Source organism: Conger conger, chromosome 13 (genome assembly GCF_963514075.1).
Source record: "Conger conger chromosome 13, fConCon1.1, whole genome shotgun sequence".
Classification (NCBI taxonomy): domain Eukaryota; kingdom Metazoa; phylum Chordata; class Actinopteri; order Anguilliformes; family Congridae; genus Conger; species Conger conger.
The window spans coordinates 17,978,270-18,046,571 of NC_083772.1; the positions used below are offsets into that span (position 1 = coordinate 17,978,270).

The window sequence follows — 68,302 nt, forward strand, 5'->3', positions numbered from 1 at the left end:
CTCCCTGCTTTAGAGTGCCCAATCAGTCCTGCCACAACCTTGATTCAGGAGAATGCAGACCCACTTACACTTTCGACACTTAATGTTATGTCATGAGTCGCGAGACAGGCTCGCAAAGACATGAGTTGGAGGAAGACACTTCATGTTCAGCTCAACAAGCAGACTCATGGGAGTCCGAAAGTAGGGGGTGCCGGTGCCCAATGAGATGCTATATTCCGAGGCGCTCAACCCTAATTGGGCAACACAAGTTAGTCGCTGCAAGCTACGGACAGCACCAGCATGGTGCGGATTTGATGATAAGTCAAACTGTGGCGTCCATCCATGCATTGGAACAGTGCCTTTACAGGGTGATTAACCCAGCAACCTTCAGTGTGCATTTTCATTAGCTTCAATAGTACTGCAGTAAACATTCAACGTGTCAAAAGAGCTACATAAAAAAACAAGTTCTAAATAACACAGGTCTAACCTAAAATATTTCTAAACATGATCAAATTTAGCGACACAAATATTGTCAAAATAATTTTTTTGTTTTTGTTTAGAATGTGTAGTGTAGGCTCACCGATATGTATGTGGCCATGACTACATCAAGTGGTGTGAGGCAGCCGCAAAAAGTAATGAATAAACATGGACATCAATCTCCAGAAGCCCCACTTCACACACCCAGCGTGTGTGTCTGCTAGCCTAATGAAGCCTGTGACAACTGGGGAGAATGGTGTTAATTAGTGCCGTTCGACACTGGGGACTGAACTTCAGCTTGTCGGGTGAAGGTTATTCTTCCGAGCGAGGACAATGTACTTTCATGAATTCAACCTATGGTGCTCAGTTGAATCTCCAAATCATATACGTACATACAAATATACAAAGTAATGTACAAAATAGGCATATTAAACATGAAAAATAAATGATGGTGCAGTCTATGAGGTGGTTGACTCTCAGCCCATAAACATGAGCAACCAGGGAGTTTGATTCTCTGCCGTGGTACCCTCTGTAGTGATCCCATCTCTGTCTACAACCCTCCCTGCTTTCCTCTTGTCTGGATAAAGTGGCAGGTAGACATGGAGGGCAGACCATGTTCTGTAATCTATACCGCTGAGAATGAATGTGTAAAGTGATACGTCTGAGTCATCATACCTTCAACTTCCCTCGAAAAATGAATCGGGCAGCCTGCAGCATAATGGCTAAGGTACATGACTGGAACCTGCAAGCTTAGCGGATCAAACATCGGTGGAGTCACGATAAGACACGCACAGCTCTTGGACCCTTGAGCAAGGCCCTTAATTACTCCCCGCATTACAGTTCAATAAAGTATATCTTCTTCTTCCAATTTCTTCAGTGAACTCAGAGCTGGAGAGGTGTAACGGTTGCTTCGCAATTCTCCACTGGGGGCCATCAGATCTGCTCTGTCTATTTCAGGTCTTTCATACCTGGGTGTGCTCAGTGGACAGGTGCAATCCAAGGGTGCGTCCCAATACTCAGAAAAATATTGAATCCTTCTGGAAGGCATTTAATGGACATCTCCTATCTCCTATATGGGTGGAGGAGATGAGTGGAGGATCATGCATTTCTACGAGTATTAGGACACACCCAAGGGCAAAGCCAAACTTCACTATGTGATGATAAGTCGTGGTGAGGCTTGCTTGCAGGACACGCCTTAGTCCCTCAGGAATTTTTGAGTGCAGAACCACTGCCAGATTGAGGATCACTTCATGAAATTACCACAAACACCCCCCACCCCACCCACAATTCCTGGTGGATGAAGATCTGTCATACAAGCCTCACCCAGACTCATCATCACACAGGGAAATTCACCTTTGGGCTATTAACACTTCTACCATCACACACCCAAGAAAGGCGTTAATTAGACAGCTGCATGCACGCTCCAACCCCACCCCACCCACACACACACACACACACACACACAAACACAATCACTTCCTGTTTGACTGAAGGTGCTGATTTCAGTACTGTGCAGAGGAGGGCCTGAGGATTAGTTTTAATGATGATTAGAACTCACGCTGACTCACTTCACTGATGTACTGATGGTATCACCGAGTTCAGCTCAAAAAACAAGTTCTCTAATCCACATCTTACAAAAGCTTGAGGCTACTTAGAGCTTTGTGGATCAATACCTCACTCCTTTTTTCTCTCCACAAAAGCAGGCGGATAATACCGAGATCAGAGTTACAGGAAATTCAATGAATTAGGATAATGCGTATACGTTTCATTGGAAAATCTGATGACTGAAATGCCCTACTAAAGCTGTTTTTACTCTTTGAGAGTCCTTAAAAATAGGCATAATTAAGAAAGGAAGAGAGACTAGATGGCTTTTAAAAAATTGAACCGGATTACATTTCGTTACTCACTGAATTTTTATTTTTAAATTCAGTTGAGTACAGCTGGACATTATCAGTCAGTGCCATTCCCACTGTCAGCCTCAAAGAGATTTCCCTAAGGGCTAAAACTTCAATGGTCTTCAAGAGGAGAACATTCTACCATTACAGCCTTCGTCACATGTAAATGTGTATTTGTTTTGGCATAAGATGGGTTTTTGTGAACTTTATAAGAATTTCTTTATAAGAATTCAAAGAAGTGCAGTGGGATTTTTATTGCATTTTCTTAGATTTGTGGTTTCCCTCCATCTCCTACTGTAGACTGTACTGAAGTTCAAATTTCGTCAAGGACTTTCATATAACTCACTATACGGAGGAGGAAAGTTCAGATCTGTTTGGCTGTAGTAAATACCAGTGAAGCAGATATGTTCGATAATACGATGTTTTTTTTTCCTCACAACGTATCAATGATCAACATAAATCTATGAAATGATTTTCATATTTCTGAATGGTATGTGAAAAAAACGATTTGCATCAGATTTTCTTCCTATGTCACCGCTAGAGGCACCCCAACTAAGAGACGGGGCGCGAATTTTCATTGGCTAGATCGGATGGCTGGAAATGGCGGACAACATCGTTCGACCAGAAACGAAAAGATATGTTCCAAATGTTAAGAATTAAATCCATAGAAGGTGAAAAGGCAGGAAAGCGCACTGATTAGGTGCAACGGTTACATTTGTTTGCGCCCTTGCCTTTCCGTTTCAATAAACCTATATTATATATTTATTTTTCAAACATAGACACTCTACCAATCGTAACCCAGATTATCTTCTGTTACTAGGAAGATTATGTTAATATATGCAATGCAGCCATCTCTGCAGCTACCATTCTGAGGTAAGAACAACTTGTCGGTTTTCATTAAAAGCATAAAACATTGATAGTATTTCTGCGTCAAACGCGAAGTTTCATCTCCAGGTCATTATAGAGTAAGTATCTGACTGAGGTTCGAGGCTAGTTGTAGCATTTTGAGCTGAAGAATATAAAAAGATTTTCTTGGGTCTTTCAAAGCTGGTTGTTGTTTTTTAGTCCCACCCAAAATGGAGATTTTCCTTCCTTGTTCTGCAGCAGAATCGGGGCTGGGCTCAACCAGAAGCGGGGACGGGTGGGTGTATTCCAAATATTTGGGGCTTGTACAAAATTCGGACACCCCTGTTTGAAAAATAAGCGTCTTGTAGACCTTACCATCCCCGTTCGCACCGTACAAGCCGGGATCTGGGTTCTACTGCTTTTAAACGGGATAATGTGGCTACTGCGGTGCGCTTATTTCCCGGGTTTCTGCCGCTTTGATTTTTGTGGTATGGTCCAGTTGGGACTCCGAACCTGAGGGGTCAAAGTAGGGGGGAATGGGGTATTAAAATCGATGTGAACTCGGGTTTATATGTGTACCCCGAAACAGCGCGGTGTTTTCCACAATGCATTACCAAAGTACGTTTGTGGACATTTGACTCCATTTTCCTCCCTGTATGCCCGTACATATGCACACTCGTTTCTCCAGTACCCCCACAATAATATTAGACTGACCGTTCTGGGCGAGGACAAAACTGCTTGCTGGTTTATATTGGTTTACCGTGTGCTAAGTAACGTAGCATAACTCAGCTAACTGTGCAAATGTTCGCAGAAGAGAGGATGTTGTCAGGCAAATTCAGGGAAACTGAAATATGACTACCAACCTGTGATAAATGTGCCACTTCTATGGTTACAGCTGATTTGCAAGCCACAACGCTAACGGCAGAAAGCAAGACCTTCCTTTTCAAATTGCTACATTTAAAATTTTATAGCCGGAACAATTCTAGGTAGCCTATTATAATCCTCATGTTGCGCCCTTGTGATACCAGCTTGGTCTTTACAGCCACTCCAAAGCGAATCCATATCATAATCAGCCAACAAGTGAGCTGTCTGCCGAGTTAACGTTAGTAATAATACACGGATAATCTCCTCATAAATGTAATGTGAAATGGCATTGTAATTGCGGTAACTAGCCCACACAGTATCACCAATTCTCTTCGGAAATGCGTGGAAGCTCTGTTACAAATTAGCGATCCAGAAACCAAGGCTCACAGGGTAAAACAAATCATTTGCACTGATCTTAATTGTTGATAACAACAGTTAGTTCGCGAATCCTACAGTATTAAACATGCCACCAGCAAGTTGCCACCAGCAAGTTACCACCAGCATACCCATCGCCCCAGGTGATCATGGAATGACACACACATTACATCTGCATGCATAGGAAGGGGTGTATGTGGCAGGAACCAGTTCACCCTGTACCCATCCATCCCCTAATCATTTGGCTGGATTGTTGCCACGGATACGTGTGGTTTATACGAGTTAGGAAATGGAAGTTTTGGAATGTAATTATACTGAATTCGATGGATTTTACGGAATATCAAATGTGCAGTTTCAGGATGAGGTGTGTAATATGTACAGTATATGAACTGACATACTGTACTGATACTATTTTAGTATTTGTGTTTGTACGAAAGTATGAGAATGTGTATACTCCAGAATATGCTTAGGTGTTCTTGGCTATTGTATAGGAGTTTGGAATGGAATATGGATTTATATGTAGGTGATGTATTGTATCTATTTTACTGTCCTTTTATTCAGTGGTTGTAACTTGTTTTGGACATTGGAGACAAAAACAAATTTCCGTGTCAGCGGATAATTAAGTACAATCTAATCTAAAGGGCAAATAAAATGTAACGGTTAGCCCAAGACTAAAACGGCGGTAGTTTTACTTTTTCAGATCTTTTAAAATGACAGGTGCGGTAGCTATATCATTTATTTCAATTCACATAGCCAGCTGAGTTTCCTGGGGTGCTGTCAGTGTGCCCACAGGAGAGGACGCGCTTCCTCGGCAGGTGTGCCATCAGGTGAAGGAGGCGACGGCAGGTCTGCATAAAGAGTCTGGCTGGGGGTTGTCATGGAGACCAAGCAAGAAGCATCTTCCGTGTGGAGCCAGACCGCAAACAGCGAGCCAGGCAATGGCACTCAGGTCTGTGCCCAGCCTCACCAAACGACTACATAATCATGGGCAACCTGTGGACCTGGGCTCTCTATGCAGCAATATGCTATTGTAATTGGAGTAAAATTGACAATCCCGCTCATCAATAATCACGTGATTTGTAACTGATTTGATTTGATTTCTGACAGTTTCGTTATCCATTAAATGCCTAAATGCCAATAACACCAAACAAAATTATGACAATGCATTGAATTACTCCACTGATTTAAAAAAATCTGTAAACCCACTTCTGTTTTTATGTCATTTTTGCATGCATGCATGCTGCAGTATTATTACATGGAACATCCCACATACTGGTAGACACATTGAGGCCTTTGAAGTCACTCACTGACATTTTGAGAACAATGAGTGAGTGTCAGAGGGCAATTTAACAGGATTTTGATATCGTACATTCAGGGTACATTTCTTTCATTTTGATCTACGATGAACAGTTTTGCTGTGTAAGGATGTCAGAGCATTGAGCACAGCTGAATATCTCAAAACTACTCAGAACGCAGATAGACCCTTCTAATTCCAAGGTCACACCATCAGATACAGCATCTTGACTGAGAAAATGTGGTGGTTTCTTTCGGGGTGTGTCGCAGGTGCACTTTGAGGGAGGCGCGGTGGCCCAGATCTTGTACAGCGGAGAGCAGCAGGATCGGGGGCAGCAGCAGGTGGTGTACACGGCCGACGGAAGCTCCTACACCTCCGTGGAGTCGGCCGAGCACACGCTGGTCTACATCCACCCTGCCGATGGGTCGCAGGTGAGCCTCACCTGGTAACCGCAGGAAACGGGGCTCAGGGCCTGCGTTTGTGAGGTGTCTCTCAGTAAGAGTGCTGATCTAAGATCAGTTTTGTCCCTTTAGCTTATGATAGATGAATGTAGGATCAGCCTAGATCAGACATTGTTGCCCCAAGATGCTTTATTGATATCGGCCCGGATCACTCAGTGTCTGATCCAGGATCAGTTGTGCTTATAATGGACATGGTTAGGATATGGACATGAAGAATCTGATCCTAGATCACCACCGCTTCTCTGAGATTCTTTATGAATATTGGGCAATACTTCAGCACTGCTGCTCTGAGATCATTTATCAGTGTGGGTGCAGGTCACTTGATGTTGGCCAAGAATAGCCCTAATCCCAGGTGTTGTCACTCTTCTCTGTCGCAGGCTGTGTTTGCTGACCAGCCCCAGGTGGCGTACATACAGCAGGATGGCACCACGCAACAGGTGAGCTTTCAGTGTCATGAATGGCTGATGGCCATCCCATCGGCCATGGGTTCGAAATGGGAACCAGGGGCCTGTATCACAAAGCAGGATTACTGAGTTAGCTGGATAAATGTACTGATTAAAAACCTGGAGAAGCTTTTTTTTTGTGGTCTCAGTCCATGTTCCAGATTTATGAGGCTTCCGGGTTTTACACACTCCAGCTGTCCATCTAACTCCGTCATCTTGCTTCATGACTCTAGCTCCTGGTGGCTAGTAGCGGTGTAAAGTGAAAGGCTGCTTTATTTCCCTGTCGCCGCAGGTTACCGTGTTGTTGCCGAGTGGCCAGAACATGAACACCGCCAACCTGCACGTGCTGAGCAACGTGGCGGACGAGCCGCAGGCCTTCCTGGAGCCCGTCTCCCAGGTGAGGGGAGCTGAGCTGAGCTGGGCACCTCAAACCAGAACTGCGCCCTGTTCCACAAAGCAGGATTAGCCAGATAACTGCACAAATTAAAACCTGAAACCAGCTCTTTTTCCTTCAGTCCGTGTTCCAGATTTGGTTGGGGTCCGGGTTTTACTCAGTGCAGTTATCCCACTAACCCAGTAATCCTGCTTTGTGGGACAAGCCCCTGGGTTCAAATAGTATTTCTTATGGATTCAAATACGTTTCTGCATTTGACTAAGCTTGCTTGGTGTATTGGAACAAATTAAATGATCCAAGAAATGTAAACCCTGCCCATCTGCTCCTTCTCGCAGGCTCAGATGCACCAGGCAATATCAATAGAGCACAGAAAAGTATTTTAATCCAAATCAAATGCTATCGTCTTTAAAGAAGACGGGTGGCTTATTTTCATGAATGAATAGGAATGATAAATGCAGTGTTCCAGCGTTTTTGGATGAAAGCCACTATATAACCGCAGGCCATTAAGTTGAACAAATATATACTTTTTCCTAAAAAGGTAGCGTGAGCTGTGCCTCAATAAATATAATACAATTCAGCTCGGAGTGCCGATGCCAAAAGGAGCGTGAAACTGAAAATAGCTCTGAAATGAGAATGGTCACACATCCGATATTAATAAATCAGAAGGGATACTAATTAGACCTTTGCTTTATTTAGGGCGACACTTGGTTTACCACTGGTTTATTTAAGCCCTGATGAAGGCTCGATTTAGCCAAAAAGCGTCAGAGTTTTTGTTTGGTTTTTGCCTTAATGAACCAAAGGTATAATTAGTATCTCATCAGTTTTTTTCTTTATATTGGATGTGCCACCACTCTCTTTCCAGACACATATTTTCCTGTGGTAAGCTCTTGCCAGTTGGGCAACAGAAATCAATCTATGAGCACATAATTATGCATGTTTGTACATCTCAGATCTACCCTGTTCTGTTGTCCATCATGTTTGTGAGAAAATGAACGGCATGTCTCTGGTTGTCCACAGGGGGCGCTGTCCTTGTCCAGTTCCGCTCTGCCCGCCTTGGCTGGCATCAGCGATTCGGCTCCCAGCCCTTTGGCGGCGACAGACTCCACCGTGGATTCGGAGGACTCTGAGGATGACGATGACGGGGACGAGACTGAACTCGACGACTGGGAACCTCAAGCCCCGCAACCGTTCAACCCTCAGAACCTCTGTGAGTGAAGATTCACAAACCTTTCAGGAGAAAAAAATGAAATACACTCTTCAAGTGGGGAAAACACTGCCGTTTGAGTCTATTCTAAAATGCTGTATTTGTGTTGTGATGTTTTGTTATGTTGTTGTGGTGCTGTTTTGAATGACTTGCTCCAGGATATGAAAGCCTAGTGAACCAAACAGCTGCGATCCCTTATTTCTCTAAATAAAGCAGACGATTTGGAGCTGAGCTGCTGCATTAGAAAAATGGAACTCTCCGCCCCCCTTCCCCCGTAGCTACAGATGTAGAACAGGAATGAATTTAATTGCTTTTGGAATTTATTTAAATAACTAAAAAAGGACGTGTTAAATATGTGAATGTAATGTTGAGCTGCGTGAATGGTGAGTAAACGGTGAGTGAACAGCGAGTAAAGGGTGAGTGAACGGTGAGTGCGGTGAATAAAATGCCGGCTCTGGCTCGTGTCTCAGGGTGTGAGGAGTGTAACAGCGCCAACCCGGCCGTGTGCCTGAAGCACGGGCCCCTGCACCCCATCCTGAACAGGCCGGTGCTGTCCAAGGCCCGGGCCAGCCTACCCCTGGTGCTCTACGTCGACCGCTACCTGGGCGGGGTCTTCTCCAAGCGCCGCATCCCCAAACGCACGCAGTTTGGCCCTGTCGAGGGGCCCCTGGTGCGGCAGGGCGAGCTGCAGGACGGCTACATCCACCTGAAGGCAAGGAATATGCACGCCCAAAAAGGCCAGAATGCACACTTCCTCCATTAAAGACAAGCTGAAACTTCAGTCAATTATGCATAACCATACAAACATGTCTTAATATATATATATATATATATATATATATATATATATATATACACACTTCCTGGAATATGAGAGAGAGAGAACATCATCGTTTGCCAGTTGGAGGGCTTTATTGTATGAAATACAGTTCACATAGGACTTTGTTTTACCATGTTGACAATTGCTTTTATTAAGTGTCTTGAGTTAAGGCTCTTGCTCAAGGGCCCAACAGCTGTGCAGATCTTATTCTGGCTACACCGGGGTTTGAACTACAAACCTCCCGGGTCCCAGTCACATAGGCTACAGGCTGCCCCCATCTGACGTAATAAGGTGTTGATGTTTAGACCAACCTCGTGGGGAAACTCATGTTGACCGTAAATCCGACACCACTTGACAGCAGGTTCATCTCTGAACTGTTTCCTGCTCACAGGTGTGCATGCAGGATTCGGTCAAAGAGGGGGAAAAGGCGGAGGACCTGTGGGTGGAGCTTTCTGACGAGGAGCGTTGTAATTGGATGATGTTCGTCCGCCCCGCCCAAAACCACCTGGAGCAGAACCTGGTGGCCTATCAGTACGGAGCGGACATCTTCTACACCACCATCAAGAACATTCAGCCCAAGCAGGAGCTCAAGGCAAGTGCACACTTTCTCATTCTCTGACCCAGAAGTTGACCGAGGTCTGCCATCTTTAAGGTACACTGTAAACTGTGGTATATGCACGTTGAAGGAGCTAGGAGCGAGGAAACAGAAGGGTCTCAAAGGTTGCTTGAGCAAGGAAACAAGAGCACATCCTTTGCAGATGTAGTTTTGTAATGTATAAGTGACCTGTGGATCCACCTCTCCCCATCTACCACGTCTGTAACTGACGCCATTTCAAGACTATGCTTGAAAGCACATTTTCCTAATTCCTGTTTCCTTGATTCCTCGGTCATTGTGTCCTTTCCTTGCGTTCTCTGTAGGGTGGAGCTAAGCAATTAGGAAAGTAAAAATAAGCAATTGGAATGAGCCCATAGATTGTAGATGTCACCCCTGAGAGGAGTATTGTGGATTGTATTTAGTTTTAGGTAGTTTTTTATTTTTGTACATTTTGGTTTGAAGTCTGTTGTCTCTATTATTCTTGTTGTTTTATTTTTGTTTATTGGGTTTATTGTATTTATTGATTGCTTTATTCTTTCTTTCTGTTTGGTGATGGTTTTATTCAGTTCATTTACTCAAAATTACGAGCCAAGTTGGGCTGAATGGCCTGTTGTCTGTCTTTCACATTTATGTTCATAGTGGATTTTGCTCCTGATTCTGTTGGTTGATGAAGACTGCTCCCCTGATGCTCTGCTCCTCTGCAGGTGTGGTACGCTGCGTCATATGCAGAGTTCCTCAGTCAGAAGATTCACAATGTTACTGATGAGGAGAGGAAAGGTGAGTCACCTCCAGCTTCCACCTTTCGCATGTCATATACAAACTTATATATAACTTTCATTTCCAGAAATCCAGTTTTCTGTTTGATGTTTGACTTGATAACGTCTTGTCAACACAGAGTTTGTATTCAAGAGTGCTAAAATGTTATGGAAATGCAAAAACAGGGCCAAACGGAACAAGCAGTTAATAAATAATAATTTGTTATCTAGCTGATGCTTTTATTCAAAGCGACTTACAGTTAGTTAGACTAAGCAGGGGACATTTATCCTCATTGGGCCTTGCTACACCGGGGCTTGAACCACCAACCTTCCGGGTCCCAGTCAAGCACCTTAGTCATGATGCCACAGGCTGCCCAGTTGCAGAATGTTGGCAGAATGGCGGCTGTTACAATCTGTCATTCGTACAGTTATACCCCACCCCCAGCCAGCGTTCCCACCCCACGACTCGCCCACGAGACGAGAGCAGCGAAATGCAGCAAAGCGTCGAAAGCGAGCTTCCTGTCCGATAGATGGACTGTTCCGCCGAGGCGATGGAAAGCTCTGCCTGTTTACTGAGCCCCTGCGTCTCTCTTGTTGTGCGACGCAGTTCTGCGGGAGCAGGAGAAGAACTGGCCCTGCTACGAGTGCAACCGGCGCTTCATGAGCTCTGAGCAGCTGCAGCAGCACCTCAACATGCACGACGACAAGCTGGACTCCATCAGCAGGTAATGCCGAAGCCTGCTCCCTGATGGACTACAACTCCCAGCATTCAGTGCAGTCAGAGCACCAGATACAGATGCTTTTAGCAATCTTTTCTAGTTCACTTTGTTAATATGTTTCTGAATTGAAAAACCTCAGTGAAATCTTTCCCCTCTTCCGTCCATTTGCTCTGTCTCGATACAATATGGACCAGTTTCATAGACACAGATTAAGCATAGTCCTAGACAAGACTAGAAATTCTCCATGAAAAAAAACTCAGTTTAGTCCAGTACTAAGCGTAATCTGTGTCTGTGAAATTGGCTCTGTGTTTCAGAACTGACATTTCTGACATTTCATACCAGGAGCCAATTTGGTTGCCCTTATATGTACTTTCTGAATAGAGACTATTGTACTCAAGAACAGTGTCCAGAACTGCACACAGTAATGTAAAATAAAGTATCAGAGACTGACAATGCTTAGCGGTCTTAGTTTGGCTATCAGGGTGTAATTGCGGGTTTGACAGTTTTTTTTTAAACGGTCCTGTTATTTGTGTTTCCGCTCATCCAGAGCTAGAGGGCGCAGTCGAGGCCGGGGCAGGAAGCGCTTCGGGACAGGGCGGCGCCCGGGTCGTCCGCCCAAATTTGTGAGGCTAGACGTGTCCACAGAGAGCAGCGAGGACAAGATACAGGTGCATGACTTTATAAACCCAAAAATAACATGTGTCTGTCTTCCCTGTTCCATTAAAGCTTGTCGTCTATTGTGTGTGTATGAAATTTCAGTTGGTGTTATAGAACTCACAGCTGAACAAATTTTCTTCTGAAAACATTCTCAAACTGTCTCAGCCCACGAGTATGTTTTGATCTGAAAGTAAGGTAAATTAATTTCATTTTCAGAATTCATATCAGGAGCTGTGTTTCCGTCCAGTTTCGTGGGCTGGGCTGATGTCCCCCCCCTTTGAGATGAAGTGACCGCTCAAAAAAGTGCATTACACAGGGCTGCTCGCCCAGGGATGGCCACAGATATGCTAAAATGGGTATTGTTAGAAAAAGCAAACTGTACAACACCTCCAACATAAATGTTTCTATATTTACTTGTTCCACAGTTTCCTCTGGGGTGTAATCTTATTAAAATAGAGGCTAGTGGTCTGTGTGCAGGGTGGCATGGCAGTGAAAGGTGTGTTTGAAACAGTGCCTCCTGTTTCAGGACCTGCTGGCGTTCCCGGGGAAGAGGCCGTTTGGGGAGGGGTCTGAGAGGGCCCTTAACGGGCTGAAGGGGGCTGACGTGGAGGTCCAGGGGGCGGAGGTGCCCGATACGGACGGCCCGCTCGAGCTTCAGGGGGCTCAGGACCTGCCCGTCAGCAGAGACCCCGCCCTCGACCCGGAAGCCCCACCCCCCGGCGCCGCGGACAACGCCAACGAGCCAATGAAGGAGGACCCGAACCCGGCGAACCAGTCCGACCCCCACCTGACCCCACAGGACATGCGCCGTGCCAAGAGGATACGGGTACGAGCACCAACCCCCCTGTGCCCCCCCCACCACACACCCCCCCAAATATACTGCCGTCTGCGAGTCTCTTCTCCTTGACCACAGTTTGTCTCTCGCTTTCTCTCTTTCTCTTTTTCTCCCTCTCTCTCTCTCTCACTGTGTGCTTCCATTAAAGATGGATTTGCAGGTGGGTGACAGGCTGCACAGTAAAGAATTCATTTGAAACATTTTTTTTTCCTCCTTGATGTTTCATAAGTCTGAGATTCTCTCATTCCACCCCAGTCACCATCACCCTGTTTGCTCTCTCACTTGTTGTTATCCGTGGTGTTTATTCTCTGCACTGCTCCCAGCTGTGTGTTTACATGCTCAGGATCAAAGCGGGGGTGGGTGGGGGTGGTGGTTCTCCTGATGTAACTGACAGACGGCGGTTTCGGAATAAACCAACGTTCCCACAGTGGAAGAGCAAGGAGAGGGTACACAAAATGGCGGTGAGCTCTCCTAAAGACCGTTCTCCCTGTACCTTCCCAGAATGCAGCGCTGCAGCACCTGTTCATCAGGAAGTCGTTCCGGCCCTTTAAGTGCTCGCAGTGCGGCAAGGCGTTCCGCGAGAAGGACAAGCTGGACCAGCACCTGCGTTACCACGGCCGCGGGCGCGGGGGGGGCGGCTGCCCGCTCTCCTGCCAGGTGTGCAGTAAGGGCTTCCTCTCCAGCGCCGCCCTGGAGGAGCACCTGCAGCTGCACGCGGACCAGCGCACCTACGGCTGCCTGTTCTGCCCCGAGTCCTTCGACCGCCTCGACCTGCTCAAGGAGCACGTGGGAGTGCACCTGGTGGACGGCTGCTTCAGCTGCCCGTCCTGCAACAAGAGCTTCAGCGACTTCATCCAGGTGAGACACACACCCGCCCGGCTGGCAATGCACACGGCCAAAACGTTGCAGAACATCAGCAGAACATTCCGACAACATTGTGAGAACATTTTGTGTTACCTAAGTGGGTGGGGAGGGATGGGTGGTGACCAATCCTCATCTCACTGTTAGGTGAGCAGCCTCACACTGCAAAAAAGTTTTAGCCTTGTATTGAGTTTCTTATCTTTTTCTTTGTCTCAAGTAGACGATATTAGCTTGTTTACATTACATTGTAGTACCTTTGTCTTACCCCATTGGCAAATCTTGAATTGAGTCTCACGTCCTTGGCAGTATTTTTGTCTTATTTATCCAAAAAGTAATAGAAATAAGTGATTTTAACTCACTTGATTTTAAAATGCTTGCTGAAATTGACTTAATTTTTGGGTCAGTGCAGTACTGTGCTGACGTTGATTTTTAAACCAAGCGCATTTCCTGCAGTGGACCACATGTCAGACCCCTCCGAGTGAACACAAAATGTTCTCACAATGTTACTGGACTGTTTTGTCAATGTTATAACATTGGTAGCAGCAACATGGTGAGAACATTTTACCTTTGCTGGGCTGCTGTTCTTGAAGAAGCCACGGTGATTTAATGTGACGGTTGGAGAGTAACCTCTCAAAGCGCTCAGGCTCAGCTCGGTGACCACTGACTCTATGCTCCCTGAACCTTTGACCCTGGTCTCCATGGCCCCCCCCTGCAGGTGAAGAAGCATGTGCGCAGCTTCCACTCGGAGAAGATTTTCCAGTGCAGGGAGTGTGACAAGGCCTTCTGCAGACCCGACAAACTGCGGCTGCACATGCTCCGCCACTCCGACCGCAAGGACTTCCTCTGCTCCACCTGCGGCAAGCAGTTTAAGGTGCGGGGAGAGAGAGAGTAACAACCCAGCATACTGCTATCTGTTCAACTGTGCAAATATTATAATTACAGTTAATAACTAAATGGTTGCTCAGCCTTGAGCATGGCCCTTAACCCTGCATTGCTCCTGGGGAGGATTGTCTCCTGCTTAGTCTAATCTACTGTACGTCGCTCTGGATAAGAGCGTGTGCCAAATGCCATTAATGTAATGTAATGTAATAATGAATATTCCATTGAACTGAAAACTAAATTATATGAGAGCGTGAGAGAGGGAGGGAGGGAGACTGAGAGAGGGAAAAGGAGGGAAAGACAGGGAAAGGGAGAGAGAGCGCTACAGAGTAGCCAGAGAATTGCTATTACGCACTATTGTACACTTCAGTCAGTCAAGGGCTGTCGAGCTGGGTCCCTCTGTGCACACTTCTGTACCTTCCACCCTCAACTGCAAGTTCTGAATTAATGTAGACTAAGTAACATGCTGTTACTTATTCTACATTAGACACAGTATATAAAATAAGGATGTAATATGTCTGTTTAATGCTGACTAAGCCTGTATTATACAGTTCGTAAATTCTTCCAGCACACTAAGGTACCCTCGCTCCTCTCCGCGATAAGATCACGGGATCCTTAACGAGCCGCAGGTTTAGCGGCGTGTTTTGAAAGACCGAGTGAACGTCGTCTGTACGGAAGGCTCAGTAACGGTGCTCACCCTCGTCCTCCTCAGAGGAAGGACAAGCTCCGCGAGCACATGCAGCGCATGCACAACCCCGAGCGCGAGGCCAAGAAGGCCGACCGCATCCACCGCTCCAAGACCCTGAAGCAGAAGGTGCCCACCACCGACTTCGAGAGCTTCATGTTCAAGTGCCGGCTCTGCATGATGGGGTTCCGCCGCCGCGGCATGCTGGTGAGACTACACCCCCCACGATGCACCAGGCTGCAGTGTCGTTCACTCAGGATTCAGGATGCGTTTCTTTGTGAGACATTATCTGCAGAAATTTTACACATTGCATTGCTTTAGTTATTTGCCCAAAGCGACTAGGATTTCAGCTGTGATAGTTGTGTCTGTACGTAGTTGTGTCTGTATTTCAGGTGTGACCGTGTAACAGGTGTGTCAGTATTTGAGGTGTGATAGTGTAACAGGTGTGATGGCCATGTTGATGTCTGTGCAGGGGTGTGTAACGGGTTGTCGTGGTGTTGATGTCTGTACAGGTGTGTCAGTATTTCAGGTGTGAGAGTGTAACGGGTTGTAGTGGTGTTGATGTCTGTACAGGTGTGTCAGTATTTCAGGTGTGATAGCGTAACAGTTGTGAAGGCCATGTTAATGTCTGTACAGGTGTGATAGTGTAACAGGTGTGAAGGCCATGTTGATGTCTGTACAGGTGTGATAGTGTAACAGGTCTGACGGCCATGTTGATGTCTGTACAGGTGTGATAGTGTAACAGGGGTTGTAGTGGTGTTGATGTCTGTACAGGTGTGTCAGTATTTCAGGTGTGATAGTGTAGCAGGTCTGACGGCCATGTAGATGTCTGTACAGGTGTGATAGTGTAACAGGTCTGACGGCCATTTTGTTGTCTGTACAGGTGTGATAGTGTAACAGGGGTTGTAGTGGTGTTGATGTCTGTACAGGTGTGTCAGTATTTCAGGTGTGATAGTGTAGCAGGTCTGACGGCCATGTTGATGTCTGTACAGGTGTGATAGTGTAACAGGGGTGACGGCCATGTTGATGTCTGTACAGGTGTGATAGTGTAACAGGTGTGACGGCCATGTTGATGTCTGTACAGGTGTGATAGTGTAACAGGTCTGACGGCCATGTTGATGTCTGTACAGGTGTGAGAGTGTAACAGGTCTGAAGGCCATGTTGATGTCTGTACAGGTGTGTCAGTATTTCAGGTGTGATAGTGTAACAGGTGTGACGGCCATGTTGATGTCTGTGCAGGTGAACCACCTATCCAAGCGGCACCCAGAGATGCGCATCGATGAGGTTCCTGAGCTCACTCTGCCCATCATCAAACCCAACAGAGACTACTTCTGCCAGTACTGCGACAAGGTATCCACCAATCACTCAATCAATCGATAACTCAGTCAATCAATCATTCAGTAAATCAATCAATCAATCAATCATTCAATCAATCATCTCCACTTACATTTATCTCCTCCGGAGTCCTGCTTGTGTGGTAATGCATGAAAAATGCGAACAGCTGCTTCATTTGAGTCGCAGGTTGTGCTCTGTCGTAGTTCAGAGTGCTTTATGTAGAAAGATTAAAGCAGAAAAATATGATGGTTTAGTTGATAGGAGAGTAGGTCTTTTCACAGTGCACTGTAGTTAACCCAGGGCTATCCTTTGCCCCAGGCTAAGTTTAACCCAGTGGTAGCCTATTGCAGCTATGTTTACACAAGTTTTTGGTAAGGCTGGGCTATGCGTTCACACTGGCCATTCTGGCCCTGAAAATTTGGCAAGCCCAGGGCTGAGTTTGGTGCTAGCCCTCTTTAGAATGTGTGAATGTGAATATGTGGACAGTGTGAATACACCTAACATGACATGGGAACACACCCGTCCTCTCAGGTGTATAAGAGCGCCAGTAAGCGGAAGGCCCACATCCTGAAGAACCACCCAGGGGCGGAGCTCCCGCCCAGCATCCGTAAGCTCCGCCCAGCGGGCCCCGGGGAGCCCGACCCCATGCTGAGCACCCACACCCAGCTGACCGGCACCATCGCCACGGCGCCCGTCTGCTGCCCCCACTGCGCCAAGCAGTACAGCAGCAAGGTGAGGCACTACCCCACCCCAACACTACAACTGTTATACTACACCTGCCCCCACTGCGCCAAGCAGTACTGCAGCAAGGTGAGGCACTACCCCACCCCAACACTACACCTGTTATACTACACCTGCCCCCACTGCGCCAAGCAGTACTGCAGCAAGGTGAGGCACTACCCCACCCCAACACTACACCTGTTATACTACACCTGACCCCACTGCGCCAAGCAGTACAGCAGCAGCAATTTAACCCTGATTCAGCCCTGACTTCTCTAAACTGAACCACGACTCCACCCTAATTCAAAACCCATTCCCCTGCTCTCCCTTGCCCCCCTGCTCTCTCTCTCTCTGCCCTCTCTCCCCATCCACCCCTCCCTCCCCCCCTCCCTCTCTCTCAGACTAAGATGGTGCAGCACATACGGAAGAAGCACCCAGAGTATGCTCAGATGGTGAGCTCCATCCAGGCCCCTCTGGGCGGAGCCGTCATCAGCAGCGCCCCGACCGCCATTACCACCGACGGGGCCTCCACCGAGACCGTGGTGGTGAGAGACCAACACACACAGACACACACACGCACACACTCACACGCACACGCTCACACACACACACACACTCACACAATCACACACACACACACACACACACACACACACACGCTCACACACGCTCACAATCAGGACATGTTCATACACACACACACACACACACACACCCACACTCACAATCAGAACATGTACATACACATGTATACACACACTCACACACACGCTCACACACACACGCACGCACGCACATACACACACACGCTCACACACACACACACTCACACACACACACACTCACACACACTCACACACACGCACGCTCACAATCAGGACATGTACATACACAAGCATACACACACTCACACACGCATACACATATACGCATACACTTACACACCTACATACACACACACACACTCTCTCTCTCTCTCTCTCTCTCTCTCTCTCAGATTCTGCTCAGTGTTGCCCACAGTGTGACTGATGGGGCTGTTGTGTGTGTGTGTGTTATTCCTCCAGACCACAGACCTGCTGACCCAGGCCATGACGGAGCTATCCCAGACCCTGAGCACAGACTACCGCACCCCCCAGGGGGAGTACCAGCGCATTCAGTACATCCCTGTCTCACAGGCAGGAGGCGCCCTGGGCCAGCCACAGCACATACAGCTGCAGGTCGTACAGGTGGCCCCGGTGAGCACAGTGCGTCTGTCTGTCTCTGTCTGTCTGTCTGTCTGTCTGCCAGTCTGTCTGTCTGCCAGTCTGCCTGTCTGTCTGCCTGTCTGTCTGCCAGTCTGTCTGTCTGTCTGTCTGTCTGTCTGCCAGTCTGTCTGCCTGTCTGTCTGTCTGCCTGCCTGTCTGTCTGTCTGTCTATCTGCCTGTCTGTCTGTCTGTCTGCCTGTCTGTCTGCCAGTCTGTCTGTCTGTCTGTCTGTCTGTCTGCCAGTCTGTCTGCCTGTCTGTCTGTCTGCCTGCCTGTCTGTCTGTCTGTCTGTCTGTCTATCTGCCTGTCTGTCTGTCAGTCTGTCTCGGTCTGCCTTTCTGTCTCTCTGTCTGTCTGTATGCCTGTCTGTCTCTGTCTGTCTGCCTGCCTTTCTGTGTGTCTGCAGGTCTGTCTGCCTGTCTCTCCATCTGTCTGTCTATCTGTGTGTCTGTATGCCTGTCTGTCTCTGTCAGTTACTAAAATGTGCAATCATATGGAAGAGGATTTTACTGGGGAAAATAGATCTGAGATTGGGCGCATAAAAAATGTTCATCTCTTCTTCATGAAGTTGTTCCCTGTAAATGCAATGTACTTCTCCATGTCACAAAAAATTGCTATTCTTTGACAATAAAGTACTTGGCCACACCCCCAGAAATGATCATATTCAAGACATGATTTGTCTCCAGCTGTCAGGAAATGGAACTGTGAGTGATGAGTTGAGTATCTTGGTGACCGTTGAGTGTCTGTGTCTCAGGCCTCCTCGCCCCAATCCCAGCATTCCACGGTAGACGTGAGCCAGCTGCACGAGCCCCACGGGTATAGCCAGCACGCCATCCAGGTGCAGCACGTCCAGGTGACCGAGCCCAGCCCCAACACCCAGGGCTCCGCCCAGGTGAGACCGCTTAAACCACCACCGTAGAGACCACCACACCTGGGTCAAATACTTTTCCGTGCTCCATTGATCTCGCCTGCTTCAATTGATCCAACCGGAAGGACCAGAAAGCAGGATTTGCAGTTTTTGCAGAGGTTCCAATACTCCACAGACAAGCTCAGCAAAACGTAGGAAAATACTTGAATTCAAAACAGTGATGTATTTGACCCAGGTCTAGAGACTCCCAACGCAGGTGTAGCTTATTATGTGCATATTTTGGAGAATTGGAAGTGGAGTTAACATGGATTCATATTTTCGGATTATTATTAGTTTTTGACATTTATAATGCACTTTCTGTCTTATTACAGTACAATGTACAGATTGAACAGTAGCAATTACTTTTGCTAGAATGAACACTGAGGTAATAAAACACTGCTCCATTATGCGCCTCGTGAGTTCTATGGCTTGAGATTTCAAAAATACTCTATTCTTCAGAAGGGAACTGACTGGTTTTTGCTGTAAAACTTTGATATTCCCTGCAGTGGGAAAACATTGAGGCTAACAGCCTGAAATATAATCTTCAACAGTGTGTCTATACAAGTTATTAATGGTCAATTAATGGTGATCATGTGTCTGCAATATGAAACAATAATATTGAACAATTGAAATTACTTTTGCTAAAATGAACACAGTGGTGTTCATTATTGGGCTTCTAAGGTTTGAAATCTGCAGAGAATAACTGACTTTATGGTCATCGTCCTCAGAAGATCCTTAGTATGCTTTTATAGTTATGGTCCATTAATGATGATCACATAACTGTGGGTGTGGTCACACAGGTGACAGGCCAGCCCCTAAGCCCCTCCTCCCAGCAAGCCGGTCAGGACCTTAGCCCCGCCCAGCTGACCCCTGTGACCCTGGCACAGAGCCACGCCTTGCAAACACCCTCCTCCCAACAGCAGGGGGCAGTGCAGCACACCTACCTACCCGGGAGCTGGAACTACAGGAGCTACCGTGAGTCGCTAACGTTCAGGTTACAGGTCAAAACAGGTTCAGGATACAGGTTAAATCTCACCGCGGTTGAACACTGTGGCCTCCAGCGCTGATTCCTCTCTCTCCCCCCCCCCCCCCCCCACAGCGTCGGAGATCCAGATGATGACTCTGCCGCAAGCCCAGTACGTCATCGCTGAGGCCGGCGCCCCGGTGCCGGGGAAGGCGGTGAGTGGCAGGGCCTCGCGTGTGTGTGTGATGTGCGTATGTGTGTTCAGATGTTCCGCAGTGCATGTGCTGTGTGTGTGTTTGACACGTCTGTGATCTTATCGTCAGTGTAGTAGTCTTATTACAAACGGATTGACAGCTGAGAGGGGATAATATCATGTATTTGGACCATTGGTACAATCTCTGCTTTTGGCTCTGTAGTCCGGCACATTTTCAAATAACAACAATAAATATGAGATTAAAGTACTGACTGTCTCCTTTAATTTGAGGGTATCCATACATCCATATCAGGTAATGCATATGGGAATCATGTTCTTTTTTATACATACATACACAAAAGTAATTGGAAGGTTGGTGTCTCTGCTGCTTCTGAATGATCAGGTGTATTTAATAGCTTCCTTTGTATAGGGATATGAAAGCTTTCTCTCGTCTTGATTCTACGCTTTTGTTTGCCTTTGGAGTCATTGGCATTTGAGGACCATGTGAGAAATGAGACTAAACTAAACATCCAGACAGTGGCTAAACAATAGCCTTTCCAAAATAAACAAAAATACATATGGACTGCACTGTAAATATAACCGGCACTGTTCTAGAGAAAAGGCGTGGAGGGAGAGAGAATGTTTATTTTAGATGTGAAGCACCTCATGGACCTAACTGCTCACTCTCTCTCACACATGCACACACACACACACACACACACACTCTCAATCACTCACCCACTCACTCATGCACACACACTCATTCACTCACTCTCTCACTCACTCACACACACACACACACACACACACACACTCACTCACTCACACCCTCGATCACTCACCAACTCACTCACGCACAAATTGCTCACTCACTCACTCATGTTCAGCAGTCTGAAGATCCTCCACCAGGGGGAGCTATTAGCATTCGTATGATTCGTATGTTTTGTTTGTGTCTCTCCTCTCCTCAGACGCACTATGTAATCTCGGATGGTCAGGCAGAGCTGGACCCCAAACAGGCCACCATAGCCCAGAACACCACTCAGGTGCACCGAGACCAGCTGGAGCAGCCCTCCACCAATCAGCAGGCCACTACGCAGTACATCATCACCACCTCCACCAATGGCAACGGAGCCAGTGAAGTCCACATCAGCAAACCCTGACCTTAGCCCCCTGGTTCCTGCCCTTTGGGACTGGTGTTTCGGCAGGTCCCCCTGTGACCCCTGTGCACAAACAGGCCTGGTCCTCTTCTACGTGCTCTCTCTCCCTTTCACTCTATCTCTCTTTCTCTGTCTCTCTCTCACTCACTCAATCAATCTCTCTCTCACACACACACTTTCCCTCTCTCCTGGGTATTATTCTCTCTGTACTCTCTGTGTTTATCTATAGCTCTCCCTCTCTCTGTGTCTCTCTCTTACTCTCGCTCCCCCTCCTCTCTCTCTATCGGACCTGAACAACTGTGCCAGTGGCTGAGCTACAAGCTGCCAAGAATGCTAAAAAACACACAAAGGAAGAAACCGCCCATTTTTGGATAACTGTTATATTGCTCAGAAACACTGGATGGATTTCCTTCAGGTGCTGAGATCCCTTCACTCAAATAGTTTCTACAAGAAGCACCCTCCTCTCCCCCTCCCCTGCACCCTCGCTTTCAAACTCAAATTCAAATGCAAATGTGCTATATCACCATGACAACCCACAGGCATAGCATTGCCAAAGAATCACTGACATCGAATGTGAATCAACAAATCGCTCAGTGAAATATCACTCCGGTCCCCTTTCCTCTCTGACAGACCCCACCCTCTATGGCTCTCATTGTGAGGAAGTCGAGGAGCTGAACCCGTTTGGTCTTTATTCTGACACTATGGCCGTCTAATCTGAGAAGGATCAGGTTGAACCCATGCAGTGCTCTTTATTGGCGTAATGAATGAGGCCTGTTGTTTTTCTCGAAAAGAGAGCGAAAGTTGGCGAGGAGCGAATGTTTGGCCCCCTCAACACAAAAGGCCTGTGCTTTTGGACAGCGATTGCACAAGGTGCTCTTTGTAACGAGAGAAACCTTGGTGAATAAAGGGAAAATGTCCAGATTTTCGCACTGTTCACATACCTCTCCCAGGTGAAAGGGGCATCTGAGAAATCCCAGTCTCAGATTGTAGATTTTGGTGGTTTTTGGCAAGTTTCGTGTTCCTTTATTGATATAAATATATATTTATTTTTATTCTGATCTTGGTTTTTTTTTTTCGCTCCAGGTGTCCTGATCTGAAAAGCCACCTGGAACGCCCCCTTAGTTCAGACTGACCAAAGCTGGTTAATTATGTGATTATGAAGAAAGACTCCATTTTCACTTCAGTATCCACTCCTGCTTCTGAAGAAGAGGAGGTCCTACCACAGTATGCCAAGCATTACCTCATCCAAAGTTAAGTGTGGGGTGATATCTGGAGGAGTTCAGTGTGGGGTAATATCTGGAGGAGTTTAGTGTGGGGTAATATTGGGAGGAGTTTAGTGTGGGGTAATAGTGGGAGGAGTTTAGTGTGGGGTAATATCTGGAGGTGTTTAGTGTGGGGTAATAGTTAGAGGAGTTTAGTGTGGGGTAATATCTTTTAATCTTTTCCCGCCCTGCTGCTCACCTGGGCCTCCTCAGATCCCGGTGAAATGTGACTACACTCCTGATAGTTTTATCATCACCATGAATGTTCTGTGAAACATGGAAGTTTTGGCAGTTGGTTTGGACTGAGGAAGAGACTGGATCCCTGGGAAAAGCCGAACTCAGTCAGTGCTTCTGTCCGGAGGATTTGGGGGAAAAAGAGGAGATAATCAGCAGGGACTAACCACCCCTTCCTGCACTGTGTCCGGATCAATCACCGGAGAATGAATGACTGAGAACATGAACATGTAAAACTGTGAGGACCCATAGGAGCTTGTGGCCCTGGACGATGAGGAGGCCATTTTGTAAGCAAGCAAATGAATCCCTAAAGGGAACACTTCAGTATTTATTCTGCGCAAGGCGTGTGCCGGTGGAACTTGTACAGTGTAAAATATGTGTAAAGTGACAGACGGATTAGTTTCCTTTCATGTACAGTGATTCCCATTGTCAAATCGTCCTGTTGTCTTAAGTGTTCGGGAAATTAAAAGAAAGAAATCCTTTTTATATGCTTTCTTTTTTTGTGCTGTTCTTCAATTCATCATGCTGGTTTTTTTCATGCCAATCTCTTGATCGAGTTTCCAATGGGTCTGTGGCTTAGGTTTTGCACTTTAATTACAGCTTTATGCAAATTAATCACTGGGTTTCTCAATAGGTCACGGTATTTGTTATGAAGGATTGTTGTTATTCTTGTGTAGCACCTCGTCAATAAGGAAATGGAGTTGTTGTTATTCCTGTATTCCGGGCAGCTTATTATAGACACATCCTGGTCATGCTGCTCTTATTATTTTCGGCATTTGTCAGACACATTTGACTTTTGACATTCACACTTTTGTCCCAATGATCATTTAGCCTTCTTCTCTGAGGTAATGTTACAAGGGCTGTGGATGGCTCTGCTGCTCACATGGTGGTGAGCCAGTTAACTAGCTTTTTTGTGCTTTAGTGATGTTTCATACACACTCCCAGCTCTGGGAAAGTGAGCCAGGTTTGGCACATTAGGTGAATATATTATACTTCTGCTAGATTGTGAGTAATAATAATAAGCATGATTATAATATTTTTATTGTTATCACTTTGTCTTGAGTCACTCATTGGAATGGCTCCCTCCCTGGGACTGCTGAGTTAATGTGGTAGGTATGTGTGTTGCCGTGAATGCAGCCACAAGAGGGGGGTAGATTGGTGTTGGAGTCGGCAGTGGAATCAGATTAACTGCGATCATGTTTGTTTCACCCCTCCACTGTCAAGGGCTTTAAAATAACAACCAGCTTCAGTGTAAGCGTTTCCTTTGGATGATATGACATGTTACAAAAATTAGGGTAGAAAACAAAACCAGATCCACCATCTGTGTATGTGTAGAGACATGAATATGATAATTATCTCACAGTATCTTTCTTCAGGTATTTATGATTGTTGTTATAATGATTATTGCTGTTACATGAGTGTAACCACCTGCATTTTTCCATTCTGACTATAGCCCAATTGCGCTCCTGAATCAAGCCATTATAGTACTATTAGTCACTATCTGCTCATGAGTGAAATCATTTCATGACAAACCCTTCAGTCTGACTGTTTTTTGCAAGTCGCTTTCTTTGTATGATACAGATCATTCTTTGGTCAAATCTCCTTATAGGACTGAATCATACCTTCAACCAAATAATTTGTTTAAATGTATGATATACCGAGTAAATGCACCTAGGAAACATTGCCCATATTTGTTCATTTTTAGTCTAAGGTCATTATTATTGTGGGCCAACTTTAGATTTGCTCATCAGCAGCCCAAAACTCTAACAAGATCCCGACAGCAAAATTAGCCCAACAGAAAGATGACCCTGAAAACAGGTGTCTCACAAATAGAAAACATTCGGCTATGCTATTCTAATATACCAGTTTCTTTCCAATGGTGGTGGCATGTTTGATCAAATTAGCATTCTTGAAATGTGTCCCAGTATTGAAGAGTTGAATTTGACTCTACCTTAGTATGGTCACCATGCGCTTTGAGTGCAAACAGGGCAGTGAGTCGAGTGGGAGCTTTAGGACAGAAACACGGGCAGTTAGCTGGAGTGTCTGTTTTGGAAGTGAGTTGGCATCAGTGGATCGGCAATGTTCACTGCAGCACACCCAGTACCACCAACCATATACCAGAATTGGCCTGGTATCTGATACTAACTGTTGCCCAGCAACCATGGACCAATCTGGTTCCATCTACGGAGAGTTCCACAGAAATGTGAGGCGAGAGACTGGTTTGACTGCACTGGAAAAACAAAAGTAAATAAGTATTTATTGATAAGTTAAGTCAATAAGTATTTTGGTACTTGTATTGTGACTTAAAATCATTAATTTTTTTATTCTGCTAAATAAGGCAAAAATATTATTGAGACAGACAAAGCAGAGTACTTTCTGTGACTGATGGAGGAAAGGGCAGCGCCCCCTCGGAGGGGGGAGATAGAACTTTCCCACGGGGGGCGTGGCTCAGGTGACGGCACATTCCACAGCGTCCTGGCAGCGGAGAGCGCTGAGCTATTAGAGAGAGAGCAGCGGAGGGGCAGAGTGGACCTGTCTAACCAGCCCGGTGAGCTGGCTGCCTCAGTGAAAGCTGGCCCTGGAGCTCAGTGGACTAGAGCTGACTCTGCTATCGCATCGCAGAGCTGAGTCTGGATGTGTATCTGCCAGGCCCGTACCGATGCCTCCCAGCGTTGTGATCGGCCCCTGCCCCCGCTGGCTCCCCGGGACCCCCGGCACGGCCGCGGAAAGCCCCCACCGACGGACAGACGGACACGGCGAGGCCGGACAGGCGAGGCGATGTGGGGCTTCCAGGAGAGCCCGGCTGCAGTGTGGAAGGCAAGTGGAAGGGAGATCTGGCATCTCTCCGCCGGCTTAGCTCCCAGGGTTTGAGGGGACCTCCATTTTAGGTCGGCCACTTCAGGAAATACGCTTGAAGTCCGTTTGTGAACTGAGAAATCGACCTACTGGACGTTTTCTACCACGGGGTTCATTACCGTGAATGAACTGAATTGAAAGAGTTTAAACCTAGCCTTCAGTGGAGCACCAGGCTGCTGTTCTCGGGGATGAGAAGTGTCTCTGAGGGGGTGACCTGAACTGACCCGGATCAGCGATGGTGCTTCATCAGCAAGACATCTGTCTGTGTACCTCAGTAATACGTCTGTACACTGGTCCTTTATTCTCTCTGTCACAGGAGACGGGGAACTTATCCAGCTTTAACGTCCTCGCTTAGTGCAACGCAGTGTTCGTATCATATGAGCCCTTTAAACATGAGTCAAACTTCCACATTCTCTCTCGGTTGCTGTCACTGCTTTTAAATGTGTTGTGTTTCTGTTCACATTGTGATGATGACATCCGTTTGAGTTTCTTAGTTCCTGTTGTCAGTGTTGTTCCCTGTTCCCTGAGCTCATGGGGGCTGGTTTTAGATGCTCGCTGTCGACTTCTTTAACATCTTTATTTCATTTTCCTCAGTGACTTCGTATTTCACAGTACGTGTCTCAAAGCTCGCTCTCTGAGTGACTGATTTCATCCCCTCTGTGGACCATTGTCATCCTCTCTATATCAGTGTCTATCTCTTGCTCTCTTTCTCTGTCTCCACATCACAATGTCTCTATATATCAGTGTCATCTTCTCTATATCAGAATGTCTCTCTATATATCAGTGTTTCTGTCCCTCGATCTCAGTACTTTTGTGCGTTTCTCTCCCTCCATCTCTTTCTTTCTCTTTCTTTAGCTCGGTGCATTTCTCTCAATTCAATTCAATTCAAATTTAAAATAAAACTGTATGTCTTGAGGATAACACATTAAAAATGGCAATGAATAATGATTTTGTTTTCTGGTGTGTCAATGTTACTCGCTGTCCCTTAGTTTGTGGCAAGTGGCAATGCCTTGTGCTGCCAAATCCACACTGTTCTCTCTCAGTGCGTCTCTGTCTTCCTCTGGGTGCTCTCTCTCTCTCTCTCTCTCTCTCTCTCTCTCTCTATTTCTATTCAATTCAATGGTGCTTTATTGGCATGACAGAATTGGCATTTGTATTGCCAAAGCATATTCAATAATAAAATAAAACAATAATATGTACAAATTATACACAATAGTACATAAGTCATGAACCATATATGAACAACATGTAACAGATAACAAATATAACTAAACAATGATAACTGTTAAAATAGGAAAAATAGACAAATTAACAATTATTTACAATTGTAAGAATAGAACTGTGTTTATATGTGTGTGTGTGTGTGTGTGTGTGTGTGTGTGTGTGTGTGTGTGTGTGTGTGCGTCAGGGTGTGTGTGCATGATTGTTTCACTGTCTCTCAGGCTATGGCAATCTGTCACATATTTTGCAGCAATTTCTGCTGTTTGTCCCTCTCCCAATATCATTTGGTTTTTTTCTATGGGGGGAAATTGGGAGAAGTTTGGTTTAATTTGAGTTTGGTTAGCAGTGCTGGTCTGAAATTGGTGTGCTGATTGGTTGTAGTTAGGTTTGTTTTCAGGACCAGCTCACAGAGGGGACTGATTTTAGGGCTGAGCTCTTGGGTTTTAAGTGCCTCAAAATGAAGGGAATTATGTGGACTTGAATTAAGATGTAACCAAAATTTTAGGGATTTTTTTTGAACTGGTACAATTAGTGGAAATCAGCTTAATTCTGCCCTGCTTGCATTTGTTGGAGTTTTCCTTTGAATTTTTAATATATGTCTTCAGAATTCAGCATGTAGGGTCTCTGTTGGTTGCTTATCCCATTTAGTGTAGTCGAGTTCACTGAGTGGACCCCATATCTCACACCCGTATAGCGCAATAGGCATGATAACACTATCAAAAATCTTACACCTAATTGTAATTGGAATTTCAATTCCTTGGAATTGCCGTTTAATTGCAAAAAAAGCTTGTTGTGCTTTTTCTTTGAATGCATTCACTGCTGAATCAAAGCTTCCGGAGGCACTAATTCCTAGAGTCCTAGATAGTCATACTATAAAGAATGCTCTAGGGCGGTGTTTCCTAGAGTGGAATGGTGTCTGGTTTCCTGACGTCGAGCTTTCTTTTGGAAAATTACGATTTTATTTTTTGTAAAATTTACTGTCAGGGCCCAGTTCTGGCAGTATTGCTCCAGAAGATCCAGATGTTGCTTCTGTGGGGGACAGCAGTACCAGGTCATCTGCATAGAGCAGACATTTCACTTCCTTGTTGTTTAGGGTGAGGCCAGGAGCTGCAGATTGTTCCAGTAACATGGCTAATTCATTTATATAAATATTCAACAACAGCAGCCCTGTCTCACCCCACGTCCTTGAATGAAGTATTCTGTTTGTTTTTACTGCACATTTGTTGTTCGAATACATTGATTTGATGATATCATACATTTTAACCCCTACACCAGATTGTAAAAGTTTGTAATATAGGTCAAATGCCTATTTTGCCTTTTTTCTTTTGGTGAATATGGTGATCAATTAGGGTGTGTAGGGTGTAAATGTGATCTGTAGTCCGATAATTAGGTAAAAAAACAATTTGACTTTTACTCAAGACATTGTGTTCGATTAGGGCGGCCTGTATTCGGGCGTTAGAAATACAGCAGAAAACCTTCCCCAGGTTACTACTCACACAGATGCCCCTTTGTCCAGACATCAGGAAAGCAGCCAGCTTGCAAGATTGAACAGTTTTAGTAGAGCTTTGTGTAAGTGATGGGGGCTGTTTATTAGCATTTCTGTCTGAATCATATCAGGGCCGCTTGCTTTTCCGGGTTTTAGTCTATGGAGAGAATCTATGAATTATTTTGATGAAATTTCAAAATCTAAAGGGTTTTGGTCATTCTTAATGGCCAATTCTAATTGTTTTAGTTTATGTTGGGTATTTTTCTGTTCATCTGACATACTTAAAGTAGGTGTTTCTTGATAAAGTTTTTCAAAATGGTTTGTCCAGATATTTTTTATGGAAATGTCAGGAGTTTCTTTTGCGTGTAAATTTTTCCACTTCTCCCAGAACTGGCTCTTGTCAATGGAGGCCTCAATTTCTTCCATCCATCCATCCATCCATTATCTTAACCCTCTTATCCTGATCAGGGTCGCAGGGGGGCTGGAGCCTATCCCAGCATACATTGGGCGAAAGGCAGGAATACACCCTGGACAGGTCGCCAGTCCATCGCAGGGCACACACACCATTCACTCACACACTCATACCTATGGGCAATTTAGACTCTCCAATCAGCCTAACCTGCATGTCTTTGGACTGTGGGAGGAAACCGGAGTACCCGGAGGAAACCCACGCAGACACGGGGAGAACATGCAAACTCCGCACAGAGAGGCCCCGGCCGACGGGGATTCGAACCCAGGACCTCCTTGCTGTGAGGCGGCAGTGCTACCCACTGCACCATCCATGCCGCCCCCTCAATTTCTTGGAGAGATTTATTATAGTGTTGCTTCTTTTTCCAATTAAGTGTTTGCTTATTATGTTTCTGATTGGATAGTTGTCTAAGTTCTTTTCTAATAATTTTACACTTTATGTCAAATGTTTTGGCTTCCCTTTAGGTTTCTTAATTTGTATAACATTTGTCTTGATGGCGGCCTTGTGGTATATTTAATTAATTTCCTTTATTGCCTGATTAGATTTGGCTGAAATTGTTTAGAAATAAATGCTTTGATTAAGTTATTTCTGCAGAACTGATTGCAGAAATGAAGTCAGATGCACTATTTTCATCCCATTTATAGGCCATACTTAATTTTGTCTTGAACTGTTGATGTTAGTGATCTTTTGAGGAATACATTGATTTGGCCGTGGTCTGACAATGGTAACTGTGGTCGAGTGGTGAATGTCTGTACGGGCCTAAGCCTCGACAGATGCTGAAACTCCTTCCCATGCTTATTGACAATATTGTCAGGGTTATTCCTTGTTGTTGTTGGGGACAGGTGTGGGAAGGCTTGTGAGATATGGATGTTACCATGTGTTTCAATGGTATCTCTCTATGCCTGTCCTGGCATTAAAGTCTCCACATAACAGCACATTACCCTGGGCCTGGAAATGGGCTGTTTCTGCATGGAGACTGTTAAAGAGTTCCTCGTTGTAGTAGGGAGACTCGGCAGGTGGAGTATAGACTGCACAGAAAATAGGTCTTTGTCACTATTAATTGTACCTTTTTTAGTCGCAGCCAAATGTGGGTGGCCTCTTTCTTTTCCATTGATAAGTGGCATGTCAGGTCTTCTTTGAACCATATGATGACTCCGCTCGAGTCTCTCCCACGTTTTATATAATCATATTTAAAAGATGGAAGTATGATCTCTCTACAGCCTGAGGGACAGTGAGTCTCTACATTCTCTTCTAAGAACACAATGATGTCGTGATCAGTAATATTTGTAAAAAAATCTACATTTCTACTTTTAGCTCCGAATGTGGAAGAATACAGTAAATTAAATTGTATTTAATTAAAAAAAAATATATAATAATACAGTTAAGAATGATAATAATTGTATTTGCAAATCTTTAGAAAAACAAACTAAAGAATAATAATGAATAAAACAGTTTTATTTTCTTTTATTTATTTTCCTTTTTGAATTAAAAAAATAATAAATTAATAAAATTAAAAAGAATAAAAATTGTAATTTCAAATCTTTAGAAAAAGGAACTGATTAAAAAACTATTATATGATCAGTTACCTTTTACAGTACCTGCCATTTTGTTTAGACAATTATCCTGAGGATTAGTTGTAGTAACTGACGCACCTCCCCATAGTCTTGAATGTTTGTGTGATTTGTGCCCTGAACCACTTCTGTGTAGGTGCAGGGCTGTGGGAACAGGGTGGGCGGGGCTTCTTCTGGCTCCATGTGTTGCTGAGTGTGGGCTGGACTATGCTGCTGGGGAACCCAGTGCTGGGCTGGGCTGGGCTGTGTTGGGTCCTGCTCTCTCTCTCTCTCTCCCTCTCTGTGTCTCTCAGTACGTCTCTCTCTCAGTGTCTCTCTCTCTCTCTCTCCCTCTCTCTCAGTGTCTCTCCCTCTCTCTCAGTGTCTCTCTCTCTCTCTCTCTCTCTCTCTACCTCTCTCTCAGTGTCTCTCTCTCTCTCTCTCTCTCTCTCTCATGCTCCAGGGCCTGTTCGTGGGGGTGGCAGGCATTAGTGGTGGCAGGAGAGCTGTGGGCGCTGAGCCAGGAGGAGGCTCCGCTGCACCCCTCTCTGTCCCTGGGCCAGGTGCGGAGCCGGGCCCTGCTGGCGGCCGGGGTGGGGGTCAGCATGGCGCTGTGTGTCCTGGTCCTGAGGGCGCTGTGTCCCGGCAGGCCCCGCCAGGTGAGCTCCGAACCCCCGACACTCTCACCTGAGTCTCACAGCCCCGCCGTCTCCCTAACCCACTGCGCTGTCCTTTTCTCCTGCAGAGGGTGCCCTTCCTCCACACCGCAGAGGAGAAGAGAAATAGGGCACCTGGGCCGCAGGCCAGGTGAGTCTTTACCTGTCAGCTTCACTGAGCTAAGGCCTCTGCTCCCTCCCACAGTGGGAGTTTATTAGAGAAGAAAGGAGCGATTTGAGAGAAGAAAAAGGAGAGGGGTGAAGTGGCAGAGAGACAGAGAGAGAGAGAGAGAGAGAGAGAGAGGGAAATGGGGAGGGACAGAGAGAGTGTGAGTGTGAGAGAGAGAGAGAACCTCAAAACCACAGTGGCTTCATGTTAATGTAACTTCAGTTCCCCATCACTATGACATGGCTGTTGAACCCTGACATGGAGTGTGTCTCTGTTCCCCTGCTGATGCCCTGTATCTGCAGTTTGCCCAGTGGGAGGAGCGTGAACGGGCCCGTCTCATTGGCCAAAGCTTTGATGGACAGCTTGCTGCTCTGCCTGCTCTCTGAGGCTGTGGAGGACCCTGGCCCCGCCCACATACAGGCTCTCGCTCACAGGCTCGAGGTCAGTCAGGGGCGACGGCTGGTCAGGGTGGGGAAGGGCCAGATTATAGTGGCAACTGATCTGGGATCAGATGCTGTCCTACTGTAATGTACTGTACTGTAATGCACTGATATTGAATTGTATTGTGTGCAGACCTGGGTCAGATATGTAATTGTTTTGGATTCAATTACTTTTCTGTGCTCGATTGGTCTTGCCTGGTGCAAGTGAAGCAACCAAGAGGACCAGAAGGTGGGGTTTGCACTTTCTGTGAGTGATGTGTATCACATATGTTCCAATACACCAGACAACCTCAGTAATGCATAGAAAAGTATTTGAATCCAAAACAATTACCTATTTGACCCAGGTCTGATTGTGTATACTGTCTGTGTTAACTATAGTCTTATATGTACTGTATGCTGTTTGCAGTGAAGCCAAGGACGATTTTTCACTTCATGGACAATAAAGCTTCCAGTGTAATGTAATCTAATCAAGTCTAATCACAAGCGGTGCTAACCATGCCAAGCAGCAAAAATTTAATTTAAGAAATCCTAATACAGACCTAAAATACCTGAAAAACACAATGTGTGCTTCAAAGCCTCTGCATTTCTGTGTTATTGGAGCTGAAACACCTCTTTATGGGCAGATGGTGGAGCAGACCCTGGGGAGGGCTGATGTCCTGGCAGAGAACCCGAGAAAGAGGTGTGTCTCCGGGCAGAGAGGGAACGAGGAGTCCCTGCTACTGACCGACAGCCTGCAGGACGTCTGCGCCTTCCTGCAAGAGCGGTGAGCCCATTAGTGTGAGGGTAACCTGCTAATGTTCCAACAACAGTAGTGCTAAAATCAGAATAACTTGCTAACCTGCACATGACATTAATGCTAAATTTAGGCTAACCTGCTAACAGATAATATTTAACGCTAAAGTGAGGATAACCTGCTAATGTACAGATAACAGTAGTGCTAAACTGAGAATAACCTGCTAACGTGCAGATAACAGTTGTGCTAAACTGAGAATAACCTGCTAATGTACAGATAACAGTAGCACTAAACTGAGAATAACCTAATGTACAGATAACATGAATGCTAAAGTGAGGATAACCTGCTAATGTACAGATAACAGTAGCGCTAAATTGAGAATAACCTGCTAACGTACAAATAGCAGTAGTGCTAAACTGAGAATAACCTGCTAACGTACAGATAACAGTAGTGCTAAACTGAGAATAACCTAATGTACAGATAACATAAATGCTAAAGTGAGGATTACCTGCTAATGTACAGATAACAGTTGTGCTAAACTGAGAATAACCTGCTAATGTACAGATAACAATAGTGCTAAACTGAGAATAACCTAATGTACAGATAACATAAATGCTAAAGTGAGGATAACCTGCTAATGTACAGATAACAGTAGTGCTAAATAGAGAATAACCTAATGTACAGATAACATAAATGCTAAAGTGAGGATAACATGGTAACATGCAGATAACATGAGCAAATATTGAAGATAACCTGCTAATGTAAAGATAACATTTGACGCTAAAGTGGGAATGCTGAGATGCTGAGGGTGTGTTCTTCCTCAGGGCTCAGTGCCTGCGTGCTCTGGCCCAGGCCCAGGAGGATTATGGGAAGAGTATTGAGGGCGTTAAGGAGGTGCTGGAGGAGCACTGGGTCCTCCTGGTTCAGCTGCACATCCAGGTCATCCGGGGGAGGAAGAGGAGGGAGCAGCGCGTCCGTGCCGCCATGAGGAAGAAGGGAGAGAGGAAGGAGGGAGAGAGGGAGGAGGGAGAGAGGGAGGGGAGAGAGGAAGAGAAGAAGGACATCAAGATGGCGTTGCAGAACGTAGAGGTGAGATGCTTGCTCTGCCTGAGAGTGTGCCATTTCAGTGCATGAGAAAAAGATTGTGTGTGTGTGTGTTTGAACATATTTTCACACATATATTTGTATTTTCTGGGGTCAGGAATCATTTTCCCAGATTCTCCTCAGTTGTCAGAGAGGTTTTTTCTTCTGGGTTAACTTGCCCAGCACCTTGTAATGATGTAACTGACTGTAAGTGATTGATTGACTCATCTCTTCAGGCTACACCTTTCCCTCCCTAACTCACCACCATGATTAGCCTTAGACTGTAATGGCACTTATGTATAGATTGTATAGATATTGTTACTTGTACAGATATTGTTGTTTTTTATTGGCTGTTGTATTGTTGTACTCAGGGTATTCTAGCTGCCAACTGTGGTATACTAGTTTGGAAGTTGATTGTACTCTTCAAGGGTTCTGATTACCTGTATGTTTATACTAGGACTCGGAACTGTACTGTTCGCTCTTATACTTGTGTTTGATCTGCACTTCGTTGTACGTCCCTCTGGATAAGAGCGTCTGCTAAATGCCATGTAATGTAATGTAATGTAATGATTGATTGATTGATAGACTGACTAATTAAGTGACTTACTGATTGATTGATTGACTGATGGACCGATCGTGTAAATTGATAAATTGACTGGTAAATTGACTGATTGATAGCGTGATTGATAACACACATCTTTGACAGTGTTTCTCAGTGGAGCTGTCTCAGCGCAAAGACAGCCTGCAGCAGAGCCGTGCTCTCCTGTGTGACATCACACACCTACTGCAGGTGAGGCCCACACACACACACACGCACACACACACCTACTGCAGGTGGGACCGACACACAAACACACACAAACACACACACACACACACAGGTCCCCACGCACACACACACCTACTGCAGGTGAGGCCCACACTCACACACACATACACACATCTACTGCAGGTGAGGCCCATACACACACACACACACACACACACACACACCTACACCTACTGCAGGTGAGGCCCACACACACACACACACACACACACAGGTCCCCACACACACACACACCTACTGCAGGTGAGGCCCATACACACACACACACACACACACACCTACTGCAGGTGAGGCCCACACACACACACACACACACATACACACACACACCTACTGCAGGTGAGGCCCACACACACACACACACACACATACACACACACACCTACTGCAGGTGAGGCCCACACACACACACACACACGCACCTACTTCAGGTGAGGCCCATACACACACACACACACACACACACACACACACACCTACTGCAGGTGAGACCCTCTGTCCTCTCCCTGTACTGTGAGAACCGGAGTGTGCCACACCTCCCCCCCTGTTTAACAGCGGTGTGTTTCTCCCTCAGGAGCTGGGCGGGGGTCTGCAGGCTCTGGGGGAGAGGGGAGGAGGAGGGTCGGAGCCTCTGTGGACAGAAGGCCTGCTGCAGTCCAACACCCAGCAGGTACGTCAATAGCAGAGCCGGATCCCCACAACTCTTCTGAATTAACCGATTAATTACCAATGACACGGTGGTGCAGTGGATAGCACTGTCGCCCCCCAGCAAAGACCCGGGATTGACGCTCCACGCTCTGTGTAGAGTTGGGGTTCCTCCAGGTACTGTTTGGAACAAAAATCAGCAATCCCTCCACAGTCCCTCCAAGATCCACATGTTTATCAGAATGACTTTAGGCAACACACTTAAAGGGTGTAATTTATTCTTAATTCATGACTTGTTTATACAGTGAAAAGTTTTGTAATTAGGGTCTCAGAGATTAACCTTAAAAGTAAACTTACTGTCCAATACATTTACATTGTTATTCTTACTAAGGCACAGGCAGGTAAACTACTGCTGCATGTATTTTGACCGTTAAAAAAAAAGAAAACGGTTATGGTGAAGTACACACTTGTGATGCCGAGCCGCGTTCTGTGTCTGCAGTTTGACGAGGTGCTTCAGGACTTCCTGTCTCTGGAGAAGCTCACTTCCTGTTTCCTCACCCACCTGGAGGGTCTGCGGGCGAACAGTGAACACCGCTCACACCCCAAACTCACCTCCGCCTCGGCCCAAACCCCGGCCCAAACCCCGGCCCCGCACGTCCAGCCCCCTGACGCCCAGCCTCGACCCCCCGTCCCTCCCCCCGACCTTCCCAAACTGCCCCTCTCTCTGTGCGAGCAGTCTGCCCAGTGCCTCTCTTCCTCCTTCAGCCGTCTGCACAGTGCCCTCAGCAAGGTGTGAACGCTCACCTGTACCCCCCAAACCACACCTGTACCCCCCCAAACTGCTCCCCTACACCCCGATACACAGTCCTGGGGTCCCCCGTCCTGCAGAATGGCTGGTTTTGCGGCTTTAAAAGTGGTTACAGGAAGTAAATCAGGAGCAGGAAGTACACCACCACGGTATTGCTCTTGGCCACACTACCTTCATCAGTATACTCAAAACACACTGAACTGGAATTTTTGGGGCGACAGAACTCTTGAGTTGAGGATCTGGTGATTCTCACAATACTGCCCCCTGTAGGATGAGTGGCAGAAACTTGTCTGTGTGACTTACGTATTTCAAGGAAGGATTTAAACTGAATGTGAAGTTTATTTTATGTGTACAGTATATGTGCATGTATATACTTTTGTTGCGATGATTGTATTTTTTTTTTTCTATTTTGCATTTGTATTGTATTTGTATATATGTATATATACATTTTTTTTATGGCAAATCTTGAATTGATGAGAAGTGAACCAACTGAAAATAGTTTTTAAATGAAGTGGGTTTGAGGAAAAATTCAATTTCTTTTAATTCAGTTGAGGAAATGAACTTAATTTAAGTCAGCCAGGACAAGAGTATTTGCTAAATGCCAGCAATATAAATTCAGCTCATGAATGGGACATCCTCATTCTTCCACTGCAATCTTCCAGTCCATTTCCTGAACTGAGTCAATTGAAAGGGCATTGATCAACCCAACACTGAAATGAAGACTAACTTGTTTGTTTACATGAACCTGAATCAGAGATTCAAGCAGAATGAAGGTGCAGTGTGAATGCGTACCACCAGAGGGCGCACTGTGATAAGTTATGAGCTAGGCCTGGTCTGAGGTTCATCATCATTCAGAGGGTGAAGTCTAACGCCTCAGGGCACACATACCTCCTGCACAGCTACTTTCCACTCAATTTATATGCACATGGATTCATCATCCATTTTATGCTTCACATATGTAGATTAGGGGCGACATTAGCTCAGGTAAGAGCGGTCGTCTGGCAGTTGGAGGGTTGCCGGTTCGATACCCCACCCTGGGTGTGTCGAAGTGTCCCTGAGCCAGACATCTAACCCCCAATAGCTTCCAACAAGCTAGTGAGTATGAGAGGCATTAGTAGCGCTATGTAAATGCCATTTACCATTTTACGTGACCACTAATGCACACTTTACCAGTTCAAGGTCCTAGGCAGTGACACACTGTGAGGTCACTGGAACATACAGGGCTTGCTTCTTCCCAAGAGCAGGGATTCCTAATTCATTCCCATCCCTGCTCTTCCCAACTGATTCACTTTTTAGAAATCAGAACTTCTTCAGTTCTCTTTTTTCTGTGTCCTGGCTGAAATCAGTTTACATTGGGGGACTCATTCATATCCTAATTGTGACCTATGACCTGGAAGCAGTCATATTCACGATATCGTCTGTATAAATGGGAACATGGATAAGCTGTTACTGAAACTGTATCCCTCTTGCAAAAATGTGCATTCCTTTGAACAAAATTAAATTACAGAGAAACAACCAGTTCTAAAAATATAATGTGCTTTTCATTATTCATGCTGCAATGTTGGCTTGGCAGGGTATTGTCTTCTTGAGGTAATATGTTTCTTTTGTGTGTGTGTGTGTGTGTGTGTGTGTGTGTGTGTGTATGTATGTATTTGCGCATATGTGTGAGTGGTTGTGCGTGAGTCTATGTCCGTGTGTGTGTGTGTGTGTGTGTGAGAGAGAGAGGTTGTGTGTGTGAATGTGCGTATGCATGATTGTGTGTGTATGAGAGAGAGATGTGTGTGTTTGTGTATGTGTGTGAGCAGTTCTTTGAGGTTGTGTGTGTGAGTGTGAGAGAAAGAGGTTGTGTCTGTGTGTGTGTGTGTGTGTGTGTGTGAAAGAGAGGTGTTGTGTGCGTGTGAGAGAGGTTGTGTATTGTTGTGTGTGAGCAGTTGTGTGTGCATGTGCGTGTGTGTGTGAAAGAGAGGTGGTGTGTTTGAGCGGTTGTGTATGGTTGTGTGTGTGTGTGAAAGAGAGGTGGTGTGTGTGTGAGCGGTTGTGTATGGTTGTGTGTGTGTGAAAGAGAGGTGGTGTGTGTGTGAGCGGTTGTGTATGGTTGTGTGTGTGTGTGCATGCATGTCACATGAGCTCATAGCTGCACTCCTCTAATTGGAAGATTGTTTTGTGGGCTGCACCTGCTGAATTCCCTCAGATGGGGCTCTAATTGAGGGGGGGGGGGGGCAGGGGGGGTGTAGGCTGATGAATGGAATGTAGTGCAAAAATACTTCAGGATCTGAGCTGTCACAACAACACACACACACACACACACACACACACACGTGAGAGAGAGGCAGGAAGGGGCATGTGTAGAGAAGGTCATTTCAAGGTCAGAGCACGAATGTGAACCTGGCCCGCACTAACTGCAGTGACCGGAGCGTTGCACTTTAATCCCGATCGGTTGCGATCCGCTCGACGGGACGGTTTGCTTTAATCAGGAGATTAGGGGTTGAGGCATGCGCCCTCATTAACTGCGGGCTCAGAGACGGGGGTGGGGGTCTAGCAGCTGGAGAGCAGAACCAGGCCTTCAGGAACACCCACCACAGATGCACATCATTTAGAATCGTGGGAGAGTTTATGGAGAAGAGGCGGTTCACTACAGACCACTCGTCACACTCCACGCATTATTCACCGTGGCTGTAACGTCACAAAGATGTCGCCATTGTACCTGTTGCTTCATTGTGGCACGACATTATGGCTGCATCCAAAATTGCATACTAGCTTACCATTTAGTATGTAAAAATTGTATTAGTTTTTCCAAAACCGTTGCTGAATAAAATAGTATGCAAAAACTACCTGGATGTTATACTATGTTCGGTGAAATGACAGTAGGTGAACACTGGACGGTACACTGGCACAATTAGTCCCATAGTGCATTGCAACAGGTCACGACCCAAGCAACCAGGCAGTGTTCGAACCACAGCAGCGAAAGAGTTGAACTTAAATATACAGTGGCTTCAGGAAGTCTTCAGACCACTTCACTTTTCGAACACTCTATTGTGTTCTAAATTTAATTTAAAATGGATAAAATTGCCATTTTTGCCCATCAATCAACGTTCAATAGCCCATAATGACTAAATGAAAGTAATCAATCTGTTTTCCTTACACAGAGTAACATCAACTAACTGCCGCTATCAACGCTCACTGCTTAAGTTGGCATGTTTCTAAGATATACTGTGTAGTACATAGTATTTTGGACACAGCCAAAGGCTCTAATAGCAAGAAAAGAGTCACAAATCAGCTGTTGGAAATACCTGCGCACTAGTGACAGTTGAAGAAAAAATGAGTAGCACGGTGAAGCACACAGGTGAGCTTATGTCATCCGGTTTCATGAATTTATGTATGATACATCATACCCTTACCACATCTTTGTACAGACGTGTGGGCCACATGCTGTTTCTGAGTGTTGTGGGGCATTGCGTGTGCGAGCGAGCGTGTGTATACGCATGTGTGTGCCTGCTTGTGTTTGTGCTTGTGCATTCATGTATGTTTTGGAGGAAGGGTAAAATTTGGTTTCAATTATTATAAAAATGCTCCGCTTCCTGTTATTGTAAATATTTTCCATACTTCTGCTCTGACCCCCCACCCATGTTCCAGACATAACCACCCCCTCCGCCTCATCCCCCCACATCTGGTTTTATTAAATAATTTCTGTCTATAATGCCTTCTATATGAACGCTGGTAAAAGTTGGCTGGCAGAACACTGTGAGTTGCGAGCTTTTCTGGAGCGTGAGTGTAGTGTAAATGTTGGAGAGAGAACTCATTTCCTTAAACACACATACAATAAAAGCACAAGTGACTATTTGTTTAAGCTTGGTGAAAGGTTTTGTTTGTGTAACAAACTCCCAAACACAACAGAACATTCCACATCACACTGAGTGAACATTATATATCTTTTTATTTAAATTGGAGTAAGTAAAGTTGTCTGAGATCAGACCAAGGTCAAATTGACCAAAGAGGAAAGCTCAAAGAAGTAAAGAAACATTTTTGGGAGTCACATCAAAGAATATTTTTATTCTAAAGGTTCATTAAAATAGATGAACTCATTATCTGGCACCTAAAAACTAATAATTATATGCAGTAACTGGTATTTTTGGGATATGAATACTGATCATGTGTGGTTGGACACATGATCAGTGTGTTCACCACACCTGGGTCAGATATTGTTTTCTAAACTTTAACGACATTGAAAGAGTCTTATACCCACAAATTAAAGCTGGCAGCCTCGTTGCTTTCAAATCCAATGTGCTGGATAACAGAGCCAAAAAGGCAAATTGGGGTCACTGTCCAGATACTTTCAGACTGGTTTATTGGACATCGGTCTGGAGCTTGGACCGGTTGCCGATGTGTGAGTATTCTCCCTGTGCCATCTCCATCTGTTACATCCTTTTCTCCTTCCTTCTCTCTCTTCCTGTCTGTCACTCCCTCTCTCCTCCTCCTCTCTTGTTCTCTCCGCAGTGAAACAGGGGAGATGTGAGTGTGGGCAGCCTGGTTCAGAGAGGCTAAACAAACAGACAGGCCCGTACACAAAGCCTGTGACACTGGCAGGCATACGGCACCGATACCCTCCCCGAAATCCTCCTTCTTCCCACCCCTACCCTCTCCCCCTGTTCCCCTCCCACCCCTACCCTCTTCCCCTGTACCCCCCCCCCCCCCCCCCCCCCCCCCTCACACACACACAGAGGGGATTGTGGGTAGGGGATTGAGGCAGGGCTCTGACTCGCATTCAGAGAGTGTCAGCAGCACACAATGCAGGGGCCGTGTAGAGCTGGCACTGCATCAGGAGTTAATGGAGGCTCTCTGTGTGCCAGCGATATGGGGAGGGTGGGGGTGGGGGGTCCGGGGGGAGGTCGAGCAGTGTCTGAGAGAGTTGTGAGTCGCACTCTCCATAGACTAACCGTTTTTGGTTCTTTATGGAGCCCTCTGTCATACACTCACAGAAAGAAAGTGCCTAAAACGATACAAAAGCATGTTGCTGGGCTGGTACCCGATTTACTACCCAAAGAAAATTCAGGGTACATTCCTTAAAGAACAAATAATTCCTTCTGAGAGTGTGTGATGTGAATGCCTGCAGGGTGTATTTGTATGTGCATGCGAGTATGTACGCACATGTGTGCACAAGTCCACATTTGCATGTGCGTGTGTGTTTGTGTGTGTGTGTGTGTGTTTGTGTGCCCTTCTCCAGGCTTTAGGAGATTTAGGCACAGAGAGAGACAGACAGACAGGGACACACGGAGAACTCCAGGTAGCAACCTCATTAGCAGATAAAAGCAAGTCTTCCTAGTGACCTCTGACCTCCGAGGTTGCCACGGAGTCTACCAGGCCTAAGCATGCTGGGATACCCTCCTGGGGGGAAAATGTCCCGGCATGTTATTAAGTGCAAAAGAATTGCATTGCAAAATGGCTATTAAATATGAATGCCGTTCATAAAATCTATTAATAATTTGTTAATGAGTAATTAATGTAAAGTTTGTTGAAGCATTATTCTTCTTGAGACCTGGAGAGACCCACCTGTAATTACGTTACAGTGGTCACGAGCACACACACACACACACACACACACACACACACACACACAAACACTCATAGAACAAACTTTCTTTACGACTGAATTTACATACTGCTGGACAGGCCACTGACGCTGACATCGAGTATGTACGCACGTGTGTGCACATGTCCACATTTGCGTGTGTGTGTGTAACGGGGTATATCTGGGCCCCGCTGGCTGAGTTTTATAGGCTGTGGCTAACCTCCCCACAGCTGACTGCATATTAAACAAACACAGGCAAGTGTGTGAGCTCAGCCAAGAGAGCGTTTCAGTCTCCGCTCTACCTCCTACTCTACCCCCCCGGTCATGAGCGGTTCAGCCTCCCAGAGCTCCACTCTACCCCCCCGGTTCACCAGTGTTCAGCCTGCCCAGAGCTCCACTCTACCCCCCCCCCCCCCCCCCGGGTCACCAGTGTTCAGCCTGCCCAGAGCTCCACTCTACCCCCCCCCCGGTCACCAGTGTTCAGCCTGCCCAGAGCTCCACTCTACCCTCCCGGGTCACCAGTGTTCAGCCTGCCCAGAGCTTCACTCTACCCCCCCCTGGTCACGAGCAGTTCAGCCTGCCCAGAGCTCCACTCTACCCCCCCGGTCATGAGTGGTTCAACCTCCCAGAACAACACTCTACCCCTGCGGGTCAGTCCCCTGAGGGTGGTGCTTATTTTGGGCAGCTGGGGGGGCTTGAACTAGGGGACACGGGTCAGTTCATAGGAAAAGTGTATGCCGCTATATTTACTGCTAAAAGGGGAGCGAGCATCCGAACAGAGAGACATAAAGAATGTCTACATACGCGCATACACACACACAGACACACACGCGCGGCACGTGAGGTGCTTTGGTTTCTCCTAACTCTGTTCTTTTCCCAACTGGGAGAAGGCAGGAGGGAAAGCTCCCTGTCCATCTGTCAGTCTGTGTGTGATCCGTGTGAGAGCCAGTTATTCTAAAGCCTCGTCCACACCAAAAACTATAACGATAACTGTAGCTATAACCATAACGATATGAGCATCCGCACTGATGAATGATAACGTTCTGAGAGTGGTCTCTCGGTTACAGTATGTCATCTGCCATTTTATATGTGACACGTTGTAAATGCGGATGGATTTTGATTGGCTGTCAGTGTTTTATTGTTAATGCAGCTGGGAAAAATGGCTCTGATAGAGATCCCAAGTTCTCTTCAGTGTTTATGATGTGTATTCTTCCCCATCCCAGTTCCCAACAGGTAAGTGAGTTTGGAAACATCCAGCACCATTTGATGGGTAACGGTCCTGCTGAGAAAAGATCTGAGAACAGCACAACAAATCACCATTGCCATAACCACTATTACTAGCATGATTACTCCTCCCGTTTTAGCCAAGCCGGCCCCCCACCTAGTACGGAATCTAATCAGTCCCGTACTTCATGTCCAAATCCTTCTTTTCTCAGGTTTTTTTTTAGCTTATTCATTGCTTCAGTAAATGATCCTTCAGGGGTTGTGTTGTTGGGGATGAAAGTGCAACCAAACATTGCACAAACTCCTCTCTCTGCTACTACCCAATCCAAAGCTTGTCTGTTCTGCCAAGCCATTCCGCTGGTGGCATCAACCTACTCCGCTAATGCAGTCAATCATCAGTATAGTTGATAAATCTCTGCTGGTTGTAGTAAATATAGTTAATCCATTACAAATTTTTGTTCAGAAATCCATAGGAAGATGGATTCAAATCCTGCTGCTATTTCATTACGTGCCTTAAATTCATTTGGGATCCTTCTAGGTTGACCTATAGCATCTAATTTTGGGTCTGGCTTGTAAGCCCTTTTGTTTCTGATACCATGAGCCTCTTGAGATGGTATAATTATGGTTCGCTGAGCCACCATCACTCTAACACACAATCCTGACCAATTGCTGGGTAAGCTAGTAAGCAAGCCCTTGAGTGATTCCACATAACCACCACATGTCAGCTAATTGCTGAGTCTGTTTGTTCATTGCACCTCTAGATGGTCCTGCTGCTGCTACTTTTCTTGGCTCTACCCAAACCTTTTCACAATTTCCTATAAAAAATCCCACTGAATGATTTCCGTCTTGGTAATAGCAATCAGTTATATGTAGTCGAGAAATAAAACTCCAGTCTACCGGGGGAAATGTCATTGTACTGCCGTGGTGCACTTGGTCATATTCTTATGTTGTCCTGCAGCTGCATACCATATACAATGATATGGGCATGTTGGGAGCTTTCCATCACACATATATAACCTGCAACTCTCGTGTGGGAAAGTACCATTTGTGCAAACTCCCCAACAGTCGTTTGTCTGGCACCATGCAAAAGTAAATGTTTTACTGCCTCCTATCCAGCAGTGTTTTTCATGCCAGTCATTAGTGAACACCTGCCAGTTATCTGAATTCCATGGTACATCAACGGCTTTAAATATTGGGCTTGCTGTGGAGCATACAACACATATTTTTGGCTTGGGTATAATTAGTCCATCGGTACCATGGATTATTAGTAGCAATGTGCCATAAGCTTTCTTTCTCATCTTTACTTTGTTGAGAGTCTTGATTTTTCTTCTCTCTTCTTGTTTTGCTCTGGATCGAATCTCATAGTACAATGTAGTTCTGATCGAGGCCAGTAGGCTTCTGGTATTTGTGCTTCCTCGTGTTCTCCCCATTCGGCCCATGTTTCTATTTGCGAGCCTGCTCAGTCTCCCAGCTAATAGATATTAGCATCACTTTCATTCAACACTGACATTTGACTATGTACATTTCTCTGTACAGTCCAGCCTTAAACCTAATGCAAGTAGTGCATCTCTAGCTAACAAATTCACTGGTGCATTGCATGTTACCAGCAATGGAATGTTTCCATTTTGTCTCCTATTTGGGTGGACACTGGAGCTGGCATTGGTGTCACTTCTGCTTTTCCTGAGAACCCTACTGTTTTAACATATTTTCCTGACATAGGCAGGTTATCGGCATGTTGTGATCTTATACACGTGCATGTGGCTCCAGTGTCTATCATCAGGGGTACCCAATTTCCATTGATTTTTACATTTATTATTGGCTCTTGATCCAAATTGTTTGTTATCAGCACAGGTACAGCACAGTTGTCCTACCTCCTCCAGGTTCTATGGGCATCCCTATTGTGCACCTTGATAATTCATCTGACCTCCTCCACTCCCTTGTTGTGGTGCTCCTCCTCGATTTTGATCTTCCCAGGGATTTGTTGGGCAGTCCCTTCTAGTGGTCTTCCCTGACCTTGCCCTTTTCATCCCTGGTTCTGGTTCTGTCTCTGTCCTTGTACCTGTCCTCCCTGGTTTTGCTTCTTGTTACCTCCTTGTCCCTGTTGGTAGGGCTGTCCCCCCTGGGCCTGCTGTTGTCCCCTCCTTGAGAATTCGTATCCAATGTCCTGCTCCCTTGTTAATGTTGGGCAGGGCTGACAGCAGGCTCTGGAGATCTTGCCCCCCCCACGGGACTTATTGGAGTCTTCTATCTTTCGGATGGACAGTATCTGTCTGGTCTTTTCTTAGCTCTCTGGCTACTCCTTGGGTGGTCACTTTCTTCGTCTTCACTTGAGGATGGATAATAACTGCTTTTCTCATCATCTTCCCTTTCTCTTGGGACTGCTGGGTAGTCCCAGCTCACTCCCTTCGTCTTTGGTGTTTTCATTCCTTCTGTTCTGTATTCAAACGCTCTGTTGTCACTTAGTCCCTTACGCACTCTGGTTCAGCTATCTTCTCTTTCTCCCTCCCTCTCATTCTGGGTAATCTCCACAGCTGTTCATCCCTCCTACTTATTCTTTCCCTCTCCTCATCTTCTATTCTGTGCAGTATCTCCTCAAGTCTTCTCTCCTTTCCCTGGAGTTTAAGGCGGAGGCCTCTCCCTTGCTTCTATATTGGGGTCCCAAAGGGGCTCTTTCTCTCTCAATGGCCTCTCTGTCCTTTCCTTGCCCCTGTACGCTGTATCTTCTGTCCCTCCAGTCTAAACAATTTCAAAACTTCCAGCTTCTCCATTTCTTCTCTTGCCTTTCTTTCCCGGTTTGTAATTTTTTACCACTCCTTCCATTTCATCACATATGTCCACATCAAATGTACCACCTTTTGGCCACACCATTACCAATTTCCTTCTGCTTCTGCTCTCCCATTTTTTCTGATGTTTTCAATATCTCTTTTTAACTCAGGGACCTTTTTCCAAAATATTTCAACAGCCGACACGTTTGGTCGCAATGCCAACAACTGCATGTACTCTGGGCCTGTCTGTAGCAGTTCTAATATTAACCTCCTTTTGGTTGCTTTGTCTAATCACCAATATTTATTTCCCTACTGTGTCTTTACAGACTACTGCACCTGGTTCCTTCTACCCGGTGCTTATTTTACCTACTGTTACTTCTATCACAGGGTCGTTTATCCTTTCTCCTGTTCTTCCTACTCCAGGCTCCAATCCCCCCGATCTCTTACTCTATCCTGCCAACTAAGTTTTGTCGTGGTTCCCCAGGCCAACAAATTATTCATCCAAATTCAAAGAATACAGTCCAATTCTTATAATCAGGAGTCTTGCAGCAAAGTGTTGAAAAATAGGCTTTTATTCCATCAGATGCAATCCAATCACAAAAGCCGTGGTGATCCGTGGCGCAATCCAAAAATCACATTGTAACACAATCTCTTATACTCTTTCCTGGCCTCTACTCCTCCCTCCTCCTGGGCGTGGCCCCATCTTCTCCAGGCGTGCCACAGTCATTTACTTGCTTCTGATTGGCTTTGGTCACCACCCCTCTGTTGTGATTGGCTTACACATTCTCATTCACATATTAGGAAATACTTGTAGCGCAACTTCTAATTGGTGAGCTGACATAGTATGACGCATTTCCCTTTTGCTTACCCACTCCCTCTAATACTTTGACTTAAGGAAATATTGGTGGTTACAGTGCTCAGTAAGAATATGTAAAAAATAATACAGTGCAACTATCATACTTCAGTGCTGTTTGTGCAATGTATATATTCAGTCACATTATTTGTCAATACTGATACATAAGATAAATATAGAATAACTAGGGAAAATATTCCATACCTGCAACTCCCAGCATCCATCACTCTGCACCAAGCTCTGGGGGTCCGGCCGGGGGTGATGAATCACACCCCCCAGGGCAGACCCTGTGGAGCTCCAGGGACCCCCCATGCCTAATCTCTGGCGCCCACAAGCCATTAGTCAGCCATCAGACACCCCGAAACCAGACCCAGCACCCCTGCAAAACAGGGGGAGAGGCTGTGTGTGCTCATGTGTGACTGTACAGTATGTGTGTGTGTGTGTGTATGAGGTTGAGGGTTAGGATAGGGTTGTGGCAGGAATGCAGGTCACTCACTCCCTAGCAGACATTACTGTAATTTTATATTCTGTTGTTAATGGCTTTCTGCTGGAGCTAAAAAGCTCGGAGGTTAGCGGCTGTAATTATCCATGGAGTGCTGGGGTAGGGGTGGGGTTAGGGTTATGGCTGTGTAAGGTGGGCTATGGGTGTGTGGGGTTAGGGTTATGGCTGTGTGGGGTGGGCTATGGGTGTGTGGGGTTAGGGTTAGGGTTATGACTGTGTGGGGTGGGGTATGGGTGTGTGGGGTTAGGGTTATGGCTGTGTGGGGTGGGGTATGGTTGTATGATTTTAGGGGCGTGTGGGATGCCGTTTGGGTTATGGCTGTGTAGGGTGGGGTATGGGTGTATGATTTTAGGGGTGTGTGGGATGCGGTTAGGGTAAGGGGTAAGGTTGTGTGGGGTGCATGATGTGTGTGTGGGTAGGGGGGTGTGATTGAATTGTCAGACCAGGTTATGATTGGCTGGGGCAGATGCTCCCATGTGGGGAAATTAATGTCACGCTTGTGGATTTGGCTCTTTCACTGTGGGGTGGAAGAGCCTGTCACCCTTCCCACAGCTCCTGCTCAAAGCATTTAGCAGACCCTCTAATCCAGAGGAAGGTGTACAGCTCACAGTATCTACACATTTATCAATTTACATAGCACTGGAAGCCTGTCTACACTAAGAATGATAACTATAAAGAAATAAATATGTTCATTCCAACTCAAGCGGTCTATACCACAACGACAATGACATTGACAAACAATATCGTTGGGATCACTTTCAGAGTGATTTTTTCAAAATCCAACTGAATTTACAGGGTGACACATGCAAAATGGCAGATTACATATTTACAGAACATTATCGTTCAGCAGTGTGGATGCTCACATCGTTATAGTTCTGATTATAGTTCTTGGTGTCTATGGCATTAACTCTTGATGGTGCGCAATCACAAATACTATTATAATTACTATTACTATTAGAATTAGAATGAACTATTAGTGATTAGAGCTGAACGCTCTGATGTAACAATCACTACTTGGTTTGTAAACAATAAAAGAGTTCTAGAAGACTGGCTTGGAATTTTGAAAACACAAAATAAATGTGCTTTTCAAAGAGTTAATATTGCTTAAGGGTAAGAACTGCATCGCCCCAGCCAGGATTTGAACCCGTCACCTCTATATTGCAAACCCGGGAAAGATCTTCAGGGCCTACACTCGAGAAGAAAGCATTCTGAAAATCTGTCCTCCATGTGGAAGCACTTCCCATGAATAATCTGTTTGGCCCAGATGCTCCTGGTTAGCCAAGGACATTTAGAGTGCAGTGTTAAGCGGAAACAAAAGACTGCAATACTAATCAGAAAATATCAGTGGCAGCTAAATGGGCATGTTTTTTTTCTTTTTTCTTTTTTTTTTGCAAAAGGCACAGATCACGCTTTGCACTGGCCTAATTGCTGAAAGAGTCTAGTTTCATGATCTGAAGGGAGTTTACAATGCCTTTCACTGTCACCTTTCAGGGTTAGGGGCGGCCTGTAGCATAGTGGTTAAGGTAAATGACTGGGACACGCAAGGTCGGTGGTTCGATTCCCGGTGTAGCCACAATAAGATCCGCACAGCCGTTGGGCCCTTGAGCAAGGCCCTTAACCCTGCATTGCTCCAGGGGAGGATTGTCTCCTGCTTAGTCTAATCAACTGTACGTCACTCTGGATAAGAGCGTCTGCCAAATGCCAATAATGTAATGTAATAATGTTACATCTTTCCAGCACAAAAAAACCCCAAATTGGCTTTGCATTTGGAGGATAAATCTTTCGTGCTTCTCCTCGCTCAAAGTTAAAAGGCTGATTTCTGTCTCATCATCCCGTGACTTCAGCGCAGGAAGTTCTGTGGAACTGTCCTCCACATCATCATCATAACATCAGCCTTCTCCCCCTCTCCTTTTAGCAGCGCACTTCAGATTGGCTTAAAGGAGAGTACCTTTCACGCTTCATGTGCCTTAGCCTCAGGAATGTTGACTTGTCAATCTGACTTACGCGCGGCGGTAATCTGAACCGTCTCTCGCGGCGTAATGATGCTGCAGTTGAGACACGATGTGGGTGTCCTTCCTCCAACACATACAGACGCAGAAGTGCCCCAAACAAGCAGATCTATCAGTGATCATCCAACACTTACAGATCTATCAGTGATCATCCAACACATACAGATCTATCAGTGATCCTCCAACACATACAGATCTATCAGTGATCCTCCAACACATACAGATCTATCAGTGATCCTCCAACACATACAGATCTATCAGTGATCCTCCAACACATACAGATCTATCAGTGATCCGCCAACACATACAGATCTATCAGTGATCCTCCAACACATACAGATCTATCAGTGATCCTCCAACACATACAGATCTATCAGTGATCCTCCAACACATATAGACGCAGAAGTGCCTCAAACACACAGATCTATCAGTGATCCTCCAACACATGTAGATGCAGAAGTGTCCCAAACACACAGATCTATCAGTGATCCTCCAACACATATAGATGCAGAAGTGCCTCAAACACACAGATCTATCAGTGATCCTCCAACACATACAGATCTATCAGTGATCCTCCAACACATACAAACACAGAAATGCCCCAAACACGCAGATCTATCTGCGATCTGGTCGTATATCAGGTATATCATTTATGTGATTGTGAACATTTCTGTGTGATTTTGTGAGTGATTGCGCATGTTTGTGTGTGATTGTGCATGCAATTGTGTATGTTTGTATTTGATTGTTTGTGACTGTGCTTGTTTATGTGTGATTGTGTCTGATTGTTTGTGAGTGTGCTTGTTTATGTGTGATTGTGCCTGATTGTGCATGATTGTGCATTGGCATGGATTAAGCGAGTGTGTGTGAATGCACACTGATAGGCAGTTTACGCTGAGGGAGGTGGGCGGAGGTCGGGGTTGAGCATATTTGGCTGAGCTGTACAGGACGGGCCCCTGGAGGGCCCGGGAGATGACGGGGCGGGGTCAGGGGCGGGTCTGTACGGTGTGGCAGGGGATTAGCGGGTGTGTTCCAGTGTGTGTCCGTGTCTCTGTGCTTCAGTGGGAGTGACTGGCCAATATGTTCCGCATTGTTGAGTAAGAAAGAGCAGGTCACAGCAGAAAAATGTGGACCCATGTTTTTACTAAAAAGCGCAATTAAAAAAAGAACTTTCACTGACACAAATGTCTCACACACATGTATATATATACACACACACACACACACACACACACACATACACACATACAGACACATACAGGATAAGTCAGTACTGCTCATGCTTGCAAACTATTATATTGCCAGAATTGGTAACCTCTCTCATTGGAATTTATGTCAGGTCGCCAATATATCATGTGGTCAATAATATTTTACATTGGCATTTGTTTTGAGTATACTTTGACATATTTCCTGCTGAATATAAAATGTATTTATTTCTAAAATGCATTCATGTTTTGTGTCTTTTAAGAAATATGAAGATGAACATTATCTATGATTGCAAAAAAATATGGCGTACACAAAAATATCTTTACAGTATTTGAATAATGAAACTAACTCAACCACTTAATATCTTTCAGATGAAGTTTTTATATTTCAACATACTGCAATTTCTTTGACCAGAAGCACATTTCTGAATTCCATAATTATTGTTGCTTTCATAAGAAATATTCTGAACACATACTGTATGTATACTATACTTGGAAGTATGCGTAAAGGGGCATTTCGAGTTAATTTCCCCATTGACTAGAATATCTATAATGGCCAGAAACAGTTATAATTTGTTAAAGTCCTTCCTTCTTGAAAAAATGTCCAAAGTTTTTCTCTTTGTGATACATACTATATTTCACCCAACAAGAGAGTACTTGGCAACAATACCCCAGAATGTTCCAGATTTTAATAAACGTTTATAACCATTTTAAAAGCTAACGTTAATGTGTCACGAATATGAGTCTGGGAACAGTTTTGAGGAGTAATTATCAAACTAACAAGAATAAAAAGAGTAGTCCAGCCTTCGTTCCTTCCCACACTTCATTGGGCCCCGTTCCCAGCCCCCTGGTTTCCTGGCCCCCTGGTTTCCCGGCCCCCTGGTTTCCTGGCCCAAACAGGATTAGTGGTGCCGGGGGGCCCGTCTATTCAGCGGGGTCTGAGAGCGTTACCCCCGCCTGCTGCTGTGCTTTAATTACCCCACCACCAGGGGGCCTCTGTGCTGGGGAGGGAAGGGGGGTGATGGGGGGGGGGAGGACCTGCTCCTTTCCAGCTCTCTCCATGTCCAAATGTCTCTGACACAGAACGACAGGGATCCCAGATTACGGATGGATATCCAGTCCGCCCCTGCTTTACCCCGGGCTGGCCAGCAGAGGATGGGCTCCCCCTCTACAGCCGGGTTCCTCCCGAGACCTCTTCCCATTGCCTGAGGGTTTTTCTCCCCACTGGGGAGTTTTTATAACCTCATATGCTTGAGGTTAACAGGTACGCACAGACACACACATACACACGCAGACCCACAGACATGCACACACCACACTCATGTTTGATATTTGACACTCTTGCTACTTGGGGGCAGTTTTTTGTTGTTTTCTGTAAAGTATCTTTGTAAAGTACAGTTTTCAGTGAAAAGTGCTTTAGGAAAATGAAATTGGTTGAAAATTGATCCTATTTAAACTCAGGATCCAGTTTCGCCTGTCCTTAGCCCATGCTTAATCCTTCCAGAATTTAAGCTAAGCTTGACTGGTGTATGTCTGATCCATTTTCAGGTGAAATGGCTAAACTGACCCAGATCATCAATATTCATGAAACATCTCAGAAACTTCTCTTCTGTCCATATCCTTAACCTTTTCCATAATACTCAAAAAAGAAAAGGAAAAAAAAGCTGCACTGATCTGAGATCAGCGCTCCTAACGCAGGAGTGCTTCCTGAAGCCATGACGACGTGTGCGAGCGAAAGGCTGGGTGGGGTGTGGACAGAGGTGAGCCTGTGTGTGCACCGGTGGAAAATCCCCCCTCCGTGCGCTCTGCCAGGGGCAGGGGGAGATGAATAAGGGGCACTGTGAGCCCGCCAGCGCGGGCCTACCGGGGCAGTGACATCACTCCTGGGGGAGAGAGAGAGAGGAGGGGGGGTATGTGTTCACTCCAACGGCCCTGCAGGGCTTGAGAACACCAGGCGATTTGTGGACTGTGGAGGTGTCATACAGGGTGACCGGAGTCCACAGACAGGGGCTTAGCAGGATGAGTTTGCAGTGTGTGATTGTCTGGGTGACCTGTCTCATTCTGGGTCCACTGGCGAAGTTGCCCCAAAGCAACCTTATCTAGAACTATTCAGAAAAAGGAAAACATCCAAGATATCATAGAGTGTTACATCAAAGATGTCTTTTGATGGCCAACCAGGTAATGTCTCCTGCAGGTGGGCAAGTATTATGCTTGAGTGGAGACTGGCAGTTTTGCGACCATTGCTGTTGTTCTACACTGTTCTATAGCACCAGAAACTCCTGCTAGCAACCTCCTGCAGTTAAGAGGAGAAGTGTATATAGTCAGTGGAAGAAGTCTATAGTAAGCCTATGAACTCTGTGCTGGGACCCAGTACTCTTAGGACCCCAACATCTGGTCCTGCTTTTGGCTGCCCTCTCTGTCTCCTGAATTACTTTATAATCATTTACTTTCCCTGGACTTCCCTCCCCTTTGGCATCTGAAGTGATTTACATGTGTAGCAGGGTAAATGTATGATGCCTGTGTGCGTATGTGTAAATATGTAATGCATGTAAATATGTGATGTGCGTTAATAAATAACACTGACCCACATATGTACATGCAGACACACAGACACACCAACATGCAGACACTCAGACATGCACACTGTGAGACCCACACACACACACACACACACACAGACAGAGTGCCCCCTCCCTCAGTGGCATTCCTCAGGCACCTGCACTCAGTTAACATGTCGGAGGTGTGTGTCCTGAGGCCTGAGCTCCCCTGTTTGTTCACTGAGGGAAACATGTTTGGTTTTCATTAGAGCCCCCGCCAAGAGCTGAGCGAACCCCAGCCCAGTCCTTCTCTCTTTCACTCCCCTTCTCTTTCTTCTCCTCTTTCTGGAGGGCTTAAAAGAGATGGAGGGGGATACATATTAACCTGCAGCCCCCCAAACCCCCACAACCCCCCTCAGGCAAAATGGCTGCCGGTACAGGGGGTATTACACATGGAATTTAACCGTTACATTCAAAAGATATAAAAGCGGTATGTTTTTGTATGACATAATGTGTACACATATGCACACACACATCACAGTATGTATAGACATTTCTCTGGCAACACTGTGTGGTAAATACTGCATGTTGGCACATCAGCATACTGACTCATATTTGCCCTGCTGTTGGGGTGGGGATGTTGTGTATGAGAGGGACTGTGTGTGTGTGTGTGTGTGTGTGTGCGAGAGAGAGTGTGTGAGACAGAGAAAGAGTGATGGAGAGTGAGATAGTGGAGGACATAATTTTTTTATGTTGCTGGAGATTTCATACTTCTGTGAGAGCTGATTAATATAAATGAATTGTGCATTTGTCTCCTCTCTTGTTCAGTGGGTTACAGTTCATATAAAAAAAATAGCACAACAATTTGCTGTCCATATTTTTTAAATGGAGGGAACTTTTCCCCTGGTGACTTTACCATGAGGGGGATAGTGGCATTGATAAGGAGACTTTTACAAAAACAGCCTAGATGCGGACGTAACAGAAACCCTAATAAGCCTGCTTTACTGTAGAGCCAGAGCTTTCACTGGGCCAGACTGGACTGGTATGTGGACTGTGTTTGGCTAATATGAGTACTGGCACTTTTTCTAGCGTTGCGCTACTTCGCATGAGCTCTACATAGCGCATACATACATAGGCCTTGTTCATGTGCCTCTGACATTTGCCCGGGAGATGTCCAGCTCTTAATTTTTTTCCACTACAAAGCCAAAAAAAAAATAAAAAAATAAAATGAACCTATGAGTTCATGGACATTATTGGCCTGTAGTGCTTTTTGATTAGATTAGACAGCAGGGCAGGGCTATGGCAAGCCAGAAGGGACAAACTGAAGCGTGGTGAGATGGAAAGAATTCATGCCCTGACTGAATAGCAGGTCCTCGGGGCTTCCAGGAAAGAGCTGGAGATTAAAAGCAGGGTGTTTTTTTTGGGTATAGGCAATCTGGGGTGTTTGTGCCCTGTGTGCTGCGTCCATGGGTCAGAGGTCGGGGGTGGAAGGGCACGGAGTGGCCTCTGCAGTGTAATTGCAGGCAGGTGTGCGTCAGGGGGCCCGGCATACCCCATGGGTCCTGTGCTTTACTGGGAACCCTTAAAAAACATCAATGTGCTACGGGGAAAAATGGATGTTCACTTATATCTGTAAAATGTCCTCTGGGTTTTTTGTAAAGAAACTGTGGAATTTGCTGTCTGGCCCCTACACTCTCAGAAATAATGATACGAAAAGTGCTTAAAAAGGTACAAATGGCTGTCACTGGGGTGGTACCCTATTGGTACATTGGTACCCTATCGGTACATACAATTGTACCCCTGTATAATTCTTTAGTACCTTTTTTTTGCTTGGAAAACGTACTCATTTGTACCCAAAGAGAACATTACTGTACTTTTGGGGTACATTTGGGACATTTGATCCTTGAAGAACAAAGATGCACCTGAGAGTATTTCTGAGAGTGTAGTGCTGTACCTATACTACAAACAGCACTTCTCTGACTGAAAGAGCAGGACCTGAGCGAGTATCTATCGCCCGAGGCAGTGTTTATTCACAGCTGCCTTCCGCGTTGTCGATGCCGGGGCGTGGCTTAGCCGTAGCGGTGAACTCACGTTGGACGCTAGAAGCCTGGTCTAGCACGCGGAGGAGGAAGTGCCACTTAATCACTCTGCCATGAGGGGGAATCAGGACGAGGGATAAATCTTAACGTGTGGCATTCAGGCCACAAATAAAAGTCATTTAGCCTGCGTCTCCATTGGGCTCGATTTTAAAAACAGAAATGTCTCTGACAGATGTGTGTTTGGCGGAAGCAGCAGTGGTCCGGGAGAGAGCCACAGTCGAAGGACAGCGATGTTTTCCATATTTGCTTGTGTAGTAACCGCCAAAACTTCTCTTCTGAAATAGTTTGGGTCAGGGTGACCATTTTGAGAAAAGCGAACGCTAATGAGCACTAATTTTAAAAAACTTAAGCCATTTGGGCTTTACCCAAAAAAGAAAAAGCATATATTTAACAGGCTTCCCACCCCCCACCCGGGTGGTCAGGTGTGTGCTCCCATTGGGTTTTGGAACGGCGTGTTCCGGAAGACGGTCAGGCTGCAGGGTTTGGCTCGGCGGTTGCTGTGGCGGTTGCCGTGGCTGTATCTGCAGCGGGAACATTTTCGCGGCAGCACAAGACGCTCTCTGAGCGGACCGGCAGTGGACGCCGGCCCAGATAAACACCCTCTCTCTCTCTCTTTCTCTCCTTCCCTCTCTCCCTCTCTCTCTCCTTCCCTCTCTCCCTCTGTCTCCCTCTCTCTCTCGTTCTCGGTCCCTCTGTCTCTCTCTCCCTCTCTCTATATATCCCTCTCTCTATCTCTCTCCCTCTCTCCATATATCCCACTCTCTCTCCCTCTCCCTCTCTGTCTCTCTCTCTGTCTCTCTCTCTCTCTCTCTCTCTCTCTCTCTCTCTCTGTCTCTCTCTCTCTCTCTCTGGGTGGTGCAGGGAGCACAGGGCCCCTCTTTGTTTGGGATCGGGGTTGTCGTATGGCCTGCAGTACACATCCGACGCTCGTATCTGATTTCTGATCGCAGGGCTGTCACAGGCAGCAAGGGGAATTCTTGGATGGCTGACAGAATTTCGAGGTACTCCTGACAAAATTGTAAGGCAGTAACGGATGTCTGCCCTGCTGAAAAAAACAGCTCAAGCTATGTTTTGAAGCAGTCTGGTATCTGGTCATTTCAAGCAGGTGATAGCTTGATTTTACACCAGGGTGTATATTTTGATTTTGTGTGCGTTTATATTTCTGTGTTTCTATGCCACATTTTTACTTCCTCCTCTTTCCATTCCTAACAGAGTAACAGGCTCATACAACTAACCTATGTCCAATTAAGCAATGTTTCAGTTGAAGTCTCAGTACAAAGTAAGGCAATGTTGATGTATTTGGAGTGGACAGGAGAGGGGGCGTTGGGGGTGGGCTTACAAGGCTCACTTAAAAATAAATATTCATCAGTTTATAATGAAAAAAATGAAAGGTTTGCCAAACAGGCTGGTCAGCCGGGGTGCAGTGGTCTGATTCTGGGCAGTGCCAGGCCAAGCTGAAGTCCGGGTGGGCAGGGGGGAGAGCAGTCACCTGTGCTGTTATTTTAATGTATTTTGCCAAGAAACAGACTTAAAATCTCTCTGTGGCATGTTGCTAACTGCTGAGAAGAGTTGGGTTTATGCCGACCTGACAGTGAGTTAACGGCTGTTGTTCTCTCCCTCTCCACCTCAGCTGGTGTGTGGTGAGCTTTCTGGCACAAAATGGCTGCCGTGCATCACCCAGGTGGGTGCGACAACAGTGGTGGTGGTTATGGGATTCCCCGGCATCACTTAAAAGAGCTTTCAGTGTCTAGAAAATAGCTATATAAATGCAATGACCTATCTATCTATCGCTCTATTGCCGTGACGACGGGGTCCTGACAGTAGTGGTGTTGTGAGTGAGGCGTCTGTGGGGGTGCCTGTGTGTAATGAGGCAGTACCTGTTGTTGGCACTGGTAGGGTGGGGGCAGAGGGTGGGTGGGTAGAGGGGGGAGGGGGGTCAGGCTAGGTGGTCCTGGCTTGTTTACCTCAAAGTCTGTCTGGAACAGGAGCTTCCAGGACCCCCATCCTACTGGGACTGTCCCACCCACACCTCAAACCCCCCCCCCCCCCTCCCACCTCCCACCACGCCCATGGAGCCACTCCAGGCCCCCCTGCTTACTTCTGCTCCACCTGACTGTGTGTGTGTGTGTGTGTGTGTCCTTTAGAGTGTGTGTGTCTGTGTGTGAGTGTGTGTCCTTTAGAGTGTGTGTGTCTGTGTGTGTGTGTGTGTGTGTGTGTGTGTGACCGAGCGTGTGTGTCCTTCAAAGTGTGTGTGTGTCCTTTAGAGTGTGTGTGTCTGTGTGTGTGTGTGACCGTGTGACCATGTGTGTGTGACCGTGTGCGTGTGTGTGTGTGTCCTTTAGAGCGTGTGTGTGTGTGTGACCTTGTGTGTGTGTCCTTCAATGTGTGTGTGTGTCCTTCAGAGTGTGTATGTCTGTGTGTGTGTGTGTGTGTGTGAGCGTGCGTGTCTGTGTGTGTGTGGCCATGTGTGTGTCTATCTGTGTATGTGTGAGTGTCTGTGTGCGTGCATGTGTGTGTGTGCGTGTGTCCATCCTTCAGAGTGTGTGCATGCATGTGTGTCCTTCACAGATTGTGTGTGTGTGGGGGTGTACCTGTGTGTGAATGTGTGTGTGCGTGTGTGTGTGTGTGCATGTGTCTGTCCTTCAGAGTGTGTGCATGCATTTGTGTCCTTTACTGATTGTGTGTGTGTGTGTGTCTATGTGTGTGTGTGTTAGTGTGTGTATGTGTGTGTGTGTATGTGAGTGTGAGAGAGGCTGGGACATGGTGTGTACATACCTGTGTTGTTGGTGTTGGTTGGCGTCAGCAGCAGACAGCTCAAACAGTGTTTCAGACACACTGGCATTCACACAATTACAGCATCACGGGTCACTGGAGCCAAAAGAGAAATCCTATAGTGTGGGTGAGGAAGTGCCTCATCCTGTTCTCATATACACACAGACAGACAGACAAACACACACACATACACACAAACTCATATTCACGCTCACACACACTCTCACTCACTGAAGGACACACACACACACACACACACACACACTCTCTCTCACTCACTGAAGGACACACACACACACACACACACACACACTTCAGCAGATGTGCAGGGGGCTTTGTTCCCTCTGTGACTCTTGATGGCGGAGTCCTCCTGGTGTTTTAAACGCCAGAGTTGGGCTCCCTCCAACAGCCCAACACAACCAGCCTTTCTCTCCGAGCGAGGCCTGGACTGAACTGAACCCAGCTTGGTGACATCATGCTCTTTTGAGGGGGGGGTTGTTGTTGAGCACCCCATATTGGTCCCCGGGGGCAACCGTGCCATGTTAGAATGGACACCTGGTGATCTCACCACACCCCCTGCTAGTGTTTCCCAGGATGCTTTTCAAAAGCAGGCAGAGGGAAGCCAGCACTGATCCCCCCCCCCCCCCCCCCCCACCCAACATGAATTTCTGATTACTGGCAGAACGCCCAGATGGGTGGCAGTCCTGACCCCCTCCCCCCCAACCCCACAGCTCCTCACCTCCTCCTGCTCTCCCAGCGCTGCTCCCCCCACAGCTCCTCACCTCCTCCTGCTCTCCCAGCCCAGTGCTGCTCCCCCCACAGCTCCTCACCTCCTCCTGCTCTCCCAGCGCTGCTCCCCCCACAGCTCCTCACCTCCTCCTGCTCTCCCAGCGCTGCTCCCCCCACAGCTCCTCACCTCCTCCTGCTCTCCCAGCGCTGCTCCCCCCACAGCTCCTCACCTCCTCCTGCTCTCCCAGCCCAGCGCTGCTCCCCCCACAGCTCCTCACCTCCTCCTGCTCTCCCAGCCCAGTGCTGCTCCCCCCACAGCTCCTCACCTCCTCCTGCTCTCCCAGCCCAATCCTGCTCCCCCCACAGCTCCTCACCTCCTCCTGCTCTCCCAGCCCAGCGCTGCTCCGTGGCGGGGGTCTTTGTTTAGCTGTTCTGTACGGCTTGCCCCCCCCCCCAAAAAGGTCTGTCCTGGGGCTAGCCCACAATGCCCCCCTCTCTTACTCTGCTGGGGCTCAGTGTTACCCCCATCCACCAGGCGAACTGCTCTCTCTCTCTATCCCTCTCTCTCTATATCGCTCCCTCTCTCTCTCCCATGCTTTCTCTCTCTATCCCTCTCTCACTCTATCTCTTTATCTCTCCCTTTCTCTCTCCTATGCTTTCTCTCTCTCTCTCTCATCCCCTGTTTTTCCATCTCTCCCTTTCTCTCTGTCTCTCTCTATCCCTCTCTCTTTTCCTCTTTCTTCACCCCTCTCTCCCTCTGTCTCTCAGGACTATTGCTCAGGTGTGTGACACAGAGACGGGGTAAGAGTGAGAGAATGAGAGAGAGCGAGAGAGAAAGAGAGAAAGAAAGAAAGACAGAGTGGGCTAAGCTCATTAGCATGTTGAGGCCTTTCACTCTGGATTAGCTCGTTAGCATGCTCAGGCCTTTCACGCTGGATTAGCTCGTTAGCATGCTTAATTGGAAAGCGGAAGAGTGTGAGCGATTAGCAACAGAGCTGACAGACAGAGAGAACGCTGCCTAGCGGAAAATTAGCAAGGAATGGGCCATTTGCTGTCACTGTTGGTTGTTTTTTCATGTTTTATTTGAACAGATCTCAATCATTATTGCTTTTTTTTTTCAACTGTTTTTTGCACTGTTGTTTTGCAAGACTCAGGGTTCCTCTCCGTGTGGAGCTAGCATGTTGTCCAGGTGGGTTTCCTCTCAGTGCTCCAGGTTCCTCCCACAGTTCGAAGGCCTGTAACCCAAGGACTACCGGTGAAGATTCACCTCCGCATCACTAACAATGATACACTGAGAGAAGAAGGTGGAGAGGGAAGGTAAAGGGGAAAGGTACCCTGCTAAAAACACACTGCTGGTAGCTGGTTGACCAGTTCAGACCGGCTCCCAGCTTGACATGGTTTGACCAGCTCAAGCCATGTACTCTGGTGCTAGTTCACTATACTGCACTACAAATATGCAAAGGCAAATAGGAGAAGTAACTGATATAAAGATTCCAGCCACTCTTGATGTGAAGTACCAAGTGCTCAATGGGAGGGAGAAAGAGGGGGAAGGAAAGAAAGAGAATGAGCGATGGAAAGTAGAAAGAGACGGTTATTCTTGGGGGGGACGAAAGACCAAATAAGCCATATGATTTTTATATTTTTTGTGGTGTAGGTGGGTGTCTGGGTGAAATATTTTTGGGGGTGTCTCAGGAGGCTAGCAGTGGGGGCAGGGGGTAACCTGGGTGGATGAATAATGGCCCATGCTATTTTAAAGTGCTCCAGCCTCTCTGTGCAGCTCATGGAGATCCCTGCACCCCCACAATCCCCCACAATCCCCCCCACCCACGCTCTCAGCTGCTAAAATTATTATTATCATTAAGAGATCATCCGCCTTTCCCATGTGCAAGTGGTTTATTTTAACACATTTTAAGACAAACCATATTTGTGTCATATTTTCTTCTGCAGCTGTTGGGTGCGTGCCCATTTTGGAGAGGACCTCACAAAAAAAAAAACTGAAAAAAAGTCAACCCGCTTTTTCAATTTAATTCTTACAGACAGAGAACATCTGGCAGTGGAGAAATAGAACGGCAGTGATTTAGAGAAAATGGAGCGCAAGAGTTATGCTGTCGCGACGCCTTTCCCCCTTTCCTCATTTTCTTCTCTTTTCCTCTGCTTGTGATTTTGCCTTTCATCTGATTGGTTAACTTTCACAGTAACTCCGTGTTCATTGACTTGTGTGAGTTTAGTGTTGAGTCTGCTGGTATTTGTTTTCACCTGTTGAGACCCAGGTAACCAGGTGAGGTGAGTTAACTATGTTATCAACTGCTGTGATTGATTAATTAAGAGTAACAACCAAAACCAGCAGACCCAGTAGCTATCCAGGATCAGGGTTGGAGACCACTGCACTTGGGCACGGTCAGTCTGCTGCCGCCTGCTGGTGACTCAGAGAAACTGCGCCCTGCCGCACCTCTCTCAGGAATGTGCACATCTGAAAGACATATGGGAAGATGTGGGCGTGGCTAAGGATCAATCAGAGGCATTAATAGGTGGAGAGAAAAGGGAATAAAGAGATGAAGAATGAGGAAGATGATGCCCCTGTTACTGCTCCAGTCCTAGCTGGCACAGGGATTTGCGGTGTCCGTTAAATGAGACTGAAAGACGTGCATCTGGGGCACGTTCAATCGGAAAACGTTTTTCTCTGTTTTACTACGGTTTCCGGGTTGAACAGTAAGTCTCTTCCCAATGGTGTGCAACGCTTTGAGATATGTTTGCTCCCGTTCTGTGGTTGTGTTAGGGGTGTAGCCTGAATGAATAATGATATAGGCCTATGCTTTGGAAAATGGTTGGCATTTATATAGTGCTTTTATCCAAAGCACTGTACAATTGATGCATCTCATTCACTCATTCACACACCAACGGCGATTGGCTGCCTTGTAAGGTACCAACCAGCTCGTCAGGAGCATTTGGGGGTTAGGTGTCTTGCTCAGGGACACTTGGACACAGCTCGGGCGGGGGATCGAACCGGCAACACTCTGACTGCCAGACGACTGCTCTTACCTCCTGAACCAATGTCACCCCCACTTTAAAACCGAAAGGCCTTCTCAGACACCATCATAGCAAACTGTACCTACGTCAGTCAGTCCACCAATGGTTTGGAACAGGATGTTCAACTTATCACCGTTTCGGTTTAAATAAACATTTTGTTGGGGCTCAACATGACCCTGTTCTTGGAGAAGGCAGGGATTTGAGCGAGAATTACAACATTTGGAGATGATGGCAGATAGCGGTCATGGGGGCGAACACAAAAATGCCAAAATCTAACCTTTTGGGATTTGAAAAATACAAAAATCACAATATTGAACAATACTCCATTGTTGTTTTGGTTGATGGCAAACACGAATGTTTGAACAGTAATGGTCATATTTGCAGCAAGAATGTTATAGAAATTTGGCCACAGCATAAGAGAGAGGAAGGTGGGAGATAGAGGAATATATTTTGGTAAGATAGGCAAGAACAGACAGAAAAGTTATTTGCACTTTCTAGCCTAAAAGGTAAGTACCAGGTTTTTTTTTAAAAAGCACTGTTTCCAGCTCAGAATCTGCTGCTTGTCAGAGCGAGGAGGAAGGTGGGAAGTTGATCGCCCAAAGCCTGTCCTGCTCAGACACGTCACTTTGCCCCTCCGCTGCATTCCCCTGTTTTAGGGAGACAGAGGTCAGAGGTCAGGCTCTATAATCTTCAGAACCCACTGACCTGCTGAACACAAGGTAAGAACACATAATGAGGAGAGCAGACCGTTCAGCCCATCTAAATTAATCAACCTACAGTCTAAAACAGGACTCCCGGGTGGGAGTCATCTGATTCGAAACGCATGCACAGCTCTCTGTGTTTAAACAAAGCCTGATAACTGCAGAATTTATATTTCTGTATTTTGCACCTGCACCCCCCAGTTATGCTGATGTAATCTTTTGTAGCTCACTTAGTTCATCTCTTTTATGAGAAGCTCGACCATTACTGCATTGCATTACTGCTCAGCTGGAATAGAAGGCAAAAAATAGTTTTAGCTAATTTTTTTGGATTTCATACCTGGAGCCAATTTAGTTGCCCTTCATTGTGCTTTTTTTCCCCAAGAACTTCTACATTGTTTATAACATTGCCCACAAACAAAGAGACAATTTCACTCACACTGAAAAGGTGATCCCCAGTGCCGCGGTGGTGTTGTGCCGCGGTGGCACTCGGCTAAAGTAACAGATCTTGCTACAGGCATCAGTTTTATGCAGTTGCACACCGGGGACCGGGGTCGACGTCCTCGTCCTGCCAAAGCCGAGTTTGGCCGGCTCATGTGGGAGCGGCGCAATTGGCTCACCGCTCCGAGGGTAGGGAGAGGGACTCGGCAGGGTCTGTAGGATCGCCGTGTACAGTAGAGCCCTGATTGTACTCGTCTCTGAGTCACAGTCGCGGGGCTTTGAAACGATGTGGCTTGTAGAAAGCATGTTGTTCTCTAGATCGCTAGATCTCTCCTGGGCTGTAGTGATGTATCCTCAGCTAATATGTGAATGAATAGAGTATTATTGGCTACCAAATTGGGGAGAAAATGGGAAAAAATCCAGAAAAAACTTTTAAAAAGAAATGGTGAGGCCGAATAATGCAGAATGGGTCAAATACTGCCCCAATCATTCTGATTATGTCTGCACTGTTTCTCCTGAAAATCCTGTTGCCTTGGTGACTGGACTGGTGGGAGACCCCTCCTCCTGTAGGATTAATGCTGTCAATTATAATGGATTGCATTTGCTGTAAACAACACTTTTCCTGACCTGAACCCCACCACAACCACCTCCAGTACATAGTCCCTCATCAGGGTGATAGACGGAGGCCATTTTGTGCCAGATTGCTCATCAAACGTCATCTGAGGAGGAGAGGGGAGAGGAGAGAATTAATGAGCCAATTAAACTCGATTTAACTGGCAGTGAAACATTTTAAGACAGTACTGACCATATATTTTCAGAATTGCCGGGTTATTAAATTGTATTTATAATAATTCCAGGTGTCCTTCTGCTGAAGCCCCCTGCCCCCAACCTCCCCCCCCCACCTCCCCCCACCAGTTCACTTGGCAACCGTCCCTGCTGTGCGTTAGCTTAAAGGAATGTTCTAGAGCCTGTTGTAGAAGCAAAGGCCATTACACGGCCCTGTCTCCTCTTACAGTCTCACAGCAGTTAGCCAAACTAACAGTCTCCTCTTCAATCTCACATCTGACAGCCAGACAAGCGGGGTGTTTGGGAACGGGGCTGGCGAGCTCTCAAACGCTTCTCCTCGTTCAGCCGCATCTCTCTCCTTCTCTCTCCTTCTCATTCCCTCTCTCTTTTTTTTGGCTTTGCCTCAGCTTTGATCTGAATGCACCAATCTGTACAACTGCCCCTCCTGAGTTTGTGTCAGTGCAGTGCTAAACTGTGCTGTAGGTTCATAGTGATCGGGTCGTTTGTGTCAGTGCAATGCTAAACCGTACTATAGACTCATAGTGACCAGGTAGTTTGTGTCAGTGCAGTGTTAAACTGTACTGTAGGTTCACAGTGATCGGGTCGTTTGTGTCAGTGCAGTGCTAAACTGTACTGTAGACTCATAGTGACCGGGTCGTGTGTCAGTGCAGTGTTAAACTGTGCTGTTCATAGTGATCGGGTCGTTTGTTTCAGTGCAATGCTAAACTGTCCTGTAGGCTCACAGTGACCGGGTCATTTGTGTCAGTGCAGTGCTAAACTGTCCTGTAGGCTCACAGTGACCGGGTCGTTTGTGTCAGTGCAGTGCTAAACTGTACTGTAGGTTCATAGTGACCCGGTCGTTTGTTTCAGTGCAAAGCTAAACCGTACTGTAGACTCATAGTGATCGGGTCGTTTGTTTCAGTGCAATGCTAAACCGTACTGTAGACTCATAGTGACCGGGTAGTTTGTGTCAGTGCAGTGTTAAACTGTACTGTAGACTCATAGTGATCGGGTCGTTTGTGTCAGTGCAGTGCTAAACTGTACTGTAGACTCATAGTGATCGGGTCGTTTGTGTCAGTGCAGTGTTAAACTGTACTGTAGGTTCATAGTGATCGGGTCATTTGTGTCAGTGCAGTGTTAAACTGTGCTGTAGGCTCATAGTGATCGGGTCACTTGTGTTGGTGCAGTGTTAAACTGTGCTGTAGGCTCATAGTGATCGGGTCACTTGTGTTGGTGCAGTGTTAAACTGTGCTGTAGACTCATAGTGATCGGGTCATTTGTGTTGGTGCAGCTCTAAACCGTACTGTAGGCTCATAGTGACCGGATCGTTTGCACTGATGATGCAGCTGCTACCGCTGAAGGTGAAAGTAATCTGGCTGTTGATGGAGTGTGTGTTTGGTGTGTGTGTGTGTGTGTGTGTGTGCGCAGTGACAGAATGGAACACACACACTAACAGACTCAGAGGGGAGAGAGAGAGAGAAAGGGAGAGTGAGAGTGGGTGAGTGAGGAAAACAGTGCAGGATGACAGCAGGTTGACAGGGGATTAAGGGAGAGAGAGATCTGACTTTAAAAGGTAATGAGTGAAAGCGAGTGTGTGGCATAGATAAACTGAGAGCGGAGAGAACATGGACTACTGAGAGAGAGAAAGGTAAAAAGAGAAAGAGAAATAGAGAAGAGGGATGTGGAGCTGGTGAACTTCTTCAGGTGTGGATACTTCAGGAAAAGTGATACGTGTTTAAAGTACTGCTGGTACTTTCTCTGACTCACTCTCCCGTTCCTCAGGTCTTCTTAACTTCTAACATTTTGATAAAAGAAGTTGACGGTGCGTAATGTTATGTGCCAGAGCACGCTCCTGCCAAAACGTCTCACACACACCGAGAATCCAGGGAGAAAAAGTGCAGAGGGCAAATTCCAGTCAGGTGATGAGGGGGCGAATGAAAGCAGAGGTGTTATTACCTGCTCGTCACGTTGAGAGTACAGCCCCTTCCCCCTAATCCTCACCCTCTATTGCACTTTCTTTCTGCCTCCTCTCATACTGGCACACATGACAACTGCTTTCTGAAAAAATATCTATCCGCATTTCCATTTAATTTCATCAGTTCCTACAACTAACTTCACTGCAAACAAATGTCTTAAGTGTTTTCTTTCTTCTTTCTTTTCATGAGACTTAAAATCTTTTCTTTTTTTTCTCGAAAATATTAGCTAGTTTTAATTACTGTTTGCTTTACAAATGAAATTTTCTTAACTTATTGCCAAATCTTGAAATGATCCTTGAAACTGTCTCACCTCATTGACAATCTCACCTCATTAACAGCAAAAAGAAATAGTGAAAATTATAGGTCTTAATATAAGACTAAAATACAATGAGAATGAATTGAGACACTCGAGAGAGGGTGCATCTCAGGTTGAAATTTATTCCAGATATTGAAGTAGAGCTTAAAACTTATTCAGGTGTTTCTGAAAACAGTCAATGGGCATTTGAGAGCGAACTGCAGTGAAAGCACTTGTTCAGACAATGTATATAAATTTATGGTGCGTGTAATGTATGGTGAACTTCCCACTGTACACTCTCTCTGAGTTTGCCCTCTTGACGGGGCGGCCCAAAGTGCCTTTTAATGCTCTGCTTCTCTCTCTCCTTTTGTTTGAAGACAGCCTTCAATTTCCTGCCCAGCAGCCTTCAAAGAGACGGGCGGGGGGTGTGGGGAGCTATCTGAGAGGCAGGAGTGAACACACTGTGAACACGCTGACCGTCTTAGCAAGCCTTTCGTCTTGTAATGAGTCTAAGTCTGCACTTAAGTCTTTTAATATTTGTTTTATTCTTGAGAAGAAAATATATTGTTTTAAGTTATATTTTGCTTGACGTGTGAAATTGTCTTCCTGTCTCACCTCATTGGCAATACTTTTGTCTTAGAAAAAAGTAATAAAAACTCAATTTTAATTCAAAATATAAAACTAAAATACTTGACTTGTAAAGATTGACTTGTTTTTTTTTGTTTTTGCAGTGCTCAGTCTAAAGGAATGAAAATGGCACTGGAGGAGTTTAGTTACTCTGTCTCTCCTTCCTGCTCCCTGCAGAGAACCACTAAGGATCTCAGTGGTCACCTACCTCCAGCTTACCTGTAGTTTACATGAGTGGGATAAATTACTATTAGTCTGCTGATCACATTACGACCAGGCCTTATGCTAAAATCAGTACAAGCCCCTTGTGGTTTTTGTGGAATACGGTGTTGTCAAAAGTCTCAATGGTCTTTCTTGTTTAGCTGCTCGTTTAATACATCAAACTTATAAGAGGATGGGCATGACCCTATAGTCGGGTTCCTCCTGAGATTTCTTCCCATTGGAGAGTTTTTTCACCACTGTTTGAAGGTTTTTCTCCCCATAAGGGTGTCATTTACCTCATATGCTATTTGGGGACTTAGGGCTTTGTGACAAAGCGCTATACAAATAAAATGGAGTTGAATTGAAAAGGTAACCAGTATTTCTGTTTAAATTCAATTTAAATAGGAGGCAAGAAGTTGTAATGTGTCTGTTTGGTAAAGACTCCCTGACAAGTATCAAACCACAGGAATGAAGCACTGATCATTTTTACACCTTCAGCAAGAAAGGATATGAATAAGAGAAAGATTAGGTTCCTTATTGAAAGAGAGCTGGGACAGGAAAATAATGAAAAGAGTGACAGAAAGTTAAAAAGCAGTAATATAGGGAGAGAGCGGAGGAGGAGGAGGAGAGATGGGGTAGGAGGGGAGGGAGGGGTGGGAGGGGGAACGGGCTGTGTTGATCTCAGCACATCTGGCTTCTATTAGGATATGGGGGCCGCTAAAATAATGTTTTTCACCCGACAAGCTTTTCTGAGCTATAAATTACCCAGCAGCCCCTCTGCCTTCCTGACTCCAGTGGATTTGGTGTGTCGCCCTCCTTACCCCTCCATTCCCCTTTCTCCTATCTCCTGTGTCCAGCTCTCTCTCTGCTCTTTCTCTCTCCCTCCCCCTCCTTCTCTCCCTCTCTCCCTCTCTCTCTCTTTTGCATTTTCATTTTAAGGTGTTTTGTTGTCATGCTGTTAAATCATGTTGTCAAAGCAAAGCAAAACAGCAGGGAAAACAATTACCTGAGTATAACCTGTGTGTGAGGGGAAGGGGTGTACTAGCATATATAATCTCCCTCTCTCCCTCTCTCATTCTCACTCTCCCACTCTATTTTGAGAGAGGGAAAATGGTTTGCCATTTTGCCAGAACCTGCACTGTACTGATGAGGTCAACAGGCATGGTTAGCAGCCAATGAGTAGCAGCCAATGAGGAACAGCTAATGAGGAGCAGCCAATGATGAACGGCCAATGAGGGACAGCCATGAGGAACAGCCAATGAGGAGCAGCCAATGAGGAACAGCCCTCCCAACTGTAACTCAATGGTTGTGGGTTTGATTCCCTTCAACAGGATACCTAATCTTAACCATAGATGTAGGACATTATTCCCGGACTTGTAACCTTGTGACTTGGGACTGGAAGTATAATGACTAAACCGCAAACCCGACCCTGAGCTAACAGTGAGAGATCTGTGTGAGCTGACTGGGTTATCAGGGTAAATGTAAATTAAGTAAATGAAGAGGAGCAGACAGAGGGACAGGTATCGGAGCAAGAGGAGGAGGGAAAGGAACAAAGGATATCCTTGGTAAAGGATAAGTTCTGTACAGATATTAGTATGTATTTCCTCACACAGACAGTGGTCACTGTGTGGAATAGCTTACCAGGACATGTAGACCAGGCAGAAACACCGGGGGTTTTGAAGACGAGGCTTGATACAGTGCTAGATACTGTTCACCTTTTAGGCAAACTAAGGAGTAGGTGCACCTTTGTGGTAGGAAAAGGACGAGCATTGCGGGGCCCGTTCTCACCGTTACATTATCGTATGTGAACAGGAGGATGAGGAACAGGAGGAAGAGAGGGATGGCGAGCCGGAGGAAGACGGAGGGGAGGGGAGGGAGGTGTCAGAGCGATGATGGGGGGGGGGGGGGGGGTTAACTGGAGTTCAGCGCAGGAGCTGGGTGTTGGCGGGTAAAGCCCTGACACGCGGGGATAGGATCGGGGGGTACGGGGTGGA

The 68,302-nt window shown here is 46.2% G+C and overlaps 2 protein-coding genes across 3 annotated transcripts; both read left to right on the plus strand.

Annotated features, from left to right (window-relative positions):
- Positions 1-3,062: 3,062 nt before the first annotated feature.
- Positions 3,063-23,509, plus strand: prdm10 (PR domain containing 10). Of its 2 annotated transcripts, none has more exons than XM_061216972.1 (23): positions 3,063-3,224; positions 5,218-5,385; positions 6,000-6,161; positions 6,569-6,628; positions 6,927-7,031; positions 8,046-8,235; positions 8,703-8,944; positions 9,444-9,644; positions 10,352-10,424; positions 11,010-11,127; positions 11,669-11,789; positions 12,305-12,604; positions 13,115-13,471; positions 14,190-14,345; positions 15,066-15,245; positions 16,278-16,388; positions 16,905-17,105; positions 17,495-17,638; positions 18,158-18,328; positions 19,092-19,229; positions 20,045-20,219; positions 20,344-20,423; positions 21,370-23,509. In XM_061216972.1, exons 2-23 carry the CDS (start codon positions 5,314-5,316, stop codon positions 21,559-21,561), a joined length of 3,549 nt encoding a protein of 1,182 aa, XP_061072956.1. In that variant the 5' UTR covers positions 3,063-3,224; positions 5,218-5,313; the 3' UTR covers positions 21,562-23,509. The 2 variants fall into 2 exon arrangements, with proteins under 2 accessions (XP_061072956.1, XP_061072957.1); XM_061216973.1 differs by lacking the exon at positions 3,063-3,224 and adding an exon at positions 3,229-3,316.
- A 2,067-nt stretch (positions 23,510-25,576) lies between these two features.
- On the plus strand, positions 25,577-37,502 carry si:ch211-151h10.2 (uncharacterized protein LOC567699 homolog). Its single transcript, XM_061217939.1, has 9 exons — positions 25,577-25,871; positions 31,100-31,295; positions 31,382-31,443; positions 31,764-31,902; positions 32,525-32,664; positions 33,459-33,723; positions 34,424-34,507; positions 35,121-35,216; positions 35,691-37,502. The coding sequence occupies exons 1-9, from the start codon at positions 25,714-25,716 to the stop codon at positions 35,985-35,987; spliced, it is 1,437 nt and encodes a 478-aa protein (XP_061073923.1). The 5' UTR covers positions 25,577-25,713; the 3' UTR covers positions 35,988-37,502.
- Positions 37,503-68,302: the final 30,800 nt, after the last annotated feature.

Excerpts from the sequence above, each read along its gene's own strand:
- prdm10 (XM_061216972.1), top strand. The coding sequence starts at position 5,314 with ATGGAGACCAAGCAAGAAGCATCTTCCGTGTGGAGCCAGACCGCAAAC. Across the intron at positions 5,386-5,999 it reads AGCCAGGCAATGGCACTCAG|GTGCACTTTGAGGGAGGCGC; the intron begins GTCTGTGCCCAG and ends GGTGTGTCGCAG. Across the intron at positions 10,425-11,009 it reads TACTGATGAGGAGAGGAAAG|TTCTGCGGGAGCAGGAGAAG; the intron begins GTGAGTCACCTC and ends TGTGCGACGCAG.
- si:ch211-151h10.2 (XM_061217939.1), top strand. The coding sequence starts at position 25,714 with ATGCCTCCCAGCGTTGTGATCGGCCCCTGCCCCCGCTGGCTCCCCGGG. Across the intron at positions 31,296-31,381 it reads GTCCCGGCAGGCCCCGCCAG|AGGGTGCCCTTCCTCCACAC; the intron begins GTGAGCTCCGAA and ends TTTCTCCTGCAG. Across the intron at positions 31,444-31,763 it reads GCACCTGGGCCGCAGGCCAG|TTTGCCCAGTGGGAGGAGCG; the intron begins GTGAGTCTTTAC and ends CTGTATCTGCAG.